The sequence below is a fragment of the Colossoma macropomum genome, unplaced genomic scaffold (genome assembly GCF_904425465.1).
Source record: "Colossoma macropomum unplaced genomic scaffold, Colossoma_macropomum, whole genome shotgun sequence".
Classification (NCBI taxonomy): Eukaryota; Metazoa; Chordata; class Actinopteri; order Characiformes; family Serrasalmidae; genus Colossoma; species Colossoma macropomum.
In genome coordinates, this window is record NW_023494787.1 from 7066707 (window position 1) to 7129105 (window position 62399).

Consider the following 62399-nt stretch of genomic DNA (forward strand, 5'->3'; position numbering starts at 1 on the left):
AGAAGGACAATTTTAGCTTCACCAAGCATGTCGTCAAATGTAGCTTTTACAGGTGAGCCATTCTGTTGTGAAATCATTTTGAATGGTATAATAAATAAATAATTGTTGCATAGGTTTGACTGTGTACAAATCATAAATATGAATACTTTCCCCTACAGATACAAAATAGCATCTTCACCCCCACTCCATCATGAGTTCCTTCAGGCTCTGCAGTCTCTTCCCAAAGAATATGATTCACACTCCTATCAAAGCATAATCGACATGTTTGGCACGCACTTTACCACAGGAGTGGACTTAGGTGGGAAGATGAAAGCAGTAACAGCCATCAGAACCTGCAAGGCAGCAATAAACGGATTTTCGGGCACAGCAGTCAAAGACTGTTTGGATGTGGAAGCATCAGGCACACACAAGAGTGCTACTTTGAGGGCAGAATTCAAACACTGTCAAGAACTAAAGAAGAAAATGAACACAGATGAAAAATTCAGCTCAATGTTTAATGAACGAGAGAGCGAGATTATAGGAGGGAACTTGATAAACAATGATGAGGATCTCCTTTTCTCCAGAACCTCGCATCACAATGCTCTAAAACAGTGGCTGGATTCCCTGAAGACTATCCCAGATGTGGTGACATACACGCTTCAACCCCTACATTCAGTGCTGGACAATAACCACCCTGCCAGAGAGGGACTGAAGAAGGCAGTAGAAAATTATATCCTTGAAAACGCATTAAAAAAACTTTGTTCAGAGACTTGTAAGATAGGGCATCACAAGAATGCGAGAGATCGTTGTGCCTGTGTTTGTAAACCAAATCAAAATATACTGTCCAATTGCTGTCCTGCTGAAAAAGGTCTAGCCACACTGAAGGTTTTCAACCTTCACGCCAAAGGTTTGTATGGAGACCACTGGACTGAAACAGATGGCTCTGTAGAGGTCAGGTACGGTGACATGGACAGGCGCACTGCAATAATTACAAATAATATAAATCCCTGCTGGAAAGAATCATTTGAGTTTGGTCCTGTCAAGCTGTCCATCGGCAAAAAACTCTCTTTCAAAGTATATGATCAAGACACTTACTGGAACAGTGAGCTTCTTGGAGAGTGCTCCTTTGACCTGAGAAGTGGACAAGTTACTGACACATGTTGCTTCAAGAATGGCACCTTCTCTTTCTCCTATATTGTAAAATGTGCTCCTAGTCTACAGGGTCCAAAGTGTGCAGATTACAGTCCTTTTCCGATGGACACCCATCTGGCCACAATTTTCCACTCCAGAAACGGCATTCTGGCTAAAGATATGTGGAAGCTCCAGGCAGCCCACAATTACTCCAATAACCCATATTTCAAGGGTTATTTTTAGCAATACAAATATTATGCAGCATTTAGAATACTAAGCAGCTTTCCTCATATGGCTTGTTTCACAGATCAAAACCTTCTTTTAAAATGAAAAAAGGTATAATAAATGGTTTCATATTTAATTTTGACTGCCTTGCAAGTTGCACTTTAGTTTAATTAAAGCATTTACAGAGAAAGACCTGAGTGAATTTTTGTTTTTCAAATAAAGTTAAATTAATTACTCATATCCACCAGTCTAAAAACATGTAGACACAGGCTACACCTTTTATTTTAGCAATTACATTCCTTAGCTCCTAATTTGCCAAAATGACCCCTGGCTGTGAATGAACAAATAAATACATTTGTCTACATTTGAAAACTGTTAAATGATTAGTGAAGGCATACAGAGGGTACAAAGAACTAAACACAAACATGTTTTTGTTTAGGACGTACTTCAAGGAGCCCAGAGACTCCATCAAAACAAGAGCAGAAAGAGACTGACAAATGAGAAAATGTCCATGAAAAAGTAAAAAATGGAGGACAAGGATAGTTCTGATAATAGGAATCAGAAAACAAAATGTTGCCATAGAATGGTAGGTCTAGCAATAATAATCAAGAAGAATAAAAGTTAAGTAATGCCAGTGGTCATTTATCAGTGTCAATAATTAATATTCAATTCAAATTCATTTGTATAGCACTTCTTTCAACAGGTGTTTTCACAAAGCAGCTTTACAGAAATCCAGGTCCAAGCCCCAAATGAGCAAGCCAGGGGTGACAGTGGCAAGACAACTCCCTAAAAGCAGGAGGAAGAAACCTTTAGAAGAACCAGGACTCAAAAGGAGAACCCATTATTGATAGCAAAATAATAACACAACAACAGTAATATGAATACAGAATAAGATTTAACAATTAACATACAACAGTGAATCTAGAAAAAAGAAATGAGCCTGTTATTGCATAGGAGTATTCATATTAACAAATAGTAAGTTCTGTTTGGGGTGACTACACACAATATGAAGAATTTATATAGAGAACACAGTGACTCCGGCAGGCCGAGCTGTTACATCTTACCTAAAAAGTGAGAGCCACAAGGAAGCACAGACATGAGAGCTCCCTAAAATGTCAGCACTCCTTCATTCCACCATCAACAAACCTGAGTGAGAGCGATTCACGATTCTTTATGTCCATGAACTTCCAAGCCTCCACCTTTTATATGACAGGTAAACTAATCACCAAAGTCTTGATTAAACAAGTAGCTTAGATTTGAAATCTGTCACTGTGTCTGAGCGCAGAACATTGACCGGAGGGTTATTCCAAATAACCTGGCATGAAATAGTTTGCTCTGTAAAAGCAGAATGCTTCTATTTAATAGTTCACAGAATTTTAACCCCTCAAGTCACTCTCATAATTAAAGATCTTTATGTTATCAAACTAGCTGCAGGGTAATTACAACATAAATTATAGTACTTATGGAAATTGATTAATAACTAAATAACAAGCTTTCAATATAAGGGACATGTATGTATTTTTTTTTTACTTTGACTATCATGCCACTACATTTTGGGAGAAACAGGAATGTCACTGATGAGAAGCTCAGCTCTTATAAAACACTAAAATTGTATTTTGATGTAATAATAGCGCCCCCTGTTGTAGTAAGTGATTCACAAGTCAGTCCATGACATCAAAAAATCTACATTTCAGGGAAGTGCAAACAGTTTTGTTCAAGAAGTTGTTTTATCTGTATATTTATCTGTGGGTTTATCTGTAACAAAAATATTTCAGCTTAGCTCATCTGTAAAGTCAACCTGGCTACTTTGTTAATTATTCATTATGCCATGCTGCTCATATGGAGACTGTTCGACCTCTGTAAAGCTGGCCCCCATGTGGTTAGAAATGGAATAAAAATACTACTATTCATTTGTGCCTCATTTGTGCTGGTTTGTGCCATAGGAATCATCGTTTGTGCTGGCAGTGTTCTCGAGAAATTAAACATTATGTTTTATTACCTGTGACATCACTCAGTCACCCAACCAACGTCTAAATCGCACAAAAATGGTCTCATTCATTTGTGCTACATTTGGGCTGTTAAAAGAAACATTAGTACTATTTTAATTCTTAAGTTATAAGCCACAATGTTGCATTTGTGCTGGTTTGTGCTGTTAAAAGAAATGTTTGTGCTGTTGCATTTACCAACTTGTAGGCTGAAAATTTTTTTTTTTAATAAGTAAAGTCACTCAGACCCCCATCAACGTCCAAATTGCACCACAACGGTCTCCTCCATTTGTGCTCCATTTGTGCTCTTTTGTGCCATTATAAGAAGTGTTTGTGCTATTGTATTGATCAAGTTATAGGCTAAAAAATTAGTTACATATACATATAGTTACATATACAAACATTACAGACGTGCTATGAGTCCTTCATGGTTTAATATTTTTTACAGATTACATTAATGTTTTATTCCTTAAACTATGTATAATCTCACAAAAACCTTCATTTGTTTTGAAAATGTTTTTATATAGCAGTGTAGTTATTTTTTATCATAGCTTTTAGTCAGCTTTTACTCAATGCAATTATGAAGCTGAATAATTAAAGCTGAAAAAGCCAGATAACTGCTGTGATCAGGGACAGTGGCTTCTCAGGAGGCAAAAAAGCACCTTTCTCAGATCTTCAGCATCAACCAGTGTCATTCGTGTAGTAATTAACGTCATTGCTCAAAAACTGTTTATCCAATAACATAAGAATTAAAAGAGCACAAATACTTCTTTTAATGGCACAAACGCAGAAAAACGAACAAGACTGTTTTGGCATGATTTGGACGCTGATGGGGAGCTAAGTGATGACATTTATTTAAAAAAAATTCTTTAGCCTGTAACTTAAATATTCAAACAGCACAAGCTTTTCTTTTTAAGGCATAAATGAGCACGAATGAATGAGACCGTTTTGGTGCGAGTGAGAACTGTTTTGGCCAGATGGGGGGCTGAGTGACGTCACACATCAAACCTTATTGCTTAATAACTTGAAAATTAAAATAGCACAAACGTTTATTTTAGCAGCACAAACCAGCACAAACGCAGCACAAACAAATGAGACCATTTTGGTGCAATTTGGCTGCTTATGGGGGGCTGAGTCAGAGGTAACTAAACATAACGTTTAATTTCTCGAGAACGCTGCCAGCACAATCAATGTTTCCTACACAAACCAGCACAAATGCAGCACAAACAACTAGCGGTATTTTTAGTCCATTTCTGACCACATGGGGGGCCAGCTTCAGGAAGGTGACTGTTCGGCATGGCATAGTGATTTTTCTGCTTTCAAGGTTCCTCACAGATAGTTCGACTTGTACACAGTCTCCTTCCCTGATAAAGCACGCCTTCTTTATACATCATTCTGTCATCAGGGTATTACTCCACAGGCAACTATGATGCCTAATCCTAAAAAGGACTGGCCAGGACAGTCTGTCTTAAGGTCTTAAATGACCTGACGCCTAAAGTTCTGACTTACTTTGTGATGACAGTCATTACAGAATTACACTATCAATATTTCCAAAGACCAAGTGAACAGGAGAGGGGATGAGGCCAACTTTTCAAACGGATACTGGCACAAACATCAACAGACTCCTAAATCACTTGCTGAATTTTCATCGTCTTTTAATATGTTGCCATCTATTATTGCTCATTAACATTCAAGAACATTTCTTTCAAAATATAACGCCATTAACTGGCCTCAACATAGAGTATTGGTTGATAATGTATATTTTTTGTGAATGCAGACCACACATTGGGTTGAAGGAGATAATAAGAGGAAGGGAAGGGCAGGAGTTCTGTACGGCTTCTGCGCATCACTAGAAGGCAGAGATGATGGTTAGTTTCTAAAGGCAATGGGTAACTGAGACAAAGACACTCATTCATGGCTAGTTAGTGAACACTGTGCAACAATGGAAGTGTCAAAAGCATCAAAATGTAAGGAAATTGTCCTCTTTTGGAGTGAGCAAGAATGTCCTTAAACACTATAACCATCACTGAATGTATTATTATTTTTCTCTTTTATTTGTTGGTTTAATTCTTTGATTTGTCAAAATGGACAACATTTTTAGGGCTTGTACGCACAAGCTCCAAAATTATTAGTGTGTCTCTCTTACATAATCAATAATCAACAAATCTAATCCATGATTAATAGAAAAAGATCTAACCCATAGATCTTACGGAAGGTTTGGGTTATTTCACAGGACTGATCTCATGTTATTAACGCTTTCGAAAGGCCGTCCTCATGCCACCATTTGAGGTCTCCAGAAGTAAAAACTTTACTTTTGTATCCCCTGATGTAAATGTGTTTAATATTAGCTCACATGCCTTTGATGCTAGATGCTTTCTCAGACAGTTATTACGGATCTATTTTCAAAACCTAACTTTGTTTCTGTCCGTCACATCTGTGACTGGGGATTCCCCTGCTTGCCTCCAGAGGTCACTCTCGCCCAGTAATGATCTGTTTCTACTCACCTGTAGCTCATCTCAGCTGATTAGAATCTTCTTTTCTAAACTTGCTATATTGTCTGTCTTTACAAAGTCTTGTTGGATTTCTTCTATAATTCTGAGTGTTATATTGTTTTCTCCGACTGCCAGGTTTCTGACCTTTTTTCATGTTTGCCCTGATTTTGGACTTTGTTTTGGTTTTTGTTTTGGCAGTAGACTTTGTAACATCTACCTGCCAGCAATCTTGGCATTCTAGATGTGCATGATCTTTAAATGCCAATGAACCTGCACTTGGATGCTACATCAAAATGTCTGTCAAACTGTTACACTGCCCTTTGACTCCCAGTAATTCTGCCCAAAGAGATATAACATGCTGCTTGCAAAACTTGCACATACACCTAATAAACTGGCAGGTCAGACTAACATAGTGTCAGATAAAGGAGAAAACAGTCCAGCTTTGCTTACAGAGACAACATTAGCACAGTGTCTCAAAGTAAGCATTAGTTATGGTGTACCCTTTACTCCACCATCGACAGCAGCTCTTCAGATCCATTTGTAATGGACTTCTCCAAAATGTGGTGGTGTGTACCAACACGTTTTGGAGAAGTCCACTACAAAGTTATACACCACGGTTCTTGCTTGTGCAAAGCCACTAGTACGGTTCTTGCTTGTGCAAACCCACTAGTACTGTTTTGACCTCTTTCAACCTCTCCACTCATTCTTTCTGATGAACTCCTTGGTGAAGTGGGCAGTTTGTGGACTGTTAACAGGGCCGCCAACTTTCACGTTCTCACGCTAAGCCTCTACACTTGCTACTAGACATTTTATTGCCTCTCCTAAAAAAGACCTGCCGATTGAATCGGAGCACTTACGAAGCTCCCAACTACTGACATCGTTCCAGTGCTTACTGTTTAAAAAGGCCTGGACCAGCAAAGGTGGTTTCAGTGTTACTAACACATTAGTAACACATACTCAAAATCATATCAGATCATATCAGACCAGTTTTAGCTTCACAACACTGGTTGCCTATTTCTTTTTCACTTAACCATACAATTGTACTGGTATAGCACCTTCACACATTTTTGAATCACACTTTAAAATCATCCAGTCCTGCCTTCTGCATACTCCACATATGACAGTTAAAAAGAGCAATAAAGCAGCCTTTCACTGTAGAACACATTACTGATAAACATTTTTCAGGCTCCTTCTAACACTGAAAAAAAAAAAACTAACTAAAAATATATTCCTTCACTTTAACATTTAACTAGCTTTTATTATTTTCCTTACTTGTCTCTGCCACAAAGAGCAATGTACATAAATGGACTCAGAAGCACAGTTTACACTGCAAAAAGAACATAATTCTGTGGTTCTGTTTTAAAAATAGTCTACTTACAAGCACTTTATCATGCAAACAGGTGAATGATTTGACTGTGACATCAGGTGGTGGTCACTTCTGGTTTCTTATGAACCTTTCAATGAAATAATCATTTTTGTAAAAGTGTGGTGTGAGTGTGAAGAATCTTTGTAAAGTGTAAAGAACCTAGACAATGTAAATGTTCTAGGAAAAACATTACATTTGTATAGAACCTTTACATTGTGTGAAGGTTCTTTAAACCTTTCAAACATGGTTATTTAGGCAACCAAAAGCAGCTCTTTTACAGCCCTTTTTAGACTGAAGAGCTTACTGGTTTGGAGAATCACATTATTATTATTATTATTATTATTATCATTATTGTCCAAAAATCCATTTTCTTCCATTTTCAGAGTAATGAGTAACAAGACAAGCAGTAAGCAGTGGAGTAAAAGTAGAATAATTTATGTATGTGTCTATTTTGCTCAGTTGACATGCTATCCTATATGTTTATTAGTGAAAACAGAGCATTAAGTTGTGATTTTCTATCTGAGCAGTTTTGCTTTGTGTAAAATGGCATTCATAGCCTGTAAGCACTACAATAACAATAGCATGAACAAAGATAGGCAAATTATAGGCTCAATCTCAAATGACTTCTTACTCCCTCTATAGGGCACGTGACATGGTTCATTATATAACAGCTTCTACATATAAAAATGCATTATGTGACAAAATAAAAGCTATATATATATTGTAGCACTCCTATCCTCTAAGCACCAAAAGGAGTTTAAAATTTAGAGAACGAGGCTATGGGTTTGTAGCTTTAGCAGAAAGGTATAAGGATTACTTAACACCAAAATAAAGATCACCTTTGAACTCAAGCTGATTGATTAGTGTATATTATGAGAAATAACTAAACCAGACACATTAATGGAGTGAAATTATTGTTGCGCCTGTGCGATGCTCAAGTGCGGAGTGGCTGAGCAACTAGCCCCTTTTTTAAGTTAAGAGATGCAACTTAGAGTTCAACAGTGGCAGAAGGACAGAGCAGTCGAGGCACAGTGAGGAGAAAAGTCTATTTCTTTTCCGGGCTGAGCAGCACAGCAGCGACGTGAAAATCTTCATCAGAGGACCCACCCAGCTTTCCTGTCACCATGGGGTCTATGTTACCTTGCTTCTGGGTTGGAGAATCAGCTCGTTTCAAGCGGAAACAAGCTAGTCCATGCACAATGAACTACAGTTTGCAAGAAACCAGTCCACAAGCACATAACAACCAGCATCAACAATTAGTTAGTTCTGGTTCACTCAGTGCTCAAAACGGCTATAACTCACATGAATTTATATCTCTACAGAGAGAGTTACACCCACAGTCTTCCTCTAATCTTTTAATACAAAAGAAAAGAGTCTGAAAAACGCTATAGCTCAGCTAAACTTTGTTTTTTTCCCGTTTTTCTCACTGCTGTCTCCTCATTTTTCCCACGGTCTTCCTCTCTCTCCTCCCCCTCTCGTCCATTCCCCCAACCCATCAAAACTGCGGAAATCTGTAACTGACGTTCTGAATACTCAGTCAGGTGTTTCAACTATCCTAGTCATTCTAAAAGGATAGGTTGTCTCTCATACATGATTGTGCAAGTCTTTCTAACTCAGTTCTTAAAGTGACAGTGCCTAAATAGAATAATTTAAACACTAGGGTACTTATGAATTAGTTTGTGCCCTGGGCTACACCTGCCCCCTATAGAATTTTGATGTCCCCATAAAAACTGAGAATACAACGTGACTTGTAAGCTTATACAGTTATACATTAGCCATCATAATTTTTTATTTTGCACAACCAGAGCACAATGCCATAGGATGGCACCAGATGGTATGACTTAGGCAGCTCTTTACACCTCCATAGGCACCATACCCTACCAGTACACCCATGCTCAAGGTATTCAGGGGATGAATTTCTCCAATAGTGCACAAAGTATTTCTCAGATAGAACAGTCAAAGCTTTCCTAACCCTGGTCGCGAAAGCCTGAGCGTCACAAGTGAAATGATCAGTCACTACAAGTATGTTTGCGAATCCTTGGTTGTCTGGCTCTAGTGACAAAAATTCAAGGCACACTAGATCTAATGGACATTTACTATTTGATCTTATTCAGAGGAGCCACTCTCTGAGGGGATGTTTTGCGAGGAATGCCTGTGCCCGAGGATCTTTTCACCAATCTGTAAACTATCAATGTTCTGTAACCTTTGTCCTTCTCTTTGTGGCAGTACAGTCTCACGCTCTATCTCCTTGTCATACACAGGCAAACATTCCTCAATGATGTACTTCACTGGAGCTACTGCTGGATCAGAGTTCTGTGCATCTCAAAGATGACTTGAGCATTGTAGCTCAAGGCTTGTCAACCACCGTCCGTTTTAATGCACGGAATTTAAGTTGATGGATGGGGTAGTTTTTTTTCTGAGGAGCTAAGCTTTCTGCTTGCAGAAGCAACTGGCCTGAGTCCTTCAGGGTATTCCTGATTCCTGCACCCAACCCATGCAAGCCAGCATCTCTGTGGAAGACATAGAGTTTGGTTGGGTCAACAAAAGGAAAGGACAGACACGTGGGTGAGGCACTGAATGATCTGGTTGAAAGCTTTAGTACATGACTCATCCCACCAGTCACCAAAAGGCTTGCTGACCGTGTAGTAGGTTCTCTTGCTGGTAGTTCTAGCTGCCTTCCTGCCCCTTGGGTGTGGGGGGGTAATCCCTTAGTCAGTTCTGTGAGTGGCCATACTATGATGGAGTAGTTTTTGATGAATTGATGACAATACCCACAAAACCCCAGAAAAGACTAGAGTGATGCAAGGTCGGTGGGCTCCTTCCAGCAAGCTACTGCTTCTATCTTAGCAGGATCTATTGCAATGCCATGCTCCTACACAATATGCCCCACGTATGTCACTTGGGAGCGACAGAACAGGCATTTGTCTATGGATAGTTTTAGCCCACTCTACTCCAGTCTGTCAAGGACTTTCAGTAAGCGTTCAGTAAGCGTGCTGCTCTAAGGTCTTCCCAAACACAATCAAATCATCTAAGTACACAATCACTTCCAGCAGGTGCATGTCCCCAACTGCCTTCTCCATACAATGTTGAATGGCTGCTGGAGCCCCCATAACCCTTTGCAGCATCCTTTCAAACTGGAAAATCCAAGTGGACATATGAAAGCAGTTTTCTCTTCATCTTCTTCTACCATAGGAATCTGATAGCATCTGCTATGAATATCCAGCACAGAGAACCACCTGCTCCCATTAAGACAGTCCAGTGCATCGTCAATGCACGGCACTGCATACTGATCAGGGATGGTGTGTCAATTCAAAGTCCTATAATCCACACACATGCGTAACCAACCAGATTTCTTCCTTGCAAGGACAGTGGGAGATGCATAAGGGATTCTCAATTGCTTTATAATCACCACTGCCAACAGGCCCTGCAAGTGTCAGCACAAGTCATCTAGATCAGCTGGAGCTATGCGGTTTTCTGGAGAGTCTCTCTTTCCACTCTTCTGGAATACGGGAATCACCAAAATCAACAAGTGATGGGTCAATCCGTCAGGGAGAATCTGACTCTTTTGCCTGGGCTACTGTCACTGTATCTGCTGCATGTATGTGGGCAAGGACAGTACCAGCTCCAATAGAGGTCTCTTTAAGGGACTCGTTCCGCCATCCACTCTTACCCAACGGCTGAGATTCTTGGAACTTGAAAACTGCAATGTGTCCACCTGTGGCCGGAATAACCAATGGACCAGGACCAGCTCATTTGACATCAGCCACTTTGTCCCTGGCAGAACCAGCAGCTCTTGCAGCTTGGAACGACAGTTTTGAATTGGATGTACTGGCACATACCCTTATGGAGCACACCTGGTCTGCACTGGGCCCCTCGTTAGGGACGGGGCAAAGGGACAGATTTTGTGAACATTTGTGCCAACTAGAATTGGTATTTTATCTGAACACCAGGGGGTCAGGGCATACCAAAGCTAGGACAGCAATAGGCTTGGCATTGCCAGCCACATTCTTTGGGAGCTCTAATTCTACCCGGATGTTACCCCAATAAGGACAGCTATCATCAGCGCTGCTCAGACCCCAAATGGCTAACCCACTTAATGGATGAAGAGATATGTGGGCTAAGTGCTTAGTATACCAGCTGTCGAAGAGGAAAGTTATCTGTTACCCACTGTCAAGGAGGGCAGTACAATTCTTTCCTTCAACTTTCACCTGGGCCATGGAAGAAGGTCCTACTAACCCTCAAGGTATGCAGTTGGTTTTCCCACTTACAACTTACAGTCCGCAAATTCCCTCTTGTCATCTTTTCCCATGCGCGAATGAATTTTTGGATCACCCTCTGCGAGTCTTCTGGAGCCTGTCACTTTACAGCAACATGCCTGTCTGTTAGGGTTAGCTTCTTTAGCATACTCTTGGTATGTCCATTTATTTTAACCATGAACTGAAAAAGAGAAAAAACACCAAAAAAGAAAAACATGTGTAAAGCTAAAATGGCCAGCCAGTAGGTGGTACTTCAAGGAGGCTTCATCAAAACAAGAGCAGAGAGTTTGAAAAATTAGAAAATGTCAAAAAAAGGTGAATCAGAAAACAACATGCTGCAGCAGAATGGTAGGCCTACCAATAACAATAAGAACATGAATAAAGAAAAAAGAAATGAGCCTGTTATTGCATAGGAGTATTCGTATCAACAACTAGTAAGTTCTGTTTGGGGTGACTACACACAATATGAAGAATTTATATAGCAAACACAGAGACTCCGGCAGGCCGAGCTGTTACATCTGACCTAAAAAGTGAGAGCCACAAGGAAGCACAGCATCTTTTTAAACTTTTACTTCCATGCCACTACATTTTGGGAGGGACAGGATTGTCACTGATGAGAGGCTCAGCTCTTATAAAACACTAAAATTGTATTATGATGTAATAATAGCACCCCCTGTTGTGGTAAGTGATTCACAAGTTGGTCCATGACATCTAAAACTCTACATTTCAGGGAAGTGCAAACCGTTTTGTTTAAAAAGTAGTTTTATCTGTAGATTTATCTGTAGCAAAAATACTTCAGCTTAGCTCATCTGTAAAGTCATCCTGGCTACTTTGTAAATGATTCATTATGCCACGCTGCTCATATGGAGACAACAGCATTGCACAGTGATCGGTGTCTGTTGAGTTTCATTCTGCTTTCAAGGTTCCTCACAGATAGTTCGACTTGTACACAGTCTCCTTCCCTGATACAGCCCGCCTTCTTTATACATCATTCTGTTAATCAGGGAGTTAATCCACTGGCATGGACAAATGTAACTATGAAGCCTAATCCTAAAAAGGACTGGCCAGGACAGTCTGTCTTAAGGTCTTAAATGACTTGACGCCTAAAGTTCTGACTTACTTTGTGATGACAGTCATTACAGAATTACACTGTCAATATTTCCAAAGACCAGGTGAAAAGGAGAGGGGATGAGGCCAACTTTTCAAATGGATACTCCTAAATCACTTGCTGACTTTTCATCATTTTTTAATAATATATATCTATTATTGCTCAATAACATTCAAGAACATTTCTTTTAAAATGTAAGGCCATTAACTGGCTTGACATAGAGCATTGGGTGATGACGTACATTTTGTGAAAGTAGACCACACATTGGGTTGAAGATAATGAGAGGAGGGGAACTCTGGGCAGGAGTTCTGTACGGCTTCTATGGGTCACTAAAAGGCCACCCCCTACCCGCCCTTAATGAGGAGGAAAGGACTTGTATTTATAGGAAACTGGAAATGAGAAAGAGCAGTTTCAGGCATGGTCCTTCCTTAAATCCAAAATTATTAGTGTGTCTCTCATATAATCAATAATCAACAAATCTAATCAATGATTAAAAGAAAAAGATCTAACAAATAGATCTTATGGAAGGTTTGGGTTATTTCACAGGATTGATCTCATGTTTTTAATACTGTTGAATGGCTGTCCTCATGCCACCATTTGAGGTCTCCAGAAGTAAAAAACTTTACTTTTGTATCCCCTGATGTAAATGTGTTTAATATTAGCTCACATGCCTTTGATGCTAGATGCTTTCTCAGACAGTTATTATGGATCTATTTTCAAAACCTAACTTTGTTTCTGTCCGTCACATCTGTGACTGGGAATTCCCCTGCTTGCCTCCAGAGGTCACTCTCGCCCAGTAATGATCTGTTTCTACTCACCTGTAGCTCATCTCAGCTGATTAGAATCTTCTTTTCTAAACTTGCTATATTGTCTGTCTTTACAAAGTCTTGTTGGATTTCTTCTATAATTCTGAGTGTTATATTGTTTTCTCCGACTGCCAGGTTTCTGACCTTTTTTCATGTTTGCCCTGATTTTGGACTTTGTTTTGGTTTTTGTTTTGGCAGTGGACTTTGTAACATCTACCTGCCAGCAATCTTGGCTTTCTAGATGTGCATGATCTTTAAATGCCAGTAAACCTGCACTTGGATGCTACATCAAAATGTCTGACATTGCATGGGTGTAGCTAATAAACTGGCAACTCAGCCTAACATAGTGTCAGATAAGTGGGAAAACAGTCCAGCTTTGTTTAAAGAGACCACATTAGCAGAGTGTCTCAAAGTGAGAATTAGAGTTAGTTAGTGTACTCTTAACTCCATCGACAGCAGCTCTTCAGATCTATTAGGATAAGCTAAAGACAAAAGCGCTGAGCTTGGCTTAAACGAACTCTGTACCAATACATTTTAGAGAAGTCCACTACCAAGCTATACACCACAGTTCTTGCTTGTGCAAAGTCACTACTATGGTTTTAACCTCTTTCAACCTCTCCACTCATTCTTTCTGATGAATTCCTTGGTGAAGTGGGCAGTTTGTGGACTGTTAACAGGGCCGCCAACTTTCACGCTAAGCCTCTATACTTGCTACTAGACATTTTTATGCCTCTCCTAAAAGACCTGCTGATTGAATCGGACCACTCACAAAGCTCCCAACTAATGACACCATTCCAGTGCTTGATGTTTAAAAAAGCCTGGACCAGCAATGGTCTTTAATGTTCTTGAAAATGCAAGTGAAGTACAGCTTGCTAACTCCAGCACCGCACACTACAAATTGTGCAAAATGCAGCAGCAAGAACACTGACACATACTAGAAAACGAGATCATATCAGACAGTTTTAGCTTCACAACACTAGCTGCCTATGTCTTTTTCACTTAACCATACAACTGTACTGGTATAGCACCTTCACACATTTTTGAATGTCTGCTAAACTATGCTCCAAATCATACTTTAAAATCATCCAGTCCTGCCTTCTCCATATTCCACATGACAGTTAAAAAGAGTGGTGAAGCAGCCTTTCACTGTAGAACACATAACTGATCAATTTTTCATGCTCCTTCCAACACTGAAAAAAAATTTCACTTTAACATTTAACTTTAGCTTTTATTATTGTTCCTTCATTTTTGGTCACATTATACTATTTTAACTGTTGTCCTTTTATTCAGTTTTCATTTAAATTATTGTTACTGTAATTATTATAATTCTCTTTTCTGTTGCTGTTTTAATTCGAAGCATGTTTTAATATTTGCCTATTTCTAATCATTTATACTATATATTTTGAGTCTTTTTTTTCATTATATTACATTGTTAAGCACATTGATGTTAATTGTATGAACGATGTTCCACAAAAAAAGGAATAACAACAATAGTAATGCTAATGATACTACCACTACTACTACTAATAATAACAAAACAATGTATTATTGTTGTTTTTATCATTATTGTTATTATTATTATTATTATTACATTTATTTCATTATTATTATTATAATTATTATCAATAGTAACAGGTGACTAGATGGCAATCAGTACAAATCACTTCTCTTTGATTTAGTGTCACACTGACATAGTGCACTTATGTGTGTTGTAGCTAAACACACTTGCAAAGACAAGGGCTGAAAGAAAATCACAAGATAAGTAAAAACACTAGCGCTGTGCTGTGCTGCAACTCCTTCAGAAAACGTGGTAAGAAGACGAAACTGGAGGGTTGGTTTCCTGATTCAGTCTTGCTTGAGCTTTTGTGAACGAGAAAAATTAAGACATTATTAAACTGGAAGAGTGTGCAGCTGCTTTGGCGCTGGTGTCTTGGCCTAGAGGCTTTGTAGCTATTTGGAGAAGTTGGAATCATTGCTTCATCAGCTTGAAGTAAAGCACGCTTGGAATTCTGTTAGCACATATACAGCTTTTAAGTGCTTTTGAAAGCTTTTATTGGATACTTGAATTTTATAACGAAGTCGCTGTTCTGGGTCGAACATTGTTGTTTTTGCCAGAGTTGCAGTGCCTGCTGCGATACACTGTGAATTTACCATGAATGTAGACAAAAGTTACTGAGAATGTTTTAAATATGTATTCCGCTGCTGCTAGTACCACAAATGCTGCTGAAAATGCAAAAATCCACAAATTGGGGGAAATTTCACCTCCACAATCTAATCCATCCGTGCAGTGAAACACCACATACACACTAGTGAACACACACACTAGGGGCAGTGAGCACACTTGCTCAGAGCGGTGGCAAGCCCTAACCACGGTGCCCGGGGAGCAGTTGGGGGTTTGGTGTCTTGCTCAAGGACACCTCAGTCATGTACTGTCCATTCAGGTGATCAAACCAGCGACCTTCCAGTCACAGGGCTGGTTCCCTAACCTCCAGCCCATGACTGCCCCAGAAATATTTTGCAACAAAAAACCCAAGAAACAGCCCAAATGCTGCAACAGCAACAAGCAGCTTCTCTTCCCCCTAGAGCCATACCGGGGTTTGATGGTGACGAACTGCAATATGGATCCTTAATCAAACCATTTGAACAAGGGATTGAAAATGAGACAACAAACCCTCAAGATTGACTGTATTATCTGAAACAGTTTACTACAGGGCAGCCAAAAGAAATATGTTCACAGCTCCAGAAGATGTCTCATAGTGAAAGAACTGATCATCTTAGAAAGAATGGAATTTGTTTTGGTTGTTTAAAGCCGGGACATGTGAGTACATCAGTTAGCACTTTTGTCTTGAAAGGGCTAGAGGTGTGTAGCCTGAATGAGAGTGTGTTTTGGGCGTTACCCGAGGTCTTTACTCAGACGAGCATGCCTGTGGATAAAGGTAACATCCTCACTCAAGATGATCTGAGAAAATTGACTTATTTGAAAGACATTAAGATCCCCAGCCTTGAGGCCGAAGTGGAATTGCTGATAGGCAGCAATGCCTCTAGTTTGTTAGAACCATGGGAGGTCATCAACAGTCACAGCAATGGACCCTATGCCATTAAGACTCTATTGGGGTGGGTTGTAAATGGTCCTTTAAGAGGAGGCAAAAGTGATGAGAGCAACATTGGCTGTCCTGTAGTCACTGCCAATCTGTTGCCAAGCTAGAAGATGTGCTGATTGCGCAGTATAATCAAGATTTTAATGAAAGGCCCTCAGATGAGAGTTTGGGAATGTCCAGAGAAGAATTCATGGAAATAATGAAGTCTTCAACTGAAATGATTGAGGGGCATTATTGCACTGACCCACCCTTTAGGCTTGATGATGTGATCATGCCAAGTAATCGTGACATTGCTGTACAGTGTGCTGTAGGTCTGAAAAGAAAGTTCATAAGGAACAAAAAGTATCAGACAGAGTTTACGTCATGCCTCACCAACCTCTTTGCTAAAGGATATGCTAAAATGGTACCATATGAGCAGCTGAATTGTGCAGAGGGTAAGGTGTGGTACACTCTACATAATGGAGTGTATCATCCAAAGAAGAGAACCCTGTGGGTAGTGTTTGACCGTGGTGCAGTATTTAAAGGAAAGTCTTTGAACATCCAGCTGCTACAAGGTCCTGATCTTACCAATAATCTCTTTGGTGTTCTTACTAGATTTAGACAAGAGTCAGTGGCCTTGATGGCTGATGTACAAGCCATGTTACACCAGGTGCAACTGTCCCAGAAACATACAGACCTTTTGTGCTTCCTCTGGTGGCCAGATGGAGATGTGGCACAAGAACTTGTAGAATACAGGATGAAGGTCGTCTCTTCCGAGCAGTGTCTTTGCCAAGCTGTGCCAATTATGCCTTAAGGCGAATTACAGAGGACTATAAGGCTGAACTCAGTGTTTCTGTTTGTAATACTATATGCCAAAACTTTTATGTGGACGATTGTTTGATGTCTGTGTCCTCAAAACCTGAGGCAGTTCAAATGGTAAGAAATCTCACTGATGCTTGTTTAAAGGGAGGATTCCAGTTGTCCAAGTGGATGAGTAATAGTCGAACAGTTTTGGTATACATTCCTGAAGAATACCGCTCAAAAGCAACAAAGGAATGAGATTTGGATAAGGACAAGTTAAACCATTGAGAGAGCTCTCAGTCTTCACTGGTGTCAGATACCTTTGTGTTCAAGCCTGCTACAGAAAATCACCCACATACATGACAGACACTTGTGGAGCCAGTGGAGAGCCTATATAGAGCAGATGTGGTTGCTTTCCATGTTACCTTATAAAAGCACTCGTCCAGAACTCAAAACCACTCAATACAGAGCCAGCGATTGCAAGACTGGTGAGGGCAGACAAGAGGATCTTGTGGTTGACCATGACAAAGGCTGCAGAAAGGTAAAGAAATATTAGAAAAATGCTGACTTCTTTCCCACGTACAACTTTGGTGGAGAGGGCTTTGAAGTTGTGAAGATGGAGCATAAAGTGTCTTATATCATCGACAAAGAAAAGTAGGACACTGGGAACGGCAGCTGCAAAATGCCTATGAACGCATACTTGAACAATGCAAACCAGAAGACAGCTGTTGCTGTGGTATTCTGAGGAACACTTCAGAAGTGTTTGCTAAAGTGAGTAAAGCTCTTTTGAATAGTTCTACTTTGTCAATCTCAAACTACTGGAAAATTGGACTTGATGTGATGTTTAAGAGTTGGGGTTCATTAGGAGGAACTAATTCATGTGAAGCACAATTCATTATGAATAAGTCAAAGGAGGACTATTTCAGTTTCAACAAGCATTTTATCAACTGCAGCTTTTACACATGAGTCATCCTGCTCTGAAACCATTTTAAATGGTTCAATAGATAAATAGTAACGTAGGACGTTCCACTTTGTGCAAAACAGAAATATAAGTGACTCAAACATTCCTTCACAACCACAAAATAATGTCTTCATGCCCACTGTGTGAAGAATCAAAAGTTTCTTCAGGCTCTGTTGTCTTTTCCTCGAAAATATGATTCAGACTCCTATCAAAGAATAATCATCATATTTGGCACACACTACACTACAAGAGTGGAGTTAGATGGGAAGATGAAAGCAGTAATAACCACCAGAGCTTGCAAGACAGCAATGAATGGACACAGCAGTCAAAGACTGTTTAGACGTGGAAGCATCAGGTACATACAACATTATACACATGCCACTTTGAGTGCCGAGTCCAGCTCTAAAGAAGACCATGATAACAAATAAAAAATTCAGCTCAATGTTTAATGAGTGACACACAGAGACTGTCGGAAGGAACATCTACGGTAAGGATTTGCTTTTCTCCACAATCTTGCATCCAAATGCTCTAAAACAGTGGCTGGATTCCGTAAAGACCATCCCAGATGTAGTGACATACTCTCTTCAACCCTTACACTCAGTCCTGAACAACAACCACCATCACAGAAAGGGACTGAAGAAGGCAGTAGAAATTATGTTCATAAAAATGCCTTAAAAAGTTTGCTCTAGGTCTTGTAGGAAAGGACATGCGAATAATGCAATAGATCGCTGTGTCTGCATTTGTGAAAGAAGTCAAAGTATAACCAATTGCTGTCCTGTTGAAAAAAGAGCTGGCCATACTGAAGCTTTTCAAATTATGAGCCATAGGTTTATATGGAGTCCGCTGTACAGAAACACATGGCTCTGTAGAAGTCACTTATGGTGACACAGTCACATGCATTCTGGCTAAAGATATGTGGAAGCTCAAGGAGGCCCTGATTTATTCCAATAACCTCTATTTCAAGGGATTTTATTAGTAATACAAATCTTATGATGGAGCTATGATACTAAACAGCTTCTCTCATATAGCTTGTTCACAGATCAAAAAAAAAAAAAATAAACCCCATTTTTGGAAAAGTTGTGATATTATGAAAAATGCAATAAAAATAAACAGCTGTGATTTCTTAATTTTCTCAAACCTTTATTTAACTGATAAAAGTTAAGAAATTACTTTTAATATTTGGCTGACCAATTTGGTTTTATTTTGTAAATCTAAACAAACTTTAAAATTGATGCCTGCAACACACTCAAAAAAGTTGGGACTGAAGCAACATAAGAGTGAAACATTTATAAAAAAATAAAGTTATAACATTCTGAAACATTCCATAATATACAGATGAATTTGTAAGAGATGAGGGTATCACGACTGGGTATTAAAAGAGTATCCATCAAAGGCTCAGTCTTCGAAAGCAAGGATGGGTCATGGCTCCCCACTCTGTGCCAAACTTTGTGAGAGAATTGTCAAACACTTCAAAAAGAACATCATTGCAAGATTGCAAAGAATTAAGATCTTTCACCATATGTAGGACATAATACTGTGAAAAGATTCAGGGAATCTAGAGAAATCTCAATATGTGTAGGGCAAGGGTGTGCTGTGCTCAGATGAGTAAACATTTTGGCTTGTTTTTGAAAAAAGTGGACATTGAGAGAGAACATACAGCCTTTTATCAGCAAAAAGTGCTAAAGCAAATATCTGTCATGCTTTGGGGATGCAACAGTGCCCATGGCATGGGTGACCTGCGTATGTGTGAAGGCGCCATTGACGTGGAGGATTATATCAGGATTTTAGAGACATATATGCTGCCATCAAAACGATCCTCATTCTGCATGTGCTACAACAGCGTGGCTTTGTAGACACAGAGTGTGTGTGCTTGACTGGCCAGGCTGCTGTCCAGACCTGTCTCCTATTAATATATATGGCACATCATGAAGAGGAGAATCAGACAATGACAACCACCACTGATAAGTTGAAGTTTTGTGTCAAGCAAGAATGGGCAAAATGTTCACTTGTGAAACTTTAACAATTAGTATCCTCAGTTCCCATACAATTAAAAACTATTATTAAAAGGAAAGATGATGTAAAACAGTGGTAAACATGCCCCGTCCCAGCTTTTTTGGAATGTGTTTATATTTACAAAAACAATTTAGTCAGTAAAAACATTGTAAATATTTTCTTTGTTCTTCTGTCACTTAAATAAAGGTTCAAGAGAAGTAACAAATCACAGATTGTTGTTTTTATTGCATTTTACAAAATATCCCAACTTCTTGATTTCACATTTTAACCCTTGCTTGCTGAATGTCTGACTGCCTTGCAAGTTGCACTTTGGTTTAATTAAAGCATCTACACAAATTTGAGTGATTTTTTTTTATTAAAAGTTAATTACTCCACAGTCTAAAACATATAAACACATTATTCTCTTTTTGTTTTAGCAATTACAAAGGAATAAGGGAATACATTCATCTGCTTTAGCGAAACTAATTGAGTTAGTAAAAGCATACAGTGGGTAGGGAGAACAATACATGTAGTTCCTTAGTATATTTTTGATATGTGCATTTATTTGAACTACGCAATATTTTTAACTGTAAAAGAGCAATAATAATCAGAAGGATTATTATGAGTTTGTCAACTAAGTGCTTCTTGAGAGACATTGGCTTCACATCACCGAAAGTCAAAAAGGTGCTAAAAGATCTTTTGGAAGAAGCAGGAAAAGGGAAGTGTTTGGCTCCGGCTGCAATGAAGAGACAAGAACTAGGGGAACCGACAAGCCACATAGTGAAAGCACTTGACTATTTAAATCCAACTGCAGAGAGCAGCAGGGAGACAAAACATCAGCGAAGGCAAAACATTATTGAAGGATGGCTCCCAGCTGAAGACTCTATGTTTCCTGAAAAACCAGTGACAACAGAGAATAGAGCAGTTTGAGTCCAGGAAAGACAAAGTCAGAAAAGTCTGACTGGCAGCACCAAAGTCCACAACTTGAGTGGTTATGCCAGTTACTACAGGCCTAGTGTCTGGCAAACTCAATGTAACTACAAGCACAGAAAAGAAAAGACAGCCCTGTGGTCCTCGGAGAGGTGGGATGGAAGAACGACCAACCAGGACAGCTTTCACAGTAATAAATGCTACAGCAATGGAAAATGAGAAAATCCTCAGGTCTTGCATTTGTGATTGGACAAAGAAAACGACCCTAAAAGGTTTGAAGGCACACCAAGGGAAGAAGTGTCATCGAGATGACCAAAAGAAACCTTGCAGTGCCCAGGCAGATAAGACAAGAAGACCCAGATTGAGAACCACAGGGCGATTGAGCCCACTGTTGGAGATGGTCATATTTCACCAGAACCCACTGACACCAACTCTCTGGTGAACTTCCAAGCAGTAGAAAGAACCCCAGCAAGCAAGGATAGAAAGAAAGAGGAAGATCCTGGCAGGAAACAAAAGATCAGAGGTTTGAAGAAGGAATGAATGCATGCCCACAGCCAAGAGTAGAAGGGAAAATGGCACTATGCAAAGCCTGGAAAAAGGCAAAGAAATATGAAAGGGAAGGTCTGAAAGCCTTATGGAATCAGGTCAAGAGCTGCCTAAAACCACTCAGAAGGGCTGAAAGCATCAGAAAGAGGAGAGAAAAGCGAGAGAGAGAGTCAGTGTTCAAAATTCCTAAAAGACCCTTTTTAGATGTCCAGAAGCTCGCTAGAGAAGAAAAGGAATGCCACATTTGTCATGGCGAAAGAAGAACTTGAGGACCATGTGAGGAAGCAGATCTCAGATCCAGGAATGTGATAAGAAGAGCAGGGTCAAGCTCTGACCCTGGGCCTAATGGTATTCTATACAAGCTTTACAAAATATGCCCTCAAGTCCTCAAAGAACTATAGAAACTGATGAAGTGATCTGTAAACAACCGAATGTTCTGTTTCACTGTGTACAAATCATAAATATGAATGCCTTTGAATTCTTTCACAGATACACAATAGTGTCCTCACCCAAACTGCATCACAAGTTTTCTGTGCAGTCTCTTCCCTGAGAATATGTTTCAGATTCCTATCAAGGCATAATTGACATGTTTAGCACATACTATGCCAGGAGTGGAGTGAGGTGGGAAAATGAAAGCAGTACGAGCCATCAGAACCTGCAAGGCAGCAATGAATGGACATTGCAGTTAAATACTGTTTGGACTTCGAGGAATCAGGCACAGGCAACAGTACCACTTTGAGGCCCAACTTTGTCAAGACCTAAAGAAGACCAATAATACAGAGGAGAGGATCCTCCTCTTCTCCAGTACCTCGCATCCAAATACTCTAAACGGCGGCTGAATTCTCTGATGACCATCCCTGATGTAGTGACATACTCTTTTCAACCCCAACACACAGTGCTAAACAACTACCACCCTGCCAGAAAAGGACTAACCTTTTAAATTGGTGGTTCCAAAACGCACTTCATCATATTCTTCATAACTTTCATATTTTATAAGCTACATTCAAGAAGTGGGTGTCGTATGAGAGCAGTAACTGTCTTCTTTCCAGTCAAATAGATGGGTAATGTAATTTTTAAACTTTATAATAAAGGAAGCTGAACAATTTTTTTTGTCTACCGAAAGTTGACCCATTTTTCCACAAATCTGGGCTATAAACTATAAACAGATGGTGTCTTTTCAGTGATCTGCTCTGTAAAATTATTTTTATAAAATAATACAAAGAGCATCCAAGATTTTTGGCTTTCAGCAGTAAATTGTAAGCATATAGCAACATGTGTATGATCATAAAACACATTTTCTGTTAACTTGAGGGAAACTTTTACAATAAATAAATAAATAAAATAAAAATGTACATCTATTTCATGCAGTTACTGAACAATTTGCCTTACGATTTGGTCATGTAAATTCAGATGGAAAAACCAAAATATACCCACGAGCATAAGAGGCTAAAGAAGGCAGTAGAAGATTTTATAAATGAAAATGCCTTAAAACAAGTTTGCTCCGGGTCCTGAAAGAGCATCAGAATAATGCAAAAAAATGCTGTGCCTGCATTTGTGAAACAAATCAAAGTATACTGTCCAATTGCTGTCCTGCTGAAAAAGGTCTATCCACACTAAAGGTTTTCAACCTCTGAGCCAAAGGTTTACATAGAGACTACAGCACTGAAACAGATGGATCTGTAAACGTCACATATGGTGACATGGTCACACGCACTGCAGTAATTACAAACAATAACAATTCCCACTGGAGAGAATCGCTTAAGTTTGGTTCTGTCAAGCTGTCCATCAGCAAAAAACTCTTTCAAAGTGTATGGTGAGGACAGTTGAAAAGTGCTCCTTTGAACTGAGAAATGGAAATGTGACTGACACATTACTTACAGTATGGTACCTTTTTATTCTCCTAAATTATACAATGTGCTCCTAGTCTACAGGGTCTAGAGTGTGCAGTTTACAAACCTTGTCTGATGGACACTCATCTGCCCAAAATACTAAACTCCAGAAACAGCATTCTGGCAAAAATATGTGGAAGCTCCAGGCAGCCTAGAATTACTCCAATAACCTGTGTGTCAAGGGCTATTATTAGTAATACAAATCTTATGCAGCATTTGATATTAATTTTTAATACTAAACAGCTTGGCTCACATGGCCTGTTTCACAGACCAAAATATTTTTGTTTAAAATGGAAAAAAAGGTTATTACTTAATTTCATATTGTAATCATTGCTTGCTGAATGTTTGACTGCCTGGCAAGTTGCACTATGGTTTAACTAGGACAGACCTGAGTGAATTTTCGTCTTCAAATAAAGTTATTGTTTATATCCACAATTTGTATGCACAATATGTACTGCACACTCATTACAAGGATGTGTTCTTTCACCCTCCTGATTTATTTTATACACAGATAATTATGGGAATCTGCCAATCATTTTGTGTGTTGGTGACATGGTTGCTTATAGATTCTACAGTTTATTGAGTGGTGTGACAGTTCTTATTGCAATATCTGCAATGCAGCAAAAACAAAGATGGCAGTGGAAACCAGATAAAGACATTCGTTCATGGTGATCCAGTGGAGACAAAAGCGTCTGGATTTGAGGAAATTATCCTCATTTGGAATGAGCAAGAATATCCTTAAACACTCTAACCTTGAAATATTTTTGTTTTATTTATTGGATTCATTCTTTGACTACTCAAAACATGCAACATACTATAGGTATGGAGTTAGTTTTGTGCCAAAATGTTTGAGAGAAGATCCTGTTTGAGAGAGGAATGTTCCGGTTTGAGAGGGCAGCAGTGCTCTGAGCGCGCAACTAATGAACTTGAACGCACTTGTCAGCACGAAGTGCGCAGATAAACACCTTTGGATTTGCTCAACAAAACACTCTGGTTTCATTCAAAACTTGAAAATCTGCACAACAATGCGCTTCTCTCTGTAAAGCACAAGCTCCAAAATAACTGTTTCACTTCTCTCATATAAACAATAATCAAAAGATATGAAAGGTTTGAGTTATTATGCAGGATTGCTCTCATGTTTTATTTAACGCTTTTAAATGACTGTGTTCAGGCCACAGTATACTTTTAGAAAAGTAATAATAAATCATCATCATCGTTAACCACTTAGTCCAGATAGGGTCGCGGTAGCAGTTGGGAGAGCAGAGAATCCCAGATGACCCTGTCCCCCGCAACTTCCTCTTGCTCATTCCCGGGGACCCCAAGCCACTCCCAGGCCAACTTGGAGATATAATCCCTCCAGCGGGTCCTAGGACGACCCCGGGGTCTTATTCGGTAGGCCGTGCCTGGTACACCCCCACCGGGAGGCGTCCAGGGGGCATCTGGATCAGATGCCCGAACCACCTCAGCTGGCTCCTCTCAATGCGGAGGAGTAGCGGCTCTACTCCGAGCTCCTCCCGGATGGCCGAGCTCCTCACCCTATCAAGTAGAGGGTAGCCCGCCACCCTGCGAAGAAAGCTCATTTCCACCGCTTGTATTCGCAATCTCATTCTTTCGGTCATTACCCACATCTCATGACCATAGGTGAGGGTCAGGATGTAGACCGATCGGTAAATAGAGAGCTTCGCCTTATGGCTCAGCTCCCTCTTCACCACTACAGTCCGGTACAGCGACCGCATTACTGCTGCTGCCTGTCCCAGCCTGAGCTCGATCTCACGACCTCTCTTCCCATCACTCGTGAACAAGACCGAGAGATACTTAAACTCCTCCACCTGGGGCAGGTCCTTTCCCCTTACCTGGAGTGGGCATGCCATCCTTTTCCAGGCTAAGACCATGGACTCAGACTTGGAGGTGCTGATCCGCATACCAACCGCTCCAGTGCGCGCTGGAGGCATCCATGTGATCCAGCCAAAAGAACAACATCATCTGCAAATAGCAGAGACGCCACCCTCCGGCCTCCACACATAATGCCCTCCTGACCCCGGCTACGCCTTGACACCCTGTCCATGAATATCGTGGAGACAGCACAACCCTGGCGGAGTCCAACGCTAACACTGAAAGAGTCCGACTTAATGTCGAGTATACGAACACAGCTCTCACTCCGGGCGTACAGAGATTGAATGGCCCAGAGTAGTAACCCCGGCACCCCATATTCCCGGAGGACCTCCCACAAGATATCTCGGGGAACACGGTCGTAAGCCTTCTCCAAATCCACAAAACACATGTAGACTGGGTTGGCAAACTCCCATGCCCCCTCAACAATCCGTGAGAGGGTGAAAAGCTGGTCCATTGTTCCACGGCCAGGACGGAATCCGCATTGTTCCTCCTCAATCTGAGGTTCAACTATCGGTCGACGTCTCCTTTCCAGCACCTTGGCATAGACTATCCCAGGGAGGCTGAGCAGTGTGATACCCCGATAGTTGGCACACACCCTCTGGTCCCCTTTCTTGAAAATAGGGACCACCACCCCGGTCTGCCAGTCCAAGGGTACTGTTCCCGAGGTCCATGCACTATTGCAGAGGCGTCAGCCACGACAGCCCCACAATATCCAGAGCCTTAAGCATCTCCGAACGAATCTCATCCACCCCTGGTGCCTTGCCACTGAAGAGCTTGCCAACTACCTCAGTGACCTCCACGAGGGAAATGGAGCTTGACACGCCAGAGTCAAGCTCCATTTCTGGGAGACATGCCTCCCTCGCGGATTAAGGAGTTCCTCAAAGTGCTCTTTCCACCGACCAACAATATCCTCATTTGAAGTCAGAGTTTCTCCACCCCTGCCGAATACAGCTTGGGCGCAGCCACCCCGACCGCTCCTGAGTCGCCGGACAGTTGTCCAGAACCTCCTCGAGGCCGACCGAAAGTCTTTTTCCATGGCTTCACCAATCTCCCACACCCTGGATTTTGCTTCTGCCACCGTTGCAGCTGCCACCTTTTTTGCCTGTCGGTACCTATCTGCTGAATCGGGAGTCCTTCGGGCCATCCAGTCCCTAAAGGCCTCTTTCTTCAGTTTGACGGCCTCCCTCACCATTGGTGTCCACCAGGGGGTTCTTGGGTTACCGCCCTGACAGGCACCAACAAGATTTTGGCCACAGCTACGCCTGGCAGCTTCCACAATGGAGGTTTTGAACAGGGTCCATTCAGTCCCCTACCTCCTCCGGGACATGAGAAAAGCTCTCCCGGAGGTGGGAGTTAAAATCATTTCAAACAGGGGCCTCCAACAGTCCTTCCCAACACACCCTCACTATTCGCTTGGGCCTACCTTGTCTAACCCTCAGTCTTCCCTGCCATCTGATCCAACTCACAACCAGATGGTGATCGGTTGACAGCTCAGCACTTCTCTTCACCTGAGTGTCCAGAACATATGGTCCCAAGTCAGATGAAACAACAACAAAGTCGATCATTGACCTTTGACCCAAGGAGCTCTGGTACCATGTACACTTATGAACATCCTTGTGTTTGAACTTGGTGTTCATTATGGACAATCCATGCCTGGCACAGAAGTCCAATAACAATTCACCATTCGGGTTTAGATCAGGCAGGCCATTCTTCCCAATCATGCCTCTCCAGGTCTCCCAGTCATTGCCAACATGAGCAATTTAAGTCTCTTAGTAAGACTACGGAGTCTGTAGGCGGGACCCTTTCCAGAACCCCGCCCACTTGCTCCAAGAAGGGCGAATACTCCGACCTGTTTTTGGTGCATAAGCACACACAACAGTCAGAGTTTTCCTCTCTGCGATTTTAATTCGCATTGAGGCAAAGTCCAACTGCACTGCCGCCAGCCGGGGACTCATGAGTATCCCCACCCAGCGCCTCTCACCTTGTGCAACCCCGGAGTAGGAGAGGGACAAACCCCTATCCAGGAGTTTGGTTCCAGAGCCAACACTGTGGGTGGAGGTGAGCCCAACTATATCTAGTTGGTACCTCTCAACCTCCCACACAAGCTCCAGCTCATTCCCCCATAGTGAGGTTAAATTCCACGTACCAAGAGCCAGTTTCTGCCGCAGGGGCCTAGGCCACCAAGGGCCCCCCTGCAATCTCCCACTGCCTGTATGGCACTGCACCGCTCCCCCCATGCTGGACCTTGCGGGTGGTGGGCCCACATGGTCCCCCCACGTAATAATAAATGTTTACTTTAATATGAACTGTTGTAAATCTGGATGTCAGATGCTTTCACCAACAGATTTCACTAATCTACATTCAAAGTCTAACTTTGTTTCTGCCAGTAACAAAGTCAGTAACGTCTATGCCTACGGATTCCCCTCCTTGCCTCCAGAGGTCACTCATCCCAAGTACTGGGGCCATATTACTGAAACTTCTTAAGTTTGAAATCTTATCTTATCTACTTAGTCACCATGACTTCAGTTAGAACTCAATTTATGACAGAAGCTTTTAAAGATCAACAGCTCATATAGTTCATAATAGTTTCATAATAGGAGAATCTTATCCTAACTCCAGAAAACAGTATTTCAGAAACATCCTAACCAGACAAAATTTCCTAACTTCTGTCCTAACTTCAACCTCAGAGCTGTCTTAACTTCTGTTTTAACCGCCTGTTTCTATTGCTTTATGCAGTGACAGGCTGCACAGTTCACTCTAACTGGCATGATAATGTTACATTTATCAACACTGAAAACGGTGCTTTGACTTGTGAGGTTTTTTCTATAAGTGTTTTAAAAGCCATATTAGCGCCATGTGTTAATGTTGATAAAATGTTACAGTGATGGTGGTGAATAATGAGGAGATGGAGCTGACTCCTAAATTGAGGTAAGTGGTGCATTCCAATCGGGAGGCAGCTGTCTAAGTAGGCAGCATTTTAAGGCAGCATTTCAGCGCTCCCGAGACAAAGCCTGTCTCATTCCGATGGCAGCATAAGGCAGCTTCCTTGTAAGGTGCCTTAATATGACCAAATCTGAAGGCAGCATGGCATTTATCCTTCTCAGCAAAGGTAATCCCACAATACTGTTCACTGGCCAAGAGTTCCATCGATTCAGTTTGATAAACATGGTGGATGAAGGTTTTTGCTGACCGAGGAGTTTACAAATGTAAGTTATTTCTTCACTTCTGTCTTTACTGTTTCGACTGATTGTTGTATTTGTGTAAAGTATTTAACATATTTGTGTTTGTAGATCTCTAGAAATTGTTCCTGTGGTAAAATTTAGGCGGTTTGCTTGTCTAACGTGACATGACAGGCTGCGTTTGTAACTCGTTAGGTGAAGCTAACATTACTTAGCTTACCTAATGGGCTAACTGTGTAATTCTTCAAAATGAGACCAGTCCAGTTTAAAATATTGGCAGTTCACTGTTTAGTAGCGCTTTTTGTATGTATATGTAAATAATTATTGATTTGATTCAATACTCAGGGATTTTTTATGTCCTCAGGAAATAACATTACAGCAGCGGAGAGGCGCTGGCTGAGGGGCAGAGGAAGGGAAGCTGTTACGGGAAGAAAACTGCACTGAATGACTGAAAGCAGCTCACTTTTGCGGTATATATGGGCAAAAACACTGTGGAACCAGCACTATAGACACAAGTTCTCCCTGAATGATGAAGAACACTTTAACTTACTGGACGATGTAGAACTTCAGAAATAAAATGCTTTTAAAAATAAATATTTATGCTTATTTTTGCTGCTCTGCTTGTCTTGTATTGCTGTGCTTATCACAGTCACATCAGCACTAGGTGAATGTTGATGGCTAAATTTCAGACTGGGAGCTCAAATTAAATGAGAATGCATAAAATAATATGCATAATAGCAACTTAACAGATTGCGTGCAATCCTGTTTTCTGAGTGCATTTTGTAAAAAAAAAATTATACAGGGTGTCCCAAAAAATTGACATCATTTGAGATGTGAATATCTGAGTAACTACATGTCCTGGCAAACGAAATTAAATAGGCTTCATGTTGAACAATACAAGAGTATTTATCGGGGACTTCCGGTGGCTCGAGAAACCGTATGGCAGCATAAGTTACAGCTCCGGTATTGGCCAATGAAACCCCCGAAATTCAAGGAACTTTGATCTTTAAACTGAATTTAAACTGAAAGGAAAATGAGTGGGGACAAAAACAGAAAAACGAGGTCGGGGTTAAGAAGCGTCACAGAGCGAGAAACAGAAAAAGAAGTCGAGGCAGAATATCTATCAGGGGAAAATGGCGACACTGGTGACGAAGGGAACGCGATGGTAATGCTGGACTCCATTCGTAAAGTTGTATATGAAGCTGTGTCTGACCTGAAATCGGACATGAGAAAAGAGCTATCCGAATTTCGAGTAAGTTTTAGACATGATATGAAGGTGCAATTGGACGAACTGTCTACCGAATTTAATCAGAAAATATCAGAGGCTATGGGCCAGATCGGGGAGACTACGTAGCGACTCGGAGAAGTGGAGAGAAGTATGGCGGAGGCAGAGAGGTGGGATATTGGAGTTAAAGACTCCTTAATTCAGCTCATCAAAAACCAACGAACATTGCAGGCTAAACTGTCGGACCTGGAGGGTCGCTCCCGGCGGAATAACATCCGAATATACGGCGTGCCGGAGGATGTCAAGGGCACCTCCATGCACAGTTTTGTTGATGATTTCATCAAAGCAGAATTGGGTGACCTTTCAGACTTGGAGCTCGGCATTGAAAGAGCTCACCGCGCGCTGGCCCCTAAGCCTCCAGCTGGCATACCACCGCGCTCGATTGTGGTTCGGTTCTTGCAGTTCACTATCAAGGAGAAAGTCCTACAAGCTGCTTGGAAGAGGAAAATTTTCGTGCAAGATAAAAGGGTGTTCTTTGATCACGACTACGCGGAGGAAGTGCAGCGGAGGAGAAAAGAGTACGTCCCGATCAAGAAAGTACTCAAGGAAAACAAAATTCGCTTCCAAACCCCAATGACCAAGCTGCGGGTGCACCTCGACTCGGGCACGGTCATCTATAACAGTGCTTCGGAAGCAGCTGAGGATTTGGCGAGGAGAGGAGTTCCAGTGGGATCTATTCGGGTGAAAAAAGCGGATGACATCACGGAGGAGTCCCTGGCTAGGCTTCTCCCTTGGAGCATGGTAGGAGCGAGTCAAGTGGGGAATAAATTCAAGTTTCAAGAAGGTATAAGGAAGAAACTTAGTAGTTTTGAAAGGATAAATCGAGAGCAAGAGAACGTGGAGGACTAATCCCCTACCACCCGCGGCAACTGACAGGATCTAATTGTAAGTGACGCTGGGGAAAGGTTACTGAAAAAGAAGGGGAAAAAAAGAAAAGACCTCTGTAAGCAAGGAAGGAAAAAATGGTTTGTGATTACTAATGGCCGATACCAATAACGTGACTCCCGCCACAACACTAAAGCAGGGTTGGTTAGCACCCTTTCATTTCGCTTTGTTTGTTTGGTTTATTTCTTGAGTCTGCTAACGAGGGGCCCCACTATGTGGCTAATACCCCTCAGATCTGGAGGATATAGTGATTCCTCCTGGTTGGAAGCCCAGTTTACTTTCTTTTTGGAATCGTATAATAGTTGTAGAGGTGCAGTTGTTTTTGTTTGTCAGTGTTGTAAGAGGTCTGTGGGTCGATTGAGGCAGGTACATGAAAGTCTGCTTGGAGGAACAAAAAATGTATTTACAATACTATAATATTATGTCTTTGAACGTGAACGGGTTAAACAATCCCATTAAAAGGAGCAAAATGATTACTAAGCTGAAAAGGGAGAAAATCAACATAGCCTTTTGGCAAGAAACACATTTATCATCTGTTGAACATGAGAAATTAAAAAAAAATGGGCTTTCGTAATACTTTTTTCTCCTCATTTAAATCAGAGAAAAAGAGGGGAGTTGCAATATTAATACCCAATTCAATTAGTTTTGAGTTAATTTCTGAAGTAAAAGATAAAAAAAGGTAGATATGTTTTAATCACAGGTGAACTTGAAAATAAGGTAGTTACACTTTTAAATATTTATGCCCCCCCAGGATGCAATACAGCCTTCTTTAAGAAAATATTTGACTTACTAGCATCTAAAGCTCAAGGCACCCTTATCTGTGGTGGAGACTGGAATCTGCTATTGAATCCTAGATTAGATACTACCAATAAAATGAGACAAAAGAATTCTGTAGAGATCCAGATGAATAATATGCTCCAAGATCTGGGCCTAATGGACGTATGGCGAGATATGAATGGAAAAAAAAATAGATTTTACTTTCTATTCTGCACGTCATAATATACACTCCAGAATCGATTATTTCTTAATGTTTTCAAAGGACCGTCATAGAATCAAGAGCTGCAATATAGGTCCTAGGGACCTATCAGATCACTCTAGTTTATATTTAAAATTACATCTTGGTGGTACTCCCAAGAAAACTCTGTGGAGGTTAAATCCGGGAATGCTAAATGATACTAAATTCAAGGCCACAATGGCAGACGAATTGAAGTCCTTCTTAATCCATAATAACAATGGAGAGGTCAGTCCAACTATATTGTGGGATGCAGCCAAAGCCTTTCTTAGAGGGAAAATTATCGCTCAAACAGCTTTTATTAAAAAGTTAAAAACCCAAAAACTGCAGAATTTGGAAGATAAACTTAAAGACCTGGAACGGCTTCATAGTTTAACTCAAGACCCATCTGTCCTCCAACAAATGAGACCAATTAAACAAGAAATATCTAAAATTCATAGTGAAGAGATTGAAAAGAAAATAAGATATATGAAACAAAGATTTTATGAGGCGGGACCAAAAGCAGCAAAATTATTAGCCTGGAGGATTCGTAAGCAACAAGCAGATAGCTTCATCTATAAAGTTAGAGACCCTGTAACAAATAAAATAAGAACGAAATTAGAAGGTATCCACAAATCTTTTGAAACATATTATAAATTATTGTATACTCAACCAGAGAAAGCCAGCGAACAGAATATAGAACAATTTTTAAAATCATTAGATCTCCCTTCTCTGGGTAAACAGCATAATGATGAATTAATTTCTGAAATTTCAAAAGAAGAAATTGATGCAGCAATATCGGCCCTCAGTGTAGGAAAATCGCCAGGCACGGATGGATATCCGCCAGAGTGGTACAAGTTGATGAGAGAATCCTTGCTTCCTTTACTTGAAACTTGTTTTAATTACACTATGAGGGAGGGTTTTCTTCCTCCTTCATGGAATGAGGCCATTATCTCCGTAATACCAAAGGAGAGTAAGGACAGGATGGACTGTAGGTCTTATAGACCAATAAGTGTTCTCAATGTAGATTATAAATTGTACGCATCAATTTTGGCCAAAAAGATGGAGAAGTTGATGCCTTTTTTGATAGATGAGGATCAAACCGGGTTTATAAAAAACAGACAAACCCACGATAATATAAGGAGAGCCCTTCATATTATTGATGTTATTAATAGGAGGGAGTGTAGTGCTATTGTCCTTAGTTTGGATGCGGAAAAGGCCTTTGACTCGGTTGGCTGGGAATTCTTATACCAGGTGATGGATAGATTTGGATTTAGTAAAACGTTTATACAATGCATCAGAACACTATACTCATCACCATCTGCTATGATTAAAATTAATGGGTCTCTCTCTAACTCTATAGCCCTACAGAGAGGCTGCAGACAAGGATGTCCGATTAGTCCGACTCTCTTCAACTTATACATTGAGCCCCTGGCCCAAATCATTAGGCAGGACAGAAGTTTAGAAGGTATAAATATTGGGGGAACAGAATATAAAATTGCTTTGTATGCTGACGATGTGTTGGTGACATTACTAAACCCAGGATCAGGTGTACCGTCATTGATGAATATCTTGAAAATATATGGTAATTACTCTGGATATGTACTTAATATTCAAAAAACACAAGCTTTGACATTTAATTTTAGCCCCTCTAAAGAATTGGTAAATAGGTATAACTTTAATTGGCACTCTTCATACATTCAATATCTTGGGGTCCGTTTATCAAAAGATCTGTCACTTTTGATGGCCATAAATTTTAATCAGCTTAATAAAAAAATATATAAGGACTTGGACAGATGGGCCTTGCTTCCCCTAGATATGGGCAGCAGAATAAGGTCTGTCAAGATGAATATCCTCCCCAAATTATTATATTTATTTACAGCTTTACCTATAGAGATTCCTCTCAAACAGTTTAGGGAATGGGACACACATATTTCTAGGTTTATTTGGAATAAAAAGAGGCCTCGAGTAAAATATTCTACTTTGATGCTGCCGAGAGAGAAGGGAGGCATGGTGCTTCCATGCTTAAAGGATTATTATGTTGCTGCTCAACTAAGACCACTTGTACTTTGGTGCAATCCAACCTATGAAGCGAAATGGAAGGATATAGAATTTTCACTAATGGATATTCCAATACAGTCAGTTTTAGGCTGTCTTGATAGGACTAAGGAATTATTGCAAATAAAGAATCAATGGGTTGGTTTTTCCTTTAAAATCTGGCTTGAGGTGATTAAAAGATTCCAGCTTCATAGAGAAATTAAAGTACTGAGTTGGCCAGCTTATAACCCACATTTTACTCCAGCATTGTATGATCATAGGTACAGACAGTGGTCTATAGGTGGTATTACTGCCCTCTGTAGAATGCTGTCAAATGGGGAATTTGACAGTTTCCAGAAATTATGCGACTCATTTGACCTTGGAAAACCGGATTTTTTTAGATATTTACAGATCCGTCACTTCTATATGAAAGAGGTTAAAGGCCCCAACCCAGGTCCTTTCTCAGGACTGACTCAGTTTTTTATGGAGGCATATAGGGGTGAAGGAAATAAAGGGGTTATTGGCAAACTCTACAAAATCATTTGTTTAATGAATAAAAATTCAACTAATTATGTGAGACTTCGATGGGAACAAGATATACAGGAAAAGATAACAGAGGAAGTATGGTCACGAGTATGGGAAAACCATTGTACTTCCACTAATTCATTGATTTGGAGGGATTTTTGCTGGAAGAGTCTGATCAGATTTTTTATAACGCCCAAACTCAAGTTAAGGTTAACTGGGGCCCACTTCCCCTGCTGGAGGGAGTGTGGGGCAATGGACGTAGGCCATGCGCATGTAGTATGGTGTTGCCCAAAAATGCAATCCTTTTGGATTAATATGGGGAGAATTATTTCCGACATCTTGGGTTTCAATGTGGAGGTCTCATTTAACTCTATGTATCTTGGTGTAACCCCTGAAGGGTTAAGTAAGAGTGATTGCTACCTATTGAATATATTTCTGGTCGCTTGTAAGAAAGCTATTACTAAGTGCTGGCTCAGAAGAAACCCCCCAACTGTGGACCTTTTTGTTGAAATTGTTACTTATATTCGCTCCATGGAAATGTTGACTTACTCCGTACGTCTTCAAAAGGAGAGAGGGAAAAAAAACTGGATGAAATGGGATTGCTATACCCGAGAAAGCGTGGTGAACTGAGACCTTTGACTCTGATCATTCTGCCTTTTGTATGTAAACAGAGATTGTTGTTGAGTTTTATGTTTGAAATGTTGTAAACCTCCGACTTTAAATAAGATCTCATGTACCTTTGATGTTTTTTGTTTTTTTTCTCCTGCCGCCTCTTTTGTTTTTCTTTATGGATATGAATGTGAATTTGCACAAAACAAAAATAAAAAATTAAGTAACAAAAAAAAGAGAAATTCAGAGGGATGTAGATTTTATAACCGATTTCACAAAGCTTCACAAACGTAATATCTTCCGATACTGGTGGTCGTCCAGGTCCCTTCGCCCTGCACAGACAGCCTTCCTCTTTGAATTTTTTGTGCCATGTCCAAATCTGCTTTCCAGTTGGTGCATTTTTATTGAATTTTCTCGAAAATGCACGCTGCACATTCTTGTTTGACTGTGTTTGAGCATATTCTAACAAACAAAATGCCTTTTCATTTCTAGTGAATGCCATTCTTCAACCTGAAAAAAAAAAATTTAAATTTGAGATAATTTGAGAGAGAATTGGCTATTAGACTAAAAAATGTCAATTTTTTGGGACACCCTGTAAATAGTTTTTTATCCTTTGTGCATTAGAAATAAAGCAGGTTCATTAAGGTGGATGAGGACAGTGAATGAATTGAAATGATTCACAAATTAGTGTTTATATTTATCAGGGGCACTGAGTCGAGTATATAATGAGAGATACGACTCCTTAAAATCAGCCTGTTCTTCATATACAAATTTCCACAACAGTGTCAATACAGGAAAACAGCTGTTACAGATGTGAGAGTCGTCCTTATACACTCTCACAGCCTGAGATGAGTGTAAGAGAGCAAGCAACTCCGAGTAAACAGATGAAACGTAAAACAAATGACGTACGATGGCTCTGAAGCACTGTCCCAAATGTGATGCCTGTTAAGGTTCCTTTCCAGTTAAAATGCTGCCCAAAAAGAGAGGGGCCTTTGAAGGCAGTGACTAAACAGGCAGATGCCTCCAGAATGGAACACACTAAAGATGTGCTTCTTATTTACAACATTTCTATAATACGAATTTGTGAAAAATCTTGACCTGTCAGATTTTAAGTTGAGACAAAAAGATACAAGCTTCAGTAATACAGCCCCTGATCAGTTTCTACTCACCTACAGTTCATCTCAGCTGATTAAAAGCTTTTTTCTAGCCTTGGTCCACTGTTTGTTTTTGCAAAGTCTTGTTGGCATTCTTTCACAGTTCTGAATGTTATATTGGTTTATGACCTTTTTCATGGTTGCTCTCAATTTTGTACAGTGCTTCTTTTTTGCGTTGGATTTTCAAAATATCTACCTACCAGCACTTTTGGCTTTGAAGAAACATTAGCACTGTGTCTCAAAGCAAGGATTAAAGTTAGCTACAGTGTACCCTTTACTCCACTATCAACAGCAGATCTTCAGATCCATCAGGATGAGATAAAGACGCTACAAGCGCTACTTGGCTAAAGAAACTGTGTAACACCATATTTTGGAGAAGTCGACTACCAAGCTATACACCACAGTTCTTGCTTGTGCAAAGTCACTAATACGGTTTTAACCTCTTTCGACTCCACTCACTCTTTCTGATGATTCACTCCTTGGTGAAGTGGGCAGTATGTGGATTGTTATCAGGGCTGCCAACTTTCACGTTCTCACGCCTCTACACTTGCTACAAGACATTTTTATGCCTCACTTTTAAAAAAAACTGGCAACTGCATCAAAGCACCCATGAAGCTCCCAACTACTGCTACGGTTACAGTGCCTTCCGTTTAAATAAGCCTGGACCTAAAACTGTGGTCTTTAAGGTTCTTAGAAATAAATGCAAATGAAGTAGAGGATGCTAACTCCAGGACTGTATGCTACAACTTATGCAAAATGCAGCAGAAAGAATACTAACACACTTAGCATTAAGTCATGGGCTGGAGGTTAGGGAACCAGCTTTGTGACTGGAAGGTAGCCGGTTTGAGCCCCTGAGCCAACAATACGTGACTGAAGTGCCCTTGAGAAAGGCAGCTAACCCCCAACTGCTCCCCGGGTGCTGCGGATAGGGCTGCCCACCGCTGTGCTCACTGCCCCCTAGTGTGTGTGTTCACTAGTGTGTATGTGGTGTTTCACTGCACAGATGGGTTAAATGCGGAGGTAAAATTTCCCCATTGTGGGACTAATAAGGGTCATTTAATCAATTAATTAAATCACTTAAGCATTATTATTGTTATTGTTGTTGTATGTATTACAGATACTAACCGGAAACCAGTACAGATCACTTCTACTTGGTGTGACATTCACATAGAGCACTAAGTGGCACTGTAAAAAGTAAAAGAAAAAATAAAAATAAATAAATAAATAAAATAAAGTGCCAAAAACGTTCTTTGCACGATGCCATAGAACAGCAGTCACTAAAGCTGGTCCTGGAGGTCTACCTTCTTGGAGAGTCTATTTCCAACCACACCTGCCACACCTGTGCCAGCAACGTAACCTCTTCAGACGTCCCTGACTGACTGGATAAGCTGCATTAGTTCTAGGTAAGGAGGGGGGTTATATGCAGATCATAACTAAACTCTGCAGTAAAGGAGATCTGCAGTGACAACCTCTTTAAATTTGTCAATATTTTCAGCCTGCAGTCTGTAGCCTCCTGGTACATGTTTGTACTATATCTGACAACTAAGGGCTTACTGCTAGACATCCTTGGTTTTCAAACATGTTCAGCGTAACACATTCATTCATACTGACCCAGTTTCTGACATTTTTGGCTAAAAATGAGCCAAAAATGAGCCAAAGATGAGCCAAAACAGCCAATCCCATAGACACAGAGGCCTTATGAATTCACTCTGGCAGATAATAAACAAATGTGAATGTAAGATAGTCCAGTTATTTTATTCACTCCCTTTATATGTTAGCACCTAGCTAACACATCAGCATTAGCATTTTAACACAGATACCTGAAACTTCGAAAAGATCAAGTTTGCTTAAGAACCCATTTTATATTCACTACATATTTAATGAAATATAGAAAGCCAGCGAGATCCCAGGAACCCTTTTTTTTCTGGGTTACATATATCGATGGAAAATTACATAAATAAACCTGCATCACAACTGGAAAAGAAGAGAAAGCCCTATTGCACAACACTTTGTCCAAAATGCAATGCAAAACTTATGCAAGCCTAAGGGAATGCTGAATTTATTTGTTTTTTATTTATTTCTTTATAAATTGTTTATTTTTGTAAAGTACATTTCAGTTGGCACTGGAGGAAAAAAACATGCAAATTATTTTTTTAGATCTAGGCCTTTTGGTAACAAGTGCAAAAACACTTTGTTTGACAAAAAGAATTCTAGCAGTCTAGTGAGAAAAGCGAAAAAACAAATAAATAAATAGATGATTGCGAAAGTGTTGTCCAGATATATCGCTATAATAAATAAATTACTTTACGTTGATTAGTAATCATGACAATGTATCATCTTTTGGTCACTGATTGACCCACCAAAACTAAACGCAGATAACATCTGATGCATGACCATTTATGTACTTAACCAAAGATATCTAAATAAAGCCAAAAGAGTAAGTCCCTCCTTCTTCCACTAGTATTTAACATTTGACGTGGTTTGGCATGACTCACATCTCAGAGTTATCTCAGATACAGGTAAGACAAAAGATATAAATACGTTGTGATGGAACTTATTGAAATAATTTTAAAATCTGTGAACTGAATAATGTTTTAATGTGTATATACAGTGACTGTACTACAGACCACAATGAGTTTGCTGTTTGTAATAGGCTTATTCCCACTGATCATTTAGGAAATGGCTAAAAAAAATTTTTTATGTTATCTTACAGAATGGGGTGGATCTGTCGTTACTTTGTCAGCTGTTGGATTTGGTGTTCCCTTCTCTCCATTGTGAATGCTGAAGAACTACTGGAACTGGGCGATCCAGAAGACTGCAACAATGCTGGCTTTGTTCCTGGCTACAACCTTGGTGGAGAGGGCTTTGATGTTGTGAAGATGGAGCGAAAAGGGTCTTATGTCATCGACATGGAAAAGTGGGACATTGGGAACGGCAGCTGCAAAACATACAGTAATACATACCTGGACAACGCAAAGCAGAAGATACCTGCTGCTGTGGAGTTTTGGAGAACACTCCCAAAGTGTTCAATGCAGGTTTCCAGCAAGATTTATGACTCAAGTGAAGCTCTTGTGAACGATTCTACTTCGTCAATCTCAAACAACTGGAAAATTGGACTCGATGTGATGACTAAGGGTTCGGTTTCGGTGGGAGGCACTCATTCCCGTGAATCACAATTCGGTATGAAGAAGTCAAAGGAGGACAATTTCAGCTTCACCAAGCATGTTGTTCACTGCAGCTTTTACAGGTGAGCCACTGTGCAGTGAAATCATTCTATATGGTATAATACATAAATAATGAATACTGCATAGGTTTGACTGTGTACAAATAATAAATATGAATGCTTTCCAAATTCCTTTGCAGCTACAAAATAGTGTCTTCACCCCCACTGCATAACGAGTTTCTAAAGGCTCTGCAGTCTCTTCCCAAAGAATATGATCCAGATTCCTATCAACGCATAATCGACACATTTGGCACACACTATACCACAGGAGTGGACTTAGGTGGGAAGATGAAAGCAGTAACAGCCATCAGAACCTGTAAAGCAGCATTAAGTGGACTTTCAGAAACGGCAGTCAAAGACTGTTTGGATGTGGAAGCATCAGGCACACACAGTGGTGTTACTTTGAGTGCAGAGTTCAAACACTGTCAAGAACTAAAGAAGAAAATGAGTACAGATGAAAATTTCAGCTCAATGTTTAATGAGCGAGAGAGCGAGTTTATAGGAGGGAAGATCAGTGGTGAAGATCTCCTTTTCTCCAGAACCTCGCAACCAGATTCTCTAAACCAGTGGTTGGATTCCCTGAAGACCATCCCAGATGTGGTAACATACACTCTTCAACCCCTACATTCAGTGCTGGACAATAACCACCCTGCCAGAGAGGGACTAAAGAAGGCAGTAGAAAATTATATCAGTGACAATGCTTTAAAAACAGTTTGCTCCGGGTCCTGTAAGATAGGGCATCACAATAGTGCAAGAGACCCCTGTGCCTGTGTTTGCGAAAAAAATCAAAATATATTGTCCAACTGCTGTCCTGCTGGAAGAGGTCTTGCCATAATGAAGGTTTTCAACCTCCACGCAAACGGTTTATATGGAGACTGGTTTAGTAAAACAGATGGGTATGTAGAGGTCAGGTATGGTGAAACATTTAAACGCACTGCAGTAATTGATGAAAATGACAATCCCAGCTGGAGTGAATCATTTGAGTTTGGTCCTATCAAGATGTCCATCGGCCAAAGACTATCTTTCAAAGTATATGATGCAGACGTGTGGAGCAGTGACCTTCTTGGAGAGTGCTCCTTTGAGCTGAGAAGTGGACAAGTTACTGACACATGTTTCTTCCAGTATGGCACCTTCTTTTTCTCCTATGTTGTAGAATGTGCTCCTAGTCTGCAGGGTCCAGTGTGCGCAGATTACAAACCTTCTCCAATGGACACCCATCTGGCCAAAATATTCCACTCCAGAAACGGCATTCTGGCTAAAGATAAGTGGAAGCTCCAGGTGCCCCAGATTAACTCCAATAACCGCTTTGTCAAGGGTTATTTTAAGTAATACCAATCTTACGCAGCATTTATGATACTAATCAGCTTAGCTCCTATGGCTTGTTTCACAGATGAACCCCTCTGTTTAAAATGAAAAAAGAGAATATTGGTTGGATTTGATCATTGTTTGCTGAATGTCTGACTGCCTTGCAAACTGCACTTTGATTTAATTAAAGCATCCACAAAGACAAATCTGAGTGAATTTTATCCTTCAAATAAAGTTAATTACTTATATCTAAAACATGTAGACACAGGCTTCACTTAGCTCTCTATTTGCCAAAATGACCACTCGCTGTGAACAAACAAGCAAATTAATATATTCATCAGCTTTGACAAAACTGAGTTAAATGATTAGTAATATACAATGGGTAGGCATACAATGGGTAGAGAGAACTAAACACAGCCATGTGTTTCTTTAGCATACTCTTGGTATGTCCATTTACTGTAACTATGCAATAGCTTGAACTGAACAAGAGAAACATCACAAAAAAAGAAAAACCATAAGTAACTACAAAATGGCCAGAGGTGGAGCCAGTAGGTGGTACTTCAAGTGACCTAAAGACGTGATCAAACCAATATCTTCAGCTTCAAACTCCAAAGATTTAAAATCAGAGCGACCACCAAAACACAGGGCAGAGAGAATTTGACAAATGTCCACGAAAATGTCCACAAAAAAATACAAAACGGGCAAGGGCAAAGTTAGTTCAGATGATGGGAATCAGGCACTGAAAACAAAATGCTACAGCAGGATGGTAGGCCATAACAACCGGTAAGATTAACTTATGTAATGCCAGTGGAAGATCATTCATCATTTTATTTACTTTATATCAATAATTAATATTTAATTCATGTTATATGTATAGCGTTCCTTCGAACATGTGTTGTCACAAAGCAACTTTAAATGAAATCCAGGTCCAAGCCCCAAATGAGCAAGCCAAAGAGACAGTGGCAAGAAAACTCCCTAAGAGCAGGAGGAAGAAAACTTGAGAGGAACCGAGACTCTAAAGGAGAATACATTACTGATAGCAGAACAAACAACACAACACGAGCAATATGAATAAAGAATGAGATCTGACAATTAATGTTCAATATCCACATGAATATAGAAAAAAGAAAAGAGCCTATCATTGGATAGGTGTATTTATTTAAAATCCCAGCCTTATTACATACTAAGGCTTTTTATTCAGCAAATACAGGGACTTCACTGCAAAATGAAAAATACTGAGGTATTCTTAGGTCATAGAAGCGTGTAATAAAAATTAGGTCCTGCTGGTGGGCCCTGGCCAATTAATGGGTTAACAAATAGTAAATTCTGTTTGAAATGACTGTATATGTGTATATGTAGGCTTAATATAGATCATGTAGTGACTCTGGCAGGCCAAACTGTTACATCTAAACTAAAAAGCAAGAGCCAGATGGAAGCAGAGACATGAGGGCTTTCTAAGATGTCAGCACTCATCCATTTCACTGTCAACAAACCTAAGTAACAGAGATGAGATGACAGTACGAGCTTCTCAGTCCACCATAATTCACCATGTCCATGAACTTCCTGGTCTGCACCTTTTATATAATGGCAAAACAACTCACCAAAGGCTTGACTAAGCAAGTAGCCTGCTCTGTTGAAAAAGATGGTGCTTTAAAGGTTCTTTAGTAATGGTAATATTTCTATATAGAACCATGAACACTCAAAGAGCCTTTTACATGATTAAAGTGTTCTTTGCATCATGAAAGCATTCTGCAGATTGTTGGAAAATGTGCATGGATGTGCTATAGACGGTTCTATATGGGACCTTTTTAAAAAAGCCTTCTATATAGCACCCAAAAGGTTTCTTCTGTTGTTACAAGCTTGACACTGTAACAAAAGAAGAGCCCTTTTGAGTGCTATATAGAACCATTTTCAAAAAGTGTATTTATAGAACCATCTACAGCACATTCACCATCAGTCTGAAGAACCCTTTCATGATGCAAAGAACCCTTTAATCATGCAAAGGGTTTTTTGAGTGTCCATGGGACCCTTACAGCACCATCTTTTTTAAAAGTGTAGACCTAAAATTGGAGTCTGTGTATGAGCCCAGAACATTGACTGGAACGTTATTCCAAATAACCTTGCATGAAAAAGCTACTTCCGACATGCTGTAACTCTAAGTAGAAAAAATGAGGAGGAAAAAATTCTATTTCCTGCGTGAAAGCAGAATACACGTAGTTGAATAATTCACATAATGTTAAGTCACTCTCATAACTATAAACATTTAGCTTAACAAATTAGCTTCATAATATTTACCATATAATTTATAGTAGTTATGAGAATATTAAATAACTGAATAACAAGCCTTTATAGTCCAGGACTGTAAGGTCTTAAATGACTTGAGACCTGACTTACTTTGTGATGAAAGTCACTACAGAATTACACCGTCAATATTTCCAAAGACCAGGTAAACAGGAGGGTGGATGAGGCCGACTTTTCAAATGGATACTGGCACAAACATCAAGAGACTCCCAAATCACATGCTGACTTTTCATTTTCTTGTAATATGCTGTGATCTGTTATGGCTTATTAACATTCAAAAACATTTCATTTGAATCAGCCTCTTAACTGGCATAAACATTTTCTTACATGGAGAAAACATACACCATTACGTAATGTACATGTATATTTGTATATACTGCACAATCGCCACAAGGATGTGTCTTTTTTTTTTTTTATACACAGATATTTTGTTCATTTTGTTACATTTGTTGGTGACACAGTTGCTTACAGATTCTACACATTTTTTGAGCAGTGTGACTGTTCTCATCTTCAGTTACTTGTAGCAAAAACAAAAGAGATGATGGTTCGTTTCTAAAGGCAGTGGAAAACTGAAAGAAAGACACTCATTTGTGGTGAGCCAGTGGAGACTGTTCAACAATGTAAGTGTCGACAGCATCAGGATTTAAAGAAATTGTCCTCTTTTGGAGCTTCTTTTCTAGCCATGCTACTCTGTTTGTCTTTGCAAAGTCTGGTTGGAATTCTATAATTCTGAGTGTAAAATTGGTTTCTCCATTTGCCAGGTTTTTGACCCTTTTCTCATGTTTGCCCTCAATTCTGGGCTGTGTTTAGGTTTTTGTTTTGTCCCGGACTTCGTAACATCTACCTGCCAGCAATCTTGCCTTTCTAGATGTGCATGATCTTGAATTGCTAGTAAACCTGCACTTGGATGCTACATCAAAATGTCTGTCAAAACTGCCGCCCTCTCAATTCTGGCCCAAAGAGACTCAACATGCTACTTGCTGGATGTACCTAATAAACAGGAAATTCGCAGTATCATAGTGTCAGATAAGTGAGGAAACAGTCCAGCTTTGATTAAAGAGACAACATTAGCAGAGAGTAAGAATTAGTTAGGGTACTCTTTTCTCCATCAACAGCAGATCTTCAGATCCATCAGGATGAGACAAAGACGAAAGCGCTGAGCTTGGCTTAAACAAACTCTGTACCAATACATTTTAGAGAAGTCCACTACCAAGCTATACACCACAGTTCTTGCTTGTGCAAAGTCACTACTATGGTTTTAACCTCTTTCAACCTCAAGCCTCTACACTGGCTACTAGACATTTTATGCTATACCTAAAAAAGCACTCACGAAGCTCCCAACTACTGACACCGTTCCAGTGCTCAATGTTTAAAAAAGCCTGGACCTTCAGTGTTCTTGAAAATAAATGTAAGTGAAGTACAGAATGCCAAGTCCAGCACTGTACATTACAAATTATGCAAAACGCAGCACAAAGAACACTAAACACATACTAGAAAACGAGATTATATCGGACCAGTTTTAGCACCACAACACTGGCTGCCTATTGATTTTGCGCTTAACTATACATCTGTACTGGTGTAGCACCTTCACACATCTTTGAAAGTCTGCTAAACTATGCTTAAAATCACACTTTAAGACCATCTAGCCTGCCCTTTCCATATTCCACATATTAAAATAAGTTAAAAATGATGAAGCAGCCTTTTATTGTAGAACACATTACAAATGAACATTTTTCAGGCTTCTTCTAATACTAAAAAAACAACTTAAACATATTTCTTCAATTTAACATTTGTTATTTTTTCTTTTATTACTAGTTTACTATTTTTATTATGCTATTTTAATTGTTGTCTGTTTATTCTATGTTTTCATTCTAATTACTGTTACCATGATTATTAGTATTTCTGTATTTTTCACTAATCTTTTGATTATAGTTTTCATATTACATTGCGCTGCAATTTGAAGATATGAAAGGTGCTTTGTAAAAAGGCACAATAATAATAATAATAATAATAATTAGTTGTTATCATTGTTAGTATAATAATGATCACTATAATTATTGTGTTACGCCAATAAACATTACCAACAACAAAACATTCCCTAAGTAAAACCAAGAGCAATGTACATAACTGCACTCACAAGCACAGTTTACGCTACAAAAGGAACACAGTTCTGTGAAGGGGCATAGCTAAAACTTAGAATGAGGTGACCAGGTAAGACCCAGACATTTTACTGGGGTGGCATATTGCTGAAAAAAAAATAGCATTATTGTATAAAAATGACAAATTGACATGTAATTTTTCTCTGTACACAACTAAATCTGTCCATTACTTCCACAGGAATAAAATATTATATCAATACAACTATTGTTGGAAGTAAACTGAAAGACAAAACTCTTGATGTAACATATTTTAGTAATTAACAAGGAAATAATGTATTTAAATCAAGTAAATTCAATATCTAACTTTTTTTCAATGCACAACGTTAACTTTAGAAAAATATTTCATATATACGGGCCAAAGAAGTTATTAATTTAGGCTTGCTTTTTTGCAAATCACACATCTAATCTCCTGATCTACTGATTAGAAAGCCAGCCAGAGAGTAAATTATAAGATAATCTACAACACACACATATATTCAACTGTGAAAAGAAATTAGTTATCATGATAAACGATTATAACTGACAAATTTTTGACAGTTAAATCATCTTACCATCGCATAGGACACTTCATTATGTAGCTCACAGAGCAGCATTTCTGAAGGGTACCAGCACACATTCACTCATTGGTTTACCATAACCATAATTGCTGGATGGCACTGGCCACCCCTTGGCTACACCTCTGGCTCTGTGGTTTTATTTTAAAAATAGTCTACTTACAAGCACTCTAACAAACGCAACCAGGTGAAGAATCTGTCTCTGCCTCTAGCAGTGATCAGAGGTCTGAACCATGTTAGCATACTTCAGGTTGGCTAAGAGGCAAATAAGTGCTATTTAATAAAGGTGCCAAAAAGGGTTCTATGAGCGAACCCATGATGGATCTCCGAGAAGGGGGTTGGTGATCACTGCTATAGAAAAAACACTTTTAGTTCCTTTAAGAACCTTTCCATGACAGTACCATTTTTGTAAAAGGGGGTGCGAGTGCGAAGAATCTTTGTAAAGTGTAAAGAACCTAAACATAAAGTAAATGTTCTAGGAAAAGCACTTACATTTGTATACAACCTTTACAATACGTGAAGGTTCTTTAAACCTTTAAAAGGTTCACACTCACAAATACCTGTTTCAAACATGGTTCTTTAGGCAACCAAAAACAGTTCTTTATGACTTTATGACTAGAGTTAACTAGTTTGTAAAATCATTTTAGATTATTATTATATTATAATATCTATATTTCACATATATATATATATATATATATATATTATCATTATTATAAAATTAGTTTAGATATGATAGAAAATCCATTTTTCTCTCATTTTCAGAGTAACATGTAACAACACATGCAGTAAGCAGTGGAGAAAAGTAGGATATTTTAAGAACAGTAATTTGTTACTGTCCAACACAGCAAACTACTGTCCTGTAATACCATATACTTAACCAGAATTGTTTTTGTGCCAGTTTCCCAGACCCAGATTAAGCCTAATCTTGGACTAAATTTCAGTGGTAATGGAGAATTACCTGTGGAATTTCTTTTTACTCTAGTTTTAGGCTTAATCTGGGTGTGGGAAACCGGCCCTATGGGTTGGCTGCTTAAATCTGGATAAAAGTTGATCTATCAATCCAGTTTCATCAAACTTTAAACCTAGTTTAAAATAATCAGGGTTACAGGGCATGTTCTTATGGACACAGTAGTCGAAGACTGTTTGGACGTAGAAGCATCAGGCAAACACAAGAGTGCCACCCTGAGTGCAACGTTGAGTCCCACCCTGCCAGAGAGAGACTAAAGAAGGCAGTAGAAAATTAAATCTGTTAAAATGCCTCAAAAAAAGTTTGCTCCAGATCTTGTAAGAAATGGCACTAATGTAAAAGATCGCTGTGCCTATGTTTCTGAAAGAAGTCCAACCATACTGTCCAGTTGCTGTCCTGATGAAAAAGGCCTAGCCACACTTAATGTTTTCAATTTACAAGCCAAAGGTTTATATGGAGACTGCTGTACTGAAACAGATGGTTCTGTAGAGGTCACATACAGTGACATGATCACACGCACTGCAGTAATTTCACATAATAACAATCCCTGCGGGACAGAATCGTGTGAGTTTGGTCTTGTCAAGCCTTTCTTCTTAGAAGTAGACATGTAACTAAAATGTATTTTTTCCAGTATGGCACCTTCTTTTTCTGCCACATTGTAAAATAAGTGGAGGCTCCAGATGGCCCAGATTTACTCCAAGAATCTCTATTTCAATGGATATCAGGTCAATACCCCAAATGAGTAAGCCAAGGGTGACAGTGGCAAAAACTCCCTAACAGCAGGAGCAACACTCAAAAGAAGAACCCATTCTCCAAATGGTAAGTTTTGTTCAAGGTGACTGTACACAATATGTAGGGTTGATAAAGTGCACACAGTGACTCCGGCAGGCCGAGCTATTACATCCTAACTAAAAAGCGAGAGCCAGAAGGAAGCACAGACTCCCTAAGATGTCAGCGCTCCTCCATTCCACCATCAACAAACCTGAGTGAGAGCGGTGGGATGACAGCACCAACATTTCAGTTTACCATAATTCTCTATGTCCAAAAACTTCCTCGTCTGCACTTTTAATTTAACTGGAAAAATAATCACCAAAGGCTTGACTAAGCAAGAAGCCTAGACTTGAAATCTAACACTGTGTCTGAGCCCCGAACACTGACTGGAAGATTATTTCAAATAACATTGTCAATGACCTCAAGCTTCGTGCTGATACACAAAATCCGTCTATTTCGATCTTACTGAACACTGGGTAGGCCTCTCAGGCAGTTTTAAAATGGTTTAAATCATATTTAACGAATAGACAGTTCTTAGTTTCACTGGTAAATCTTTCATCAAAAAATGTAACATTTCCTGTGGGGTCCCTCAAGGTTCAGCTTTAGGGCTTTTGCTTTTCACTTACCTCTAGGTGATGTCATTAGGAAACACAAATTTTCATAGATATGCTGATGACATGTAATTATACATTCAGACTCCATTCTGAAATTCATCAAGACTCTATTGACAGGCTGACCAGCTGTGTCTTAGATACTTCACAGTGGATGTCACAAAATTTTCTACAACTAAATCACAAAAAAAACTGAAATACTGATCTTTTGTACTAAAACTCTGTAGTACAAAAAAAAACTCTGAGAAGCTTGGTTCTTTAGCTTCATACCAAACCTGAAACCTGGGTGTGATCTCAGACTCCAAGCTGTTTTATCCCACATGTAAACGCAATCACTAAAGAAGCTTTTTTATTATTTGAGAAATATCACTAACGGTCAGCCTTTACTATCTCAGAGTAACATAAAGACATTTGTTCTTGCAGCTGTTACGAGTAGAGTTGATTACTGTACTACTCTTCTCATTGGGCTCCCTAAGAAAACAAATCATTCTCTACAACATTCCTGTTTTGAAAGAACTGCAATGGCTGCCTGTATCTTTCAGGACAGATTTTAAAATTTTGCAAAATTTTGACCTTAAAGTGCCTTACATCACAGAATGTCTGTCTGTTTATGCTCCAGCATATGATCTTAGATCTCTTCAGTATTCATCTTTTTAATTTTAGTGTTATATATTATTTTTAAATACTAAATGCTCACAATTTCTTCTTTTACTGTTAAACTGAATCTCCTGTCTGTAAAGCACTGTGAACTGACACCAGTATGAAAAGTGCTCTCCAAATAAAGATACTATTATTATTATCATTATTATTCTATTATTATTATTATTATTGGCCCCTGCTGTGGGTAGAAGTAGGACAAACATGGAAGGAAAAACCCCTATTATTTAAAATCCAATTTGCTGTGTAAAAGCAGAATACATCTAGGTTCATTATAGTTCACAGAATTTTAACCCCTTAAGTCACTCTCATAACAACAGACCTTTGGCTTAACAAATTATCTTTATGGCAATTAGCAAATGATTTATAGAAGTTATTGAAAAAAACGTAATAATAATAGAACAACAAGTCTTCAAATTAAGGGGTTAAAGTATCTCTTTAAACTTTGACTTCCATGCCACTACATTCTGGGAAGGACATAAGCATCTCTAACGAAAGGATGCCGCTCTTAGAAAGTACCAAATGTCTATTATGAAGTGATAACAGCACCTCCTTTTGGAGTGAGTGAGTTACAATCCATTTTAACTACAAAATTTACATTTACATTTCATTTTCAAATGCAAACCACTTGTTAACGAAGTTGTTTGTAAATTATTCACTATGCCTTTTCTACCTTTAATGCTTTTCATAGATGGTTCCACAGTCTCCTTTCCTGATAAAGCATGCTTTGTTTATACATCATTCTGTTAGTCATGGAGTTACTCCGCAGGCATGGACAAATGCAACTATAAGTCCTAATCCTAGGCATTAGTGCTTGTTAACACAAGCTCCAAAATAATTAGTTTGTTTCACTTCTCTTATTTAATCAATAATCAATACAAATTATGGAAGGTTTGTGTTGTTATGCGAGATGTTTTTTTTTGTTTAGCGCTGTTGAATGGCTATCTTTGGGCTACTCTTTAAATTCCCCAGAAAAAAAAACAAACATTTAGTTTTATATTAACTGTTGTAAATATGGATGCTAGATGTTTTATGAGACAGGTTTTACTAATCTATATTAAAAGTCTAACTTTGCTTCTGTCACATCTATACCTGGGGATTCCCCTGCTTGCCTCCAGAGGTCACTCTTGCCTAGTACTGATCAGTTTCTATTCACTTGGAGCTCATCTCAGCTGATTTAGAAGATTTTTTGAGCCTTGCTACACTGTTTGTTTTTTGCAAAGTGAGTATTTTTTTTTACATTTTATTCATGCCATCCACAGGCATTACTGTGCTGCAAGAGTGCTTGCTCTACCAAGAATTCAAACAAAGAAAGAAAGAGCGAGGTGGATGTTACCTGATGTCAGTGGTTCATTTGATCATTTAGACGTCATCCAGAGGGCCAGCAGGTTTCATCCTCATCCAGACACGAACTACACAATCAGATAAACCAATATATTATGTAAAAAAAATAAAAACATCCTAATGTTACAAGACTCAACATGGCTAAACTTCCAAAAATGCAGTCAGTCTATGCGAAGGAAATGTTCACATTACAACAGATGACGCACTGTTTAGCATTCCTGGCGATACACGAGAAATGCTCATAAAGTGAGTGTCTGCTGCTGTTATGACAGATAGTTTTCTATTTTCACAGTTATACAGTCTTATACAAACGTTCAAACCAGCCTGGTAAAATTTCTTGATTTTCTGAGTGAAAGTAAGTTAACACATTCTCTACAGAGAACCAGCTTAAATATGACATTTCTCTTCAATTATGTTGGATTATAGAGTTTAATAGACTGGAAAAAATAAAACACAAAACAGAAAATGAGCCAGAACCACTGCACAGGCCACATTTCATATTATTTTTTTTTCCAATATGTGAAATTCATCAAATAAACAGTATTTGCATGTGCAGAAATGTAGAGGACATGTACTCATAAAAACTCAATACAATTTTTTTTTTATATGTAAATAATTTTTTATCAGTACTTTTTATTTGTCACATTAACAAAACAAGAACAAACAGACAAACAGGGGGCAACAGACAATCAAGTCAAAATATGAGAAGAAAAAAGAGAGAGAAAGTAGTGATAAATAAATAACAGTAACAATTAACAAAGGAGTATTGGCAGTCACAAGAGCATTTATCACCTTAGATGAAGAGACTGCCAGGTTTCAACAGTCACAGGTCGTGCTTGGTTGAGCTGTGCTGTTGTACATTCAGTATTGACAAATTTTAAGTAAATCTGATATCCACAATGATTACATATGAGTCCCGGGTGTAAACCAATTCTGTAAGTTGTGTTTTCTTAGCACAAGTAAAGCCAGCAAATAGCATTTTACTTTAAATTTAAACCAAGATTTAAATGGATTAGACCAGATAAAACAGAATTTACATGATTCCAAAGCTTTATGATCTCAAGACATTCCCAGAACATATGACAGATTATACAACAGTTAGTTCCGGCCACGCAAGCTGACTGGTTGAGAAATGTTCTAACCATGCTGATATTTCGCCATAACATCACAGGTTTTTCACAAACACTAAGCAATGACTTTGATAGGAGACACTCAAGCCATTTGAACGTTTTACTACTTACTTTGCCGCAAATGGAAAATGGATACTTTGAAGATTAGATTTAACCCACAGCCGATTTGGTCAGACTCTGAAGATGAGACTACACTAAATTCCCAAACTGTAACTTTATGTCTGTGTAAGGAGCTGGAGAACGAACTGCCCGCAGTGCAGCGAGTGAGCGGAGCTCGTTACTCTGACATAGAAACAAACTGCTTGTTAAGGAACTACAATTTGGTGGAAGGAACTGCTAAGTTTATTTATTTATTACTTTATTTATTTAACTGTTGTATAAAAGCAATAGAACACTCGAGGTCGGGTGTTATCACTATAACATGATGTTATTTCGCGATAACACACTCCTTCTCGTGTTCTATTGCTTAAATGTTAAAGGGTAAGCATATTACATATGTGACATGTGATGGAGTTTCATTTGAAATCTTCTATAAGGTGTTATGTTATGGTTTATACAACAGTTAGTTCTGGCCACGCAAGCTGATTGGTTGAGAAGCGTTCTAACCGTCCTGTTATTTCAACATAACATCACGTTTTTTTAACAAACACTGTATCACTCCGCTAAGACGCCGTTGCTAAGCAACGACTTTGACAGCTGTAAAAGAAGCTCAAGCCATTTGAACGTTTTTACTTCTTACTTTGCCACAAACAGAAAATGGACACTTTTAAGATTATATTTGACCCACAGCCGATTTGGTCAGACTCCATGCAGACAAGATGAGACTACACTAAATTCCCAAACTGTCTACCATTAAGATTAAGTCAAGCTGTACGCATTTTAGACTGCAGATCTATTGTCGCATGCTGTTGCTGTATGGCAACAACGAAATTTCACCACATTATATAAAATCAATATAATCTAAACTGGTTTTATTTATGAAAATGAACCTGTAACACGCTTCAAGTGTGAAAAGGGAAACCATAAACTACTGTGACATATCTGTGAGTGAATAACAGTATCAGGGAGGGTTTCTGAGCAAGCTGAGCATTTGCTTTCCATGATAAGTGGGGGGTGAGAGGGGAGGTGAGACATGGTATCACTGATTAACACTAATTTTCCACATCTGCTGGTGCACAATCACATAATCAAAAAATCTGAAGACATTTTAAAGGTGCGGCAAGAGTCATTGCATTTTAATGGAAGACTACAAGTAAATTTGAATTCTGTCTTTTAAATGATGATATAATGAATATACATGAACTGGGACATAAACTAACATGGTAAAACAATGTCAAGTTTGGTTTCATGCTGACTTTTAAATTATAAATGAGTATACACTTCAGAGTACTTAAATTGCCACATTATACTGTGTGTGTGAAAAGGACATACTATTTTACACACAAAGCTTTCTTTCAATTTCTCATAAGAAAAAAATAAGACTTTTATATTGCAGTTAAGCAAACAATGATAAATTAATTGCTGCCACATAGCAATGCAATGCAGGAAAGAGTTAAAGGGGAACTCAAAATTTTTTTCAAAATTTCTGAATAATTCAGTTCTTGAGATGTAAACAGTGTGATTCAGAGTGGTTTGGTGTGAATTGGGTTATTGGAGACTCCAGGAACCAAGGGTCACCATGACTACAACACAAATATAGCCATTTTGTTTACTATCTAAAACCTCCAGTGAACCTACACGTGTCTTCTTAGTTTTTATTTGTAATGTTGATGACGGTAAAATAGTGTAAAATCTTAAGAAAACTTTTTAGGTGACTATTCTGTCTATACATGCTTTAATTGCTGCTGCACTCAGCACTTTAACTTTAGAGCCATACTTTGCACAATGTAAAGGTTAAAGGTATGACTGTGTGTGTGTGTGTGAGTGAGTGATGGTAGGAATGCATGTTTTATTTTACATTTATTTTATTTTATTCACTACATGTAAATGTCTGTCTGGTACTGTGCACTGTGAGCTCATGTAACCAAAACCAAAATCCTTGTATGTGTAAGCATACCTGGCCAATAAAGCTTGATAAAGCTTGATTCTGATTTTCATGTAGCTCTCCACCATGAATAGAATAAAATAAGTAGATTAAAATACATTTGAAGCCAAAAAATTCTCAAAACTTTAATAAGACAATGTCTCAGGCACTAGGCAGCATATTCATAACCATTTTATGAAATCATTTTAATTAAAGGCGCTTTTAGAGGTGGACGTCTGGTTCCTATCACCATCACCGTGGACAATTCTGACTCAGTAGTAGTTTCTCTACAACGGAGCATTTCACCCCAAACCACTCTGAATAAATATGTCTACATCTCGACCATTTAACTATGTAGAACTTTAGAAAAAATCCGCGGAGTTCCCCTTTAATTAACTAAAAACCAAAATCAAAGTACTTTCTGAAGGCGTCATTCTGTTCGTGTGACGCGCATGTGCAGATTTACAAAGGAAGAAGAAGACCGCCATCTTCGTGAGGTCGAAAGGCTCAGTGGTGAGTCTGAAATCCTTCACAAATCACAATAAATCGCTAATGATCGCCTTAACAAGATGTCATGTTTTAATAAAAGCGCCGTTAAAGCTGAGAAGAGTGGCACACGGAGACGCGACACTGGCCCGACTTTAGCCAGCTTGCTAGCCAAGCCAAGCTAAGCTAAGCTAACCCATCAGCTAATCACAAAAACAAGCTCTTCTGCAGATTAATCGCGGCTGCGTTGTGAGGAATCGAGAAATCCTAATCGTATCATGTTAGCACTGGAAGAAGCAGCGGCGCTTAACCGCTCTGTCCTGCCAGTAAATAACACTTAAAAGACAATACGTGGCGCCTTTTTTATAAATAAATAAAAACAATCTTCTTCACACCGCTCCTCCTAAAGAGCATCACAGGAGCGCAACATTTACGCAAATACTTGCGCATCAGAGGCCGCCTTTTTCCAACTGCTTAAGTCTACAGCAGTCCTGTAACGTTTTTATGTCGAAAACGCAATATGAAAGCATGCAATTTTCATACCACAAGCTGCAATTTTAATTATGGCTTAACAACTTTAAGGTTGGTAGGTCTAAAAACGTGGAGCTTGTGAACTGCCTGTAGATGAATTAGACCAACCGGAAGCAACCAGAGCATCCACAAGACAACCACAACTAACAGTGGCATTCTGGCACACTGTGTTCAGCCTCAATTAGAGGTGGGTGATATGGTTAAAAAAAAAATATATATATCATGATATTTCATATTTTCATGATAAGCGATATGCATCATGATATTTAGACAAAATAGAATATGTAGTGTCACATATAAAATACTATAATAATAATGAAATAATAATAATAACTATACACTTTCAACTACCAATATTTTACAAACTGCATTGCACTAAATCCAATTAAACAGGCCTACGATATGCTCAGAAAAGTGTATTGTGACATTTATTTATCACGATAACAAGAAAATATTCATCATAGATTAGCCATATCGCCCGCCCTCAGCCTCAAGTCAGAAAAAGTGGATATGCTGGTGTTCTTGGTCCAAAAAAGCTTAAATAATCGAATATGTAGAAAATAATCACAATTTTAATTGCAATATTAATTAGGAAATTGCAATTAAATATGTTTCGTAAAACATTCAGCCCTTCTTGAAACTTACAGCAATGTAGTTGTAAGACATCAGGGAATCTTAAATAAAATACACCACAGACAGAGACTGTTCAAAAAGTCAGTGATTCCAGTGATTGTGACTGTGCTGTATTATGCCTCAGTCAAAAAACAGTCCTGGCTGAAATGCTTCTTATAACAACAATGTGAATGGGCGGGGCTAAACCACTTTAGACTAAATAGGTTAATATATCATCGCTGTCCAATGAAAAACATGTATCTCCATTTTTTTTGCGATTTTCACTTGTCTGCCTCATTTGAGCTCAGCAGCTGTCCTTTACATTGTGTGAAGATTTCGAGATGATTGGACCAATAGAAATGCTCCAGAATTGCTTAGAATAAAATCTCTTTCCATTAACTTACATTGAAAGTAAAGAACGTTTTTGCCCTCTGCTGTAAAGTTACTATTTTGGAGATACTTGTTTTTCTATAGACAGCGACGATATGTAAATGAGTGTGTTTTTATGACATCACAGAAACTGTGAATTTAGAACAGGCTGTTTTTGTAGCTTAGTTTCCATATATGGACTGTATGGACTGGGCAGTGAACAGTATGTTTTGAAACTCTTATTTTAAAAAGTGAGTAAAATTTGTTTTTCCATAATGTGTGCCTTTAAGTGTTTGTCTAGGCTAGGTCTCTCACTTCCAGCACACAAACCTATGCAGGGCAAGAAGGGCTCCATTGGTCACTTACATAAAACATCTTAATAAGACAATATTTTCAATAGTGTTATCTACATGAAATCTTATCAGAGAAATGTTTAAGTGTAAAGTGAAAAAATTTTTTTTTAATTAAGTTGATAAAGTTTGTAATAGTTGCAAAATTCAAATTGACAGAATTAAATTGATCCCTTAAGCATTTACCTTAAGAAAAATATTTATCAAGTTATATGAAAGTGACTGTGGGGTTGAAGCTGGGAAATACTGCAGTAACACTATCTTTAGTTGATTAGTTGCATTAAGTTCACAGTAAGCATATTTTCTCTAGATGCCCAGACATTGCTCCGCCGCAGGCTGCAATTCACGTGACACCAGAGATGCTCGGAAAGCTGGTCTCACTTTTCACAGGTAAGCACTAGACATCCACAAGACGGTGAGTCTGAGAACACTGTTTTGCATCATGCCTCAATGGTTATGAATTGTAATAGCAGTACTTTAAAGCGCCAAAGATTTTGTGCTTAGTAATAATGCAAAAATGTTTAATAATAACGAGAAGCATTATGAATAATGACAAACTAATCACCACATTTCTTGGTTAGGTTGCCAAAAAGGGGCAATCCTCGGCGTGCCACCTGGATTCTGAATTCTCGTCGCAAAGGTCCTGAGGGAAAAGGGCAGTGGGATCCTCAGAGTGACTACATCTATTTTTGCTCTAAACATTTCACCCCTGACAGCTTTGAACTCTCTGGAGTCAGGTCAGTACTTCAGGTCGATCGAATGTCAGTTTGATGCCCTAGGTTTATACAAAGGTCTGGAAATCTCAGCAGGGTTAGCAGTTGGGTAAGGCTTACATCCAGATGACTAGCAAGAAATAGCTGGGCTGCAACATATGAGTAAAATACCATAATGCAACTTCATTGCTGTGCATTAGCAGTTTAACTGTTTTCCCAAGCAAAGAAAATACACACACATAACAGTGCATGCATTTATAATGTACACCAAAATCTCTATTCCAGCACCAAATTCTGTCCTCGCTGCCTATTGCTTGAGGCACGTTAACTGGACTGCTGTGTTGTAATACTCTGATCCTTCATTATGTCAGTGAGGTTTAAGTCTATTGACGTAAAACAAATTCTGCATAATCAAAGTCATGTCAAGGTGTAAACAAAGTCATTCAGGTTTAATGTGACATTAATTGTTAATTGTAGAAAAACTTACCAACAGATATCTTTACAGGGGTGATGATAGGAACAAGCGGCCAAGACATCTACAACTCAAATATAGCCATTTTATTTACTATCCAATCTTAGAACTATCGGAAAAAAACATTGACATCAGGCAATGTATTCGTAATGGCAAATGTATTAGAGTTAAGTAAGGGTTGGGGCAGCTTATTGGATACAGGCTGGAATTAAACTCTGCAGGAAGGTACCTCTCCAGGACCAGCATTGGAGACCGCTCTTTAAGAGGCTTTACATTTTTTAGACTTGTCTGGTTCCGATCACCACCACTGTGGACAGACACTTACTACAGTAAGTGTCTCAAGAACAAAGCATTGCATATTGTCCATGTTGAATGACTTTGTTTACATCTTAATAATTTAAATTATTCAGAAAGTTCAAAAAAAGTAGAATTGCCTTTTAATGTCACTGAACTTGTTACCTATAGAGTGTGACAGAAATTTCAATATATAAACATAGGACAGTGATATTTTGTTTGGTAAGGGGGTAAAAAGCAACCATAACTTACTAGTTTTCTCTCACAGGTCACTCTGCTTTTGCTGTAGGGCATAACTGAAAATGAAGGTTGCTGATATTCTTTTATCTCTTCCTTCATCCCAGTGGCTATCGCAGACTGAAAGATGATGCAGTACCCACAGTGGTTGAAACCCCATCTTACCAAAGAGGCAAGACCTCCAGGGGAAGAGGCAGGCCACGAAATGTGGAAAGACAGATGAGGTATATCACACATACGTGCATGTGCTCAGGTACTCAGCATTTCAAAGAAGGTAGCAGAAAGCTTAACAAATCACTTTCACAGTATAGCTAGTGAATACAACTCAGTAGCCCTTTGCTGATCAACTCTTTGCTGAATAAACAGTTCACTTAAAAAATTGTCTTAATGGACATTTTGTTTGACTGTCATTAATTTCTCTTCAGGACAAAGAAGCGTACTGAAAATGAGGGAATGGACAGTAAGGAGGTTACAATCAACGAGGCTTTCGTACAGAATGTGACTGGTGAAGGGGAAGCTGAGAAATCCAAGACAGCCAATGGGGAACAGGGAAATGAGCAAAGCCCTCAACTTTCGTCTGAAGATGTTCAGACCAATAAGACATCACCAAATGATCAACCAACAGACGTCGTTCCCAATCCAACTTCACCACGGCCCCCTTCTCCATCCTGCTACATGAGGCGCCTCCCTCCTCCTCCTGGCTTCTACCTGGCCAAAGAGCACAACTATGCTCAGCTGTGCCCCCTAGTATGGCGCAAACGTTATGATAAAGCCATTGACAACTTAGAAAAGGCACTACGTTTGCTTAGTGCTGCCCGCCGCCGGGAAAACCGCCTACGGCTTACGCTGCTGCGCCTCCGAGAGAGCAAGCTAAAGAGCACTTTATCCCGAATTCAAGACAGCAGCCGAAGGAAGGAGGGTCAGGGAGGCCGAGGTAGGGTTTCCATCTTGGCTCCTCAGAGTGGGAAGACTGCAAGAATAGACACAAGTGGAACTCCTGAAGGACTGGAGGAGAGTGAGATAGAGGGTACAACTGAAGACATGGAGCTTTTCACTGAAGAGGGTTGGAGAAGGCCAGCGCCCACAGCAAAAGAGAGAGTACCTGTAGAAGAAGAGGACGGATGCTGTTTTTACTGTGGACGGGGTAGAGAAGATGAGGAATCAAAAGAAGTAAGGGATAGGCGAATGTCTCACAGGGCCACAGAAAGCCAAGGGGCTCTTGGAAGTCATAAACCTAAGAGAATTCAAGAGGGCAAAAGGGAGAGAGGGAAGATACCTGGTGTATTCATAGGTCGAAAGGCTGAGAGCACAAGAAATGATGCTCCTGCTGTAGAGCCAAAGGACTGTTACTTCTATTACTGTGAAAATGATGCAAGTGAGGACCAAACAAGGACTGTCTCCTTGGATTCACCTCCCCAGCAGAACGTAGATGGAGAAGCTTCTCTGGAGCTCTGTGGCAAACCACTGCAGCAACTTACCCTGCTGCACCCTCAGACTGAAATGCTCTTGCAGATGCATACGGTGCCTGGGCCTACACAACCCACAGTAACGCTACAGGAGGCAACATCTCCACTTCAGCTGCAGCAGCTTCATCTTTTGCAGCCCAGTGTGGGCCTTCAGCCAGGACTTCTCCTTCCAGACATAACAACAAGGGAAGGGAACATGTCACAAAGTGACCCAGAGGCAGGAAATCATATTTATGTGGTGCAAGAAAGAACAGACAGTCACTTGCTGCTGGTACCTGTTTCTACTGATACCAGGGAGAGTAGTGGAGTCAGTGTTGACACCGTGCTTCAGAATATAGAAACCCAATCGATATTGGTGACAGGAGAAGGCTTTCAGCAAGGACCCAGTGAAGAGGGGGATACCCTAGGTGTTGAGAGTAACCTCATGGGGTTAAGAAATACTAGGTTGAGGGACAGTCAAAATGGCAATCAGTCAAATCTGAGAGCTACAGCAGTGAGTGGAGATGTCAGGCAGAGACTGAAGGAACATCTAGAGGGGTTTCAGCTGCAGCTAAGCAGTGAATTTGTCAAGGATATGTAACAAACCTCATCATGATTTCCCATTAAACACAGCACAAACAATGAATCAAAACCAAGTTTTGTTGAGTTATTCAAGTTATTGCGTTGAGCTGTGCTTAACTCAGCTGTGTTACTGGATTGATGCCCTACTTACTAACTGTATTTTCACTTTCAAATGATGCAGCTAAGAGGATGATTTATTGACTACTAGCTATAACAGAACAGCTTACTATCATCATCATTTTAAATTTTTTATTGTTTCCAATAGTGAATTAATATAAATTCAACTGGGCAATCATTTGTTTTACCAAAAAGAGAACTAAAATGAGCAATTGTTTGGTTTTACTAGCATCATTAGAGGTTCATGGATAGGGGGCTAAGCCTGTGCTAGGCAGGTCTGGAGGCATGGCCCAAGGAGGGGCCCAGGAGACTTTTTTTTTTTTTTGTTTAATGGCTCCAAAACGTCTGCTCATCAAGAACTTTTAGAGTAGCAACAGCCAGAAAATGTCTCAGAAAATGGCTGTTTATTCACACTCGTACATAGCTCTGTCTCTGTGTAGTTTGTATTAAGCACAGGACTAAAATGACTAACTCTATATGCAACCACTAACCACAAGCTGAGATCAAGCAAAGGTACTTCAGTCAAGCAATGCTGTCTCTTCTCTTTTAAGCCAGGCATACACTGTGCGATTTTAGAAATTTCGTTCTTTGCTGACAGCTCACACAGTATGTCTGAATTGCCCACTGTGTACGGACAAAGCCTGCGACTGACATGATGACATGGGTGCTCACACTGCACATGAAACACAGCCCTTAAGCTGTTCTATTCAAAACAACACGCTGCGCCTTCAAGTCCTGAGCAAAAACATTGGCTGAATCTAAAATGGCTCCCTGCTCTCTACATAGTGCACCACATATTAAAATAGTTGCTTCTGCAGCCATAGAGTTCATCACATCTAATAAATAGCCTTTTGGGATTCAGTACGGTGGCTGACAAGACTCTATTTATAGTACAATTAAAATACTTTACAAACTCATAAACGCGCTGCAAACACAGAAAACACTTTCATCAAAATGACCAACTGAACTACATTTTACAAATGCATGCAACTGCAGAAACACTGCAAAAGCCAGTCACAACACAACGGAAAACTTTCTAAAAGGCTCAAAGGTAGGGCTGAATGATTTGGGGAAAATATCTAATTGCGATTTTTCCAACTAAAATTATAACTGAAATTTAAATTACGATTATTTTTTATAAAGTAAGATTCAGGCCTGATTTATTTTTTGCCAGTAAGTTGTAGTTGTAACTCAAACTCAAAGAGGACGGAATATCTATGATGGAAAATCGCTGGACACTTGCATCCCAAGTTCATGGTTAATCTGGCTGGCTAGTTTGCTATATGACATGTCACAGCTGTACTGTGGTAGTTCGTCTGGTATTACTATTTAAACTCTTACAGTTACACTCTACAGCTAATTCCCATTATGATACAATGATAGTCATAATCTGTTCAAATAAAAGTTAACTTACTCTTACCGGTGAATGCTTGTGCTGCATAGAATTAAAAAACAAACAAAAATAAAACATGTCTGTTGTGTTGTGGCTGGCCTATCAATGTTTCTGAAGTTGCACGTGTTCTCTTTATTCGCAGTGCGCTTGTAAAACGTGGCTCCTGTATAGTCATGTTAATTAAAATGTAACGTAATTCAGCCATGTGTGCACACTTTCACAGAGAACTTGTAGAGATAATTACCACTCTGAAATGTCTTCTGGGTTTCTCAAACACTAGAGGGCACTCCCGAGCGAGCCTAAAATGAATAGGTTAAGATGGAGCATTTGAGCAAACTCAAAGTTTATAAATGCTTAAACATTTTTAATGTACAAGGATACACTCATGTCCTGAACACTGAATAAAATAAAACATTTTAACACTGCTGTTTTATTTTTAAGAGCTTTTAAACTCTAGCTATAGGAGTTTAAAATGGCGCCTCATGTGCATATGAGCTGCTCCGCTCGCCAAACAATCAGCACTCACTAGCAGTAATGACAGCATCATGCTGCCCAAAACCTGTTTGCTGTAGAAAAAGGAAACACAGGTAAGTTTTCTTGTTTTTTTTTAGTGAAACACATCCTTCTACTTTATAAAATTAAAGGAAAGTTCTGGGCAAGTGATTAGAAACTATTCATTTTCAGCCGTTGAGCTCCTTTCTCTCCCATTCACTGAGGTCTCGCTGTTTAGGAAGTGGCCAGCCTCCTCATAAACCAGCTCTGACTTACATACTTGACAAACAGTGCACTATTTTTAGTGTAGAAGCCAGAATTTTGTGCACTACATAGGAAGTAGGTGGGCATTTAAGATTCAGCTACTGACAAACAGTCACAACAGTTTTGCTAACTTGTGCCGCACTGTGCACTGAAGCTGAAGAACAGGCGGTCTACAGACAGCTCTGCAGAGACAAATTACCATATTTATTAATACTCTGAAGTTCAGCTCAGTCAAACGGAGCAAAGTCGGCATATATACGGTATATATACGGCATATATGTCGGTGCCGCAAATGCCAACTTTTTTGCCTCAGCTGTAAGACCTGTGGCTGTGATTCTGTGTGGTTTTGGGTGCAACTTTGAGAAATCAGTTCGTGAGGCTGCTCAGGATATGAGACAAGCGACCAAAATTTCGGACATGTCAGAAATCCATCCGATCGTCTGGCCGCTCAGTCGGAGCTCGTTTGGGCAGTTAATGGGGCATCGTTTCTCCTCTCACACTGCATGGCAAACAGCACCTGAGGAAGCTGGAATTCGGTACAGGGTAAAATCCCATATTGTATGCCGGGCTTTAAGTAAGCTGCAAGGCCCTAAACTCATTATTCGAATACACAAATTACAGATCAGTTCACTCTCAGCTGATGCAATCAAAAAAAAGTGTGATTTTCCTCTGTATGCATGTTTAATAAGCTATGTGACAGAAATTAATGGTCATAGTGACAAATATTATGTTATTTACACAATTAAGTTCAATTAAATTCAGTACGAATTTTAACTAACAATTTATCTCTTCCTTGCTTTCTTCTCACTCACTAACCTCCATCAGATCTTTTCCTTTGGCCGTCAGTCTCCTTCAGTTTCTTCCTCTCCCTCTCTTCCTGTGTGAAGCATTG

At 39.4% G+C, this 62399-nt stretch overlaps 3 protein-coding genes and 1 pseudogene across 3 annotated transcripts in view; all 4 read left to right on the top strand.

Moving 5' to 3' along the window:
* LOC118804860 (perforin-1-like) overlaps nucleotides 1-1353 on the top strand; it is a 1834-nt gene extending 481 nt beyond the window's left edge. The window contains exons 1-2 of the mRNA XM_036565479.1: nucleotides 1-52; nucleotides 159-1353. The exon at nucleotides 1-52 is cut by the window's left edge and continues 481 nt beyond it. Coding sequence (XP_036421372.1) covers nucleotides 1-52; nucleotides 159-1353 — 1247 coding nt within the window. The remainder of the gene's footprint in view (nucleotides 53-158) is intronic.
* A 14490-nt stretch (nucleotides 1354-15843) lies between these two features.
* Nucleotides 15844-20633, top strand: LOC118804861 (annotated as a pseudogene).
* Nucleotides 20634-38599: 17966 nt separating this feature from the next.
* On the top strand, nucleotides 38600-40795 carry LOC118805014 (perforin-1-like). The gene is made up of 3 exons (XM_036565615.1): nucleotides 38600-38621; nucleotides 38816-39349; nucleotides 39466-40795. The coding sequence occupies exons 2-3, from the start codon at nucleotides 38817-38819 to the stop codon at nucleotides 40652-40654; spliced, it is 1722 nt and encodes a 573-aa protein (XP_036421508.1). The 5' UTR covers nucleotides 38600-38621; nucleotide 38816; the 3' UTR covers nucleotides 40655-40795.
* A 12815-nt stretch (nucleotides 40796-53610) lies between these two features.
* On the top strand, nucleotides 53611-59289 carry thap7 (THAP domain containing 7). Its single transcript, XM_036565989.1, has 5 exons — nucleotides 53611-53663; nucleotides 55809-55888; nucleotides 56080-56235; nucleotides 57322-57438; nucleotides 57640-59289. The coding sequence occupies exons 2-5, from the start codon at nucleotides 55809-55811 to the stop codon at nucleotides 59258-59260; spliced, it is 1974 nt and encodes a 657-aa protein (XP_036421882.1). The 5' UTR covers nucleotides 53611-53663; the 3' UTR covers nucleotides 59261-59289.
* Nucleotides 59290-62399: the final 3110 nt, after the last annotated feature.

Excerpts from the sequence above, each read along its gene's own strand:
- LOC118805014 (XM_036565615.1), top strand. The coding sequence starts at position 38,817 with ATGGGGTGGATCTGTCGTTACTTTGTCAGCTGTTGGATTTGGTGTTCC. Across the intron at positions 39,350-39,465 it reads GTTCACTGCAGCTTTTACAG|CTACAAAATAGTGTCTTCAC; the intron begins GTGAGCCACTGT and ends ATTCCTTTGCAG.
- thap7 (XM_036565989.1), top strand. The coding sequence starts at position 55,809 with ATGCCCAGACATTGCTCCGCCGCAGGCTGCAATTCACGTGACACCAGA. Across the intron at positions 55,889-56,079 it reads GCTGGTCTCACTTTTCACAG|GTTGCCAAAAAGGGGCAATC; the intron begins GTAAGCACTAGA and ends TTTCTTGGTTAG. Across the intron at positions 57,439-57,639 it reads AATGTGGAAAGACAGATGAG|GACAAAGAAGCGTACTGAAA; the intron begins GTATATCACACA and ends ATTTCTCTTCAG.